This window comes from Magnolia sinica, chromosome 19 (assembly GCF_029962835.1).
Source record: "Magnolia sinica isolate HGM2019 chromosome 19, MsV1, whole genome shotgun sequence".
NCBI classification, from domain to species: domain Eukaryota; kingdom Viridiplantae; phylum Streptophyta; class Magnoliopsida; order Magnoliales; family Magnoliaceae; genus Magnolia; species Magnolia sinica.
This window is the reverse complement of record NC_080591.1, coordinates 37,549,538-37,621,626: the sequence shown is the minus strand read 5'-3', so window position 1 is coordinate 37,621,626 and position 72,089 is coordinate 37,549,538. Positions and strand designations below refer to the sequence as shown.

The following is a 72,089-nucleotide window of genomic DNA, read 5'->3' as shown; positions in this document are numbered from 1 at the left end:
CACGGCGAGAGGGAGAGAGTGCCGGTGATTGGGACAGCGAGAGAGAGAGAGAGAGGTCAGACCATCAAAGGGAGGGCGCTGCATGACCTGCGGGCCTAGGCTACCGGTGACTGGGACGGTGAGAGAGAGAGAGAGAGAGAGAGAGAGAGAGAGAGGGCAAAGTGAGGGCGGTAGTCCTCAGTCGGCGAGAGGGTAGGGGTATGACACTAAAGGAGTTAGGGACTTAGGTTTCTTTTTTGTTTTAAACTAAAGTTCAGATCAATGGTTTGGATCCACGGTTCCGTTCAGTTCGGTTCTACAGGGCCCTAAATCGGAACAGATCCGTAATCAACGGTTCTGAAAAGTTTAAAACCTGAACCGGACCATTAGCACCCTAGAACCAGACCAAACCGAACCGATCCAATGGTTCTGATTCGATTACACGATTCCAACGGTTCGATGTGCACCCCTAAACACCTCGTCTATTATGTAAGCAAGGCAATGGTACCCGCCGAGACCAGATACCCGAGTATGGAAAAGCTACCACTCGGCTTAGTCTTCTCAGCACGGAGGCTGCATTCGTACTTCTAGGCACATACCATTATCATCCTAACTGACTCCCCCCTTAGGCAAGTCCTCCAAAAGCCCGAGGTCTCCGGCCGGTTGACTAAATGGGTGATAGAACTCAGGGAATTCGACATCCAATATCGTCTGAAGACGCAATTAAGGGTCAGGTTGTGGTCGACTTCATAGTAGAGTTCACCACTCCGGACACAGAAATGGCAGACACGGAGGAAGTTCCTGCGACCTCACCAGCTCCCCCGCTTATCCATGATGCGGCGTCAGGTGGGGAGCGTCAATGGATACTTTATGTGGACGGATTGTCAAACTCTAAGCACGTCGGGACAGGGATTGTCCTGGTGGCACCTGATGCAACCTCCATTCAGTATGTGATCAGGCTTGGCTTCAAAGCCTCTAAAAATGAGGCAGAATATGAGGCCTTGTTAGCCAGACTCCAACAGGCAGCCAGTTTGGGGGTCCGGTCTCTCGAGGTGCAATGTGACTCTCAACTCGTCGTAAATCACATCTCCACCAAGTACGAGGCCATGGAGGCAAGGATGGTGTCTTATCTGGCCTAGGCCAGGAAGCTGATAGAAAGGTTTTAGAGCTACGTCATCACTCAATTCCAAGGACGGAGAACACTTGGGCTAACGCCCTTACAAGGTTAGCCTCAGCTGCTAAAGGAAAGATCCCCCGAATCATCCTTGTGGAATTTTTGGATAGTCCGAGCATCGACCGGACTGATCAAGAGATGGTTAGACCCGTGGAGACCACTCCAAGTTAGATGGATCCAATCTACAACTACCTCACATCCGATGAGGTCCCTCGAGATAAGCTAGAGGCTCGATGCCTAAAGATTAGAGTTGCACAATACGTGGTCTTTGATGGGGTCCTGTATAACAAGGGGCATTCACAGCCCTACCTCAGGTGCCTCCGACTCGATGAAGCAAACTACGTGATCTGAGAGATCCACAAGGAAATCTGCAGAAATCACTCCAGTAGTCGTGCCTTAGTTTTGAAAATACTCCGACAGGGGTACTTTTGGCCAACCATTCGAGAAGATTCCAAGAACTACGTCCAGAGATGTGATAAATGTCAGAGGTTTGTCGTTATGCCAGACAACCTACAGAAGAGATGACCCCCATGAGTTGACCATGGCTGTTTGCTCAGTGAGGAATCGACATCATTGGACCTTTACCCACTGGGAAAGGCCAGGTTAAGTTTGTTATCGTAGCGGTCGACTATTTCACTAAGTGGACCGAGGCCGAACTAGTGGCAAAGATTACAGAATAGAAGCTGATCGACTTCGTTTGAAAGAACATCATCTGTTGATTCGGAATCCCGCGCACCATCATCTCTGACAACGGGAAGCGGTTTGACAATGATAAATTCTGAGGCATGTGCAAGGGGCTTGGTATCTAAATTGCACCCGCAGTCCAATGGACAAGTCGAAGCCATAAACAAGGTCATCAAGCATCATCTCAAGACTAAGTTAGAAAAAGCGAAAGGCAACTAGGTAGAGGAGCTCCCTTCTTCCTTTGGGCCTATAGGACTACAGCTCAGTCGTCTACCACGGAGACCCCATTTTCGCTATCCTACGGCTTGGAGGCGATCGTTCCAATCGAGATTGGCCTCTCGACAGCTCGGGTCAGGAGCTACCAAGAAGATCAAAACGCAGAGCAGATCACTACAAACCTTGACCTGCTCGACAAAGCCAGAGACATCCCCAAACTCTGAGTTACCACTTGGCATCAGCAAGTGGAATGGTTCTACAATTCCAAGGTCAAAACGAGGCGGTTCCGACTAAGGGACCTGATCCTTCGCCGCGTCTTCTAGAATACAGCAGAGCCGGGGGATGGGACACTTAGACCAAGCTAGGAAGGGCCTTATTGCATGGTCAGGTTGACTAAGCCAGGCTCTTATTACTTGGAAGATCTCAAAGGGTGTCAGCTCCCCCACCCCTGGAGTGCTGAGCACCTAAAGATCTATTACCCATGAGGATTTACTGGCCATTGAAGGCTTTCGACAAATGTATAGCTCGAAACTACTAGCCTTTTAAGGCTCTTAATAAAAGTTTCTTTCTGCATGGTCCACTTATGCGATCTATCTATAAATAAAAAAAAGTTACCTCTCACAAGTAGAGGCGAACTCAACGGACCGATCCCTTAAAGAAGGGGTTAGCTCGTTAATCCATGAAAATCTACAAAGGGGTCCTCTCACATGCAGAGAAAAAATTCGTAAGTGAACTGATCCTTTAAGAGGGGTCGACTCAGTAAATGTTAAAAGGTCGTAAAAATGACTAAGGGTCGCGCTCCATTCGTGGGGGGTTGACCCTCCAAGGGGTCGGTTCTTAACATCAACAAATCATCACAGCAATCAACACATGTGAATATGCCCTCTACCAAGGGTTAAAAGATCATCATTCATCCAAAAAGTTATCATCAAAAAATTATCCATCCCATAATATATATATATATAATATCTCACTCCCTCCGAGTAAAGGGACCAGCCACCGAGCTGGGGGGCTAAGCATCAAGGGCGGCTTCAACGACAGGAAGGGCACTCTCAGGCTCATCAGTCATGGCCGATTCAGCGTCCTTAGCCTCGTCCGCAGTAAGAGCATCAAGGTCGATGATTGAATGAAGCTTTCAGACCTCAGTGAGGCAGGTGTCAAAGTCGGTGTTATAGTTAAAGAGATATAGCTTGTCCAGTTCTCTGGCTCTTTCTGCTGACTCCTTTTATGCTGCCATTGTTGCGGTAACTTGCGAGGATGCTCGAGTCTTAAGTTTTCCTCGCATCCTCTCTAGATCTGTAGCAGTCACGACCTCTAGAACGATCCGCTACTAAGTCAAACCCTCGGTAGCCTCGTTACTTCACCCTTGCAAGGTCTCGCTCTAGTCATGTGGCATCACCTTTTGCATACTCAAGAGAGACCTCCAGACACCTAATAACCTCTCGTAGGCGCTTGACTTTGGGGTCGGCCACGTCCAAGCGAGCTTGGAGTTGATTAATCTCACCTTGAAGTACTGGCTCCCTCGCTCGACCCTCCTCAACAGCCCTTCTCAGCTCCTCTCACTCCGCAACCAAATCCTCCAAAAGCCTCTCGAGCTTAGCCCTCCGTGCCTCTTGCTCGGTCTTCTACACCTCGAGCTCAGCCTTCTCCGCCTCAAGCCGATCCATCTCCTTCAACCTCTCTTTCACTTCTACTATCATCGGTAGCGATTGATAATAAACTGCTGCGTAATCATTCATGAACTTGACGTGGCTTTGGGAGAGTGTGTTGGCTATTTTCGACTCCATCACATGCTTGGCCACCCAAGGTTTCAGCAGATCCATGTGATAACTGGGAGGCAAAGTCTCTGGAGCAGGCTCGGAACCTCCTCCTGAAATTGCGGTAAAGACTGCTTTAGTTGAAGTAGGTATATGCCAATATGTCCTAGAGGGGGGTGAATAGGACTTTTTAATAATTTTATGATAATTTAAAATCCTATTACTCTAATCCTAACAACAAGCATATTTTAGGATTACTCAAGAGTAACTCTACTGGCTTCCAAGCCTGGTAGAGGATCTAATCACTAACTATTTGAGAGTTGAACAATGTGCAAACTAGTTTATACTGGATATGATTGTGTGTATGTGTGGAGTATGATATCAGTAATCAGATATGAATGTATTTAAGGAAATCAGATAAATAAATGAGAGATAATAATAATCTCAAACACAGTCATATTTATAGTGGTTCGACTACTTGTCTACTCCACTCCCGGTAACCGCACTCAACCCTTGAGTGTACTAGATTTCACTAAGGAGGTTTCCCACAGTTCACCCCAAACCCAAGGTTTTAAATCAGGTTCACCTTTGACCTTTACAACCTACACCTAAGTTGACTGTTTATGCTCTCACGAGCAAGGGTCAACACAACGCACCCACTTTTAGGCACACTGGCCAAGGATCTTCTACAAGACCCTAACAGAGGTTTCACACGGTTCACCTTGAACCCAAGGTTTTAAACAGGTTCACCCTTAACCGGATGTTTATGCTCCCCACAGAGCAAGGGTCAACACATAGCACCCACCACGTACACTCCCGTCGAAGGCCTCCTAGAGGACTTGCAAGGGATGAGAAACATCTTAGACCCAATCCTACAAAGGAATGATCACAAGGGTCCTCTGGACTCTGATAACTTACAGATAAGCAGATGAGTTCCTTTTAACTCTTTGTCGAAGATCTCCTCCTTTGTTGATGAAGAGTCTTCCGCTTCCTTGAACTGCAACTCAGAAGATATACCTGAAATAGCCTAGCTATACGTCCTAGAGGGGAGGTGAATAGGACGATGTCAAAATAAAACTTTAACAATGGAATAAAAGAATATGATAACTAAATAAAATAAATCAATTCATAATGCTAAAATAAAAGCAACCTCAAAAAACAAGAATTGAGAGGTTGATATGAATTCAGTTCTAAGGACAACCTTACACCATAAAAACCAAGGGTTTATGGCAGGACAACCTTATTTCTAGAACGTCCTTTGTATCCAAAACTCAAACCGGAGAGGAATAAATAAATAGCAAGGAATTGAAATAAATTGCAGGAATTTAAATCTAAATTATTACAACATTCCCACTGTGCTTTGAAATGTAAATTTTACAACATTCACATCCACACATACATTCCACAAATCTGAATGATAAAAGATATAAAACTTAAGCAAGCATTCAAACCACAAGACAAAGAATTATAGTGGTTCGCCTGTGTGTACACCAACTGTTCAACAACAGCGACACAGAGTGCTACTGCACTTCTAATATCCTCACACAGGGGATATTAGCATTCACTAACAAAACAGGTTTCACAGGTTCACCTAAAACCTTTACAATTGTGTCTTTTTAACTTAGGCTTACACAATCCAAAAACCCACACTGTCTGAGTTTTCTGACTCTCCTCAAATAACCACACAATGAGATTTTTCTGGCGAATCTCAAACAAAAACCAAAAGAATAGAAATTTTACACAAATGTAAAATACCTGGATTTCTCCTTTCGTAGCAACCTGGAAGAACCAATCGGAGTAGAAGTTCGAATCAACGTTTAGTGTTCAATACTCACTTAAAATGGTTCTAAGTTCTAATTGATTTTAAATTAAATCAAATGGGCGTAGCTATATTTGATTTTGATTCCAAGAAGAAGGAATACAACAATTCATCTTTTCAAATAAGATTGGAATATAGGAATAAAATCAAATAAACAAGCTAACAAAAAAAGAATATAAATTATGCACAACGTAGCTTAAAATGAACACTAACTTATCTCAGAATAGAGCTTTGATTTTCTTGAAGTGAGTTGTAAAACTCTGAGATTCGTGTTCAATTTATAGTTGCAGAAATCATGTCTACGACTGGTCTTGAGAAAGCTTCAACTGGTTGTAGCAACAACGGCATTTTGAAATTTTAAGCACGATCTTAAAAAACCATTCTACGACTGGTCGTGGACCACCTACGACCGGTCATAGCTGACCCAGGACTGGTCGTAGACAACCAGGTTTGGTTGCTGGAGTTTGAGTCATAGTTCTAGGACTGGTCGAAGGTCGAGTCGTGACCTCCCTACGACCGGTCAAGTAGTCTCCAGGATTGGTCGTAGAGTAACCAAAAAATTCTGAAAATCTTCAACAACTTAGGACTGGTCGTAAAATTTCTTGGACTGGTCAAACCAGTGCTAGGACTAGTCGAACAAGGTCCAGGACTAGTCTTAGAACAGACTAAATTCATATATAAACATACAGTTTGAATTATATATCCGAAATGACCTACCCTAAGGTCAATCTAAGGTCTATCATACCTAGAACATTAAGTATGAACATTGAACTTTGTTCTTTTTAGATAATGGTTGACCTTTGAACCTTATGAAGCTTGAGATCTCTACTTGATGTAGCTTGATCTTGAGATCTTCTAAAGCTTAAAATTAAACTTTATCTTGAGTTGTACTTGAGTCTAGAAATGTGCTTGAGTCTTGAAGTGTTTATCGATGTAGCTCTGAACATTGATGTTTACAAAAGTTGACAAAGTACATGGCTTGACTTGGCTTGAAGTAGTTCGTCATTTTTAACAGAAACAATGTCTTTATAAAGTCAATGTGATGTCTTGAACAATGTCTTGAACATATGTATATCATCATACAAACATAAGACACAGATAGAGTTTTGGCACAACAAAATTTGACAACCAAAGGAGCATGAGAGGAGAGAGGTCTAGGGCCCCTTTCAGCTGAGCTGCAAGCAGAGACAGAGCCCGAGTTATAACATATAAGGACAAATCAAGCATACAATGTGATGAAAAGGAGTGCTCGACCTAGGTTGGTAAACTTTATGGGGACTGAACCCGCAATCCGCCCAACTTAGAGGCGGGGGCCTCCCATTCCCCCGAGGCTCAGAACCACTTCCCTTTCCAGTCCTTATTGGAAGAAGCGAGTTGGGTTACAAGCTCGGGATGCATGGAGGCCTAGTCGAGAGGTAGTACCAGGCTAGCTCTGACCTGTCATACTTGACCACGTACAAAAATAGGAACTCGTCTAGCGTCAGCCTTTGGCTCTCCATCTGATGCTAAAGAATAAAGGTGAAGACAATGATCCTCGAATCGTTCAGGACTAGCTGACCCGGCGCCACTCCAAGCCGTGCGGTTAGCTCACGTATGAATGGATGGATGGGGAATTAAAGCCCGCATTGGAGGGCACTAGTGAAGATGGCGATCTCCTCCTCGACAGGAAGGCCCGCTTGGTCCGTGGGGCAGGGGCTCGGATGTGCACCGAGTCAGGAATCTGATAATCTTTGCGGAGTTGGGCCATTTGGGACTCAACTAGGATCGAGCCCCCGGGGGCTTGCTTCTGCCTGCCTCCCGATGGGCCTGCCTTCAACTGCCCCGCGGGATCTCTAAGAGCCCTCTTTGGGGTCTTGTCATGGCCTTTGGCCCTCTAACTCGCAGTTCTTTGAGCCGAAGTGTCAAGTGATATGGCCTCAAAAGGGCCTTCGGACTCTCCAAGTCCCGAGGCGTAGTCTCCGGTTCGGAGTCAAAACCAGCTCTTCGGACCTCTTCTACTTCGTCAGAGTTGCTCGACATTATGCAAGAAAAATGTCTTTAAGTGATGGAAGACTCACAGCGTTGCAAGCGACTTTCCGGCAGAGATTTTCCCAACTCTGGGAGCTTCCTCCAAGCAAAATTCCTTCTCCGATGGTCGGAAACCCTTTATCCAATGATGAAAATCCCTTTTCCAGTAGAGGGCGATTCAAAAGGAAAAAACAAGAGAAATGGAAAGTGAGAGAGTGAAAGACGCAAAAGAAGTGAATGAATGAGAATGGGAGGGGTTTATATAGCCCCCCCATTACTCAACGTCATCATTACAGGCAGTTGTCCCCAAAGCTAAGGCGTCTTAGTGCTGACACTAAGGGACACGCGGAGGAAGATGATACGTACGAGCCCGCGTTCTGAGGGCAGTGTTGTAACACCCCATACTTTCGATACTCGATAGCAAGTACAAACCTAGCTCGAGTGAACGTTTACATGCATTTCAGTCAGAATTTGACCGTTGAAAAACTGTTCCCATCCATATATCAGGCTATCCATCCGTTATTCCTCGAGGCGGACCAGGTTGGCCTGTCGGGCTTCCTATGGGATGATTCACAAGAGCCACCGTTCGTCAAGCCCATAGCTTCCTATGGGATGATTCAATGCTTGCCTACACGGCATGACCACCCAATCCTAAAAGAAACAGTTATAGTCCGTCCATGATAGGTTGGGGACACTTAGAAGCGTCGATGATAATATCGGGAAGCAAATGGGTGCGCTTGGGATCAATATTGAAATTATCCGATCATCAGATTGGTCATCCAATTCAGCATGTGTAAAATGTAATAATTATCATATATATATATATGTTATATGATCTAACTACGTAATAATCATTTATAATAAATACTATAATACAACATAAATACATACACTACGAAATGTTATTTGTACACTTTATAAATATTTTAAAAATTTTTATAATAAATTGATACATAATTACAATCCATATTATAATTATACACTTGTGACACTATTTATATGAATTTCAATCATAAAAATTTATATTACGTAAATTAGTAGATTTAGAATAAATAACATATTTCCAACAATTTAAGATTTTATATAAAAATTTAAAACTTAAAACATATATAATTATACAAATAATACACAAATAATTCATGTTAATCCTTTTTTCTTTTCACTAATATTCATATAATTAACAATCTGTATTAATATAAATTATATATATATATAACAAATTACATTATTACTTTTATTAATATAATTTTATAAAATAATGATAGTAGTAGATGGTAATAATAAAATTAATACTAATATTGGTAAATGGGTTAGTAATTTATGGTGGAATGACCCATTAGGGCCTTTTAACCGTAGTCGTTCAATCTCGGGATGACTTGATCGTTGGATCAATGGAAAGCCACCGTTAGAGCTAGGAATCAACTTGTATGGCCCACCTGGACCTTGGATCTGCCCCACCTTTTGTAAAGGGCTATGGCAGGGCCCACCAAATAGAATGGACGGCGTGGATTTATCACAAACATCATGGTGGACCCCACATTAGTGCACGTGTGCACGTGGGATGCATGCACTCGCTGCTCATGGGTCTGGGGAGCTCGGTCAATGCTCGCTGACCCGAGCTTACTTGAAAAGGGGGGATTCTCCCTTCTTTCCCTCCAGCTTTCAATTCAAACGGACAGGCGTCCGTGATTTTGATCAGCGGCCCACCTTCACTACTCATTTTCATGATCTAAATCATCCATCTGATGCGGACTTTTCTTCTAACCAAAACCCAGTGGGTCCCGCTTGTAGATACGACCGTCTGTGCACACAAACATTGGCGAAGAGGAGTTGTGTGCATCCAAACTTTCCAAAAATGGAAATCGTCATCGCAGACCAGTTGTCACGATCCATGTGTGGGGTTTTCAGTTTCGAGTCCACGAAGGGGGCTAGTTTCGATGCCCACGAAGGGGGCCAGTTTCGAGTCCAACTTATTCCCCTTAACGGGAGTAACATTCCAGAATTGGTAGATACACCAGGCGGGAGCCATTTTCGAATTTCACACCCTCCTCTAAAAGGGAGCGATGTTCAATTCCAGCTACCTCCTGCCACTGGGAGCCCATCTTCTTTCCAACAACCCCTCATTCTTAATCCATACGAAGAGGAAGCAGCACAAGCCCTGTCGCAAGGGGTAAGATATCTATAGCAAAACAAGTCAGAAATCAAGGAACTACGAGAACAACTGCAAATGGTGCAAAATTAGCTATAAAGGCAGCAAGGGGTGGATCACCCATCCACCAAATTCAGGGATCTGTGTCCCTTCCCAGATGCCCGGGTACCTCTAAACTTTAAGGTTCCCAAATTCAAAAGGTATGATGGTAGTGGATGCCCCACGGTATATCTGAAAGCATTTTGTGAGGAACTCAATGCAATAGCAGGGAACGACGGAGCCCTAATACAACTCTTCCAGAAGTCCCTTAAAGGTGATGCTTTAGATTGGTACACCTCGCGGGACAGCCATCAAATCAACCTGGGAAAGACTCTCCTAGGCATTCATTGACAGGTTTTCATACAATTTGAACACGGATCCAAGAAGGGCAGATCTTGGCCGTCCATTTAAGAGGATCTCCCCCGTCCATTGCGAATGGTTTAGGCCTTGCAAACAAAACCATGATTGGTTTTCCCTTACCCATAGTATTTGAAAGCAGTTTCAGCAAGAAAAAATTTGGACCGTTTGTCTTTAATCCGATGGTCTTGAGAGCTAGGGCAAGCAATAAAATGTGAGTGGATCGAGCAACGGTTCTCTCTCCACCTCTTACAGCTGCAAGCCCTCCAAATCTTCTACCTTCGAACCCACCGACTAAATCCCCTCAAAGCTTCGATGAAGCTTACCTGCAAGCTCTTTAGGGTCCTCACAGACTGCCCGGTGGAGTTAGATTCGAAGGAAGTGTGGTGATGGCGAGGACGCCATTATTGGCATGCCATCTTCCTTGCCATTTAGCCGCACCGAGCATGAGTTAGGCCGAGCCTGATGACTAGTTGCTGGGGCATTTCAGAGGAGAAAAGGAAGGGAAAGAAGAGAAAAGAAATAGAGAGGGGGAGAGCAGGGGATTGTGGCTACAACATTTCTATTACAAGCGAGTTTGAACTCAGTTCGGGGCCTGTCCGAGCTTGTCGATTCAATGACCCATGCTCTGATGTATTCGGAGCTGGTCTAGGAGTCCAACAAGAAAAGAAGAAAAAAATAATAAAAGAAAGGAAGAGATTGTGAGAGAAGAGAGAGGGGTTGTTCCGGTCGAGTCGAGGAAGCTCGACTCGTCAAGTTCGAGCTGGTTTGGGTAAGGTCAGGCCTAGTTCAGTCCAACTCATCCTAAGGTAGAAAGAGGGAGAAATCAGAGGGAGAGGAAAGCAGAAGAAGAGAGAGAAAGAGAGAGGGTACTAGCTGGATGGTTGCTGCCGAGTTAACTCGGTTGAAGCCCACCAAGTCCAGTTGAGTTGATCTAGGTTTAGGATTGGTCCAAACACTGATGGAGTTCTAGCAAAAAAGGAGAAAAGAAAACAAAGGAAGAAGAAAGAAGAAGAAGGAAGAGAGAAAGAAGGAAGAGGTAGGGGAGCGAGGGCGTTGCCGAGTCAACTCACTGAATTGGGGCTGACCCAAATCCCGTGCTATTCTGGGACCGTACTTAGTCAACAGATCGATGATATTAGGGCTCCCAGTCCTGATCCTAGTGCTAGGCATCGTCATCAGGTGACCTTTCCAACTAAATCCAAATCAACTGAGTTGACTCAATGAGTCAATATTTTCTTTCTAGACTAGACATGTCTCATTGCATTAATATGATTAATACACTCTTATTATTAGGATTTCTAACCTTAGATATGATTAACCATTAGTGGATAACCTATGCTAAAACTAGTTATTATAAGCAAAGTTACAATTAATAAATAGCAGTGTTTTATCTATTACTCTTAAATGTTATCATTATTAGCAGTATATCATAATATCATCATAAGGATTAAGGTTGTCATGTTAACTAATAATGATCGCTAGTATCATTGGTGGTTTTACGATTATTAATATTATTAGTATTGTGAATAATTGTACATGGATTGGCATATTAAATCTTATAGCTTAGACCGAGTTTATCTAAACCCGAGATCTATACTTAAAACATAAATAGTAAGTTAAGTTTGGATCTAATTGTAAAATGTCATAATTCATGATAGATCATAGTATCTATTATGACTTTATCATTAGAAAATATTTATCATTTTCCTTATGGAATTAGTATAATACTTATTAATATAATTATTAGCATTAGTCCTTATTATATTATCGATAGCGAATATTTTATTATTATCCCTTATATTATTACATTATTAGTCATTATAAGAATATTAGATAAGGTCGGTTCATTTAAATATGAACTTAGGGACCATCATTAATAATAGTGATGGATTCATACTCCTATTATGAATATTATTCGATCCATTGTACGATAATAATATTAATAATAACTTGGGATTCAAATCCTAGAACCTAAGCATCAAACTAAACTTTAAGATAAAACCATAACCCCACATCAAAACCCTAAAGATAAATAATTAAAACTCTAGGCTATGATCTTAAACCCTAGGTAGTATGTAGAACTTAGATCTAAGTGTACAAGTCCATGGTTTATAGTAGGATTCGATTTTAAGGGAATGCGCATTCCCTAACGATGCTGGTAGGCAATGCGAACTATTAGTTGATGATTTCTTCCCCTTTAGCTTTCCATTTTCCCATTAGCTTAAGTAGTAATTTCTATTTTAATTACAAGTGATAATTGATACCTTCATTATATAATCACATGTGTAAATTGTTGGATTTGAATTGCTAGACTACATGCTTAATCTTTATCTTGCATATCTTCTTATACATGCGGATTTCCTGTGGATTGCTTATGGAACTTAAACTGATACATCTGTGGGAAACCCCCACCTATAAATATACACCAACACTTGGGATGTAACTTGATTGATAGTGTTTATAATGGGCTTTCGATCTAGTGGTTACTTGAATGATGGGTTAAACTGGATATTGATGTGGGCTTATCATCCATGGGTTGTTAGGTCTATGTGGTTTTTAAGGATAGTCCTTTATTGTATATTTTTTACATTTACCCTATACGGCTTAGTTTTGATATTCGCCATATGTGGATTTGTTTTTATATTTATCCTATATGGGTTCAACGTTTTATTTTGTGTAACCATGCGATGGTAAGCCCCATTTACTATAATGTGATTGGCTACTAGTCGACGGATTTCTATTAAACATCCTAAGGTAGTAGTTTCATGAGCTAGGGATGGTGGTATGGGACATATGCCCGAGCTGTCGGCCTACGCTGGGTGACGAGCCCCTCGTAGAGACCTTGAGTTTATTTAAATTGGCTGATTGTAACTGGACTAATAATGGTTTGGCTAATCATGCATACATGGCACAGACCGGTGTCTATCGCTATCGTATGTGATGTACGTATTTTGTCCGACTGGATGAACATTCTTAAGTTGATGATTGCATGGGTGATGAGCCCACTGTCCGCATGGATGAGCATCCCTGAGGCGATGATTGCATTCACGCATCCATGCATCTAATAAGACTGCATCATGTATTATTTTGTATGCCTTGTTATGATTTTATAACTATGGTTACCTAATGCAGCGGTGTGTAATCTTGAGGGGAATTCATATTGAGTTGGCCACTCATCAATAAAATATATAACCATGCAGGTAACACATGTGACTTAAGTGATTTTCAGGTTCAGGTTGATGAGGAACCGGATACGAGAGCCAAGGATGCACGACCGTATTGCTAAGAGGAGCTGCGTGGTCTTGCAGCTTATGTTTATATGTTTTTGTCATTTTTCATATATTAAATCATGTAAATTCTTTTATTTGTTATATCGAGACATTGGTTTGTATAAGTTATTATAGGCAACCTCTTGTATATTTTATATATAAATGCAAACTTTCTTTTACGTTGATTTGTCTATCCTACGCTCATCTGCTAACTTTGATAGTTAATAAAAATGTATACTCGAATTTGACCATCCTTTAATGTTAACACTCGAATTTTTGGGATATGAATCATATACTTGGGTCTTAAAAATGCGGGGCGTTACAGGAGTCGTCTTAGTATTAAATGTTATTTATGGTGCACGCCATCTCTCACCTCCCCATGGCCACGTGGCATTGTTTCCTTCATTCTGCCGATTGCGAATTGTAATCGTCACCACGTGTCATCTACCTAGAGGTCGAGATCTAAACAGGCGCAGCCACTGTACGACGCGAGGAATCCGAAGCGCAATCATTGCAGTTATTGCACTCCAGTTATCCCAATCATCATCATGAGTTGAGGCATGGAGGCGTCGTTCCGTTTCCCCAAGCGTTTACTCTCCAAGTCCGAGTTCAGATCAAGAGAGTAGGGGACTTCTGTTATGAAAAAATCTGAATAAGGACAATCAGGGCTATCCTGAGCTATCCAAATCAGTTATTAAAGCCTCGGAAGGAGAGCATCACACCAAGTGCAAGCCAGCCATTGGATTACGATTATAAGTCGGCCGAGACAAGCTCTCGTCTTCGTTCTCGTCGTTTGAAGACGACATTCAATGAACAGTCGAGCCATGTGTACGTCTGAGCCCGAGGTGGATTATTCGACTGACTCCAAATGTTAGTACTTGGCCTCAGGTTCGGATAAGATGAGGCCGAGCTCGGGTGAGGATACTCCGAGTGCCGAGTCGGGAGGCTAGCCTAAATGCGAACATGACCAAAAATCTCGCTTAAGGATACGCATCCTTAAGACACGACACGCCATACGACCCAAAGATTGTGGATAATATCTCCATGATTACAATATCTGCGTGATTGAGTAAATCGTGATGAGATTAACGGATGTGATTCTCTCTACCCATAGGTATAAATACCAGAGGATCATATTGCAACAAGTATGCAATATCTCGCATCCTCTTTATACATTACACGACTTAGACCCAGATTCTATAGCCTTACTTAGGCATCGGAGGGTCCCTCGGCTAAGCCAGGGTCTCCTTTTCTCACTCCTTTGTGCAGGACCGGGTTCGTAGCATTGAGTGGAGGGTGGTTTAGATTTTGACCTCAACAGTAATAATTGCTTTACTCATCTCATTTTCATGGTATGTTAGAAAATTCAACTGGCCTTAAAACTCAAGTGAGTCACAAAACTCAAAAGCGTTGATGAGTATTTCACCATCGAAGGTATAACATATATGTCTATTGTTTTGCTTCATCATCTATCTGTTTTCACTCTCTGTCCATTCATTGCCAAAGTGGACTAGGTAAGATCCTGGTTCCATTGAGGTGCGTGGGACCCTTGACACTAGGACCTTGATGTATGTGACTACATCCATGTAGTCCATTTGCATTGAAAGCTCATTTTAAGGCATGATTCATGAAATAAAGTAAATCCAAATCTAAGATGAACCATAGTAAAGGAAATAATAGTAATTGACCGTTAAAAACTTCTTATATGCAACATAAGCTTTGCATCAAGATGATATTTGTGTGGACTTTTTATATACATCTTTGTTATTTGTGTGGTCTCTTTCTATACTTCTTTGTGATTTTATCATATTTGTAGGGTCCTTTCTTATAGATTTTTGTGACCTCATAGACATGCAAGATGACAAATAAACATTTCAGTGGACTCTACGAAGTTTTAATGATGGGGATTCAATAACGACTGTTTTCCGTGGTGTGGTCTACCTAAGATTTGGGCTTGCTTCAATTTTTGGATCATGCACTAAAATGAGCTTTGAAAATGGTTGAACGGTGTGGATTTAAGGCACATACATCACTGAGCTCCACAGTCGGGGTCCCACCCACCTCAGTGGATCCGGGGTCTCACCTAATCCGCTCTCTTCATTGCCTTACTCCCTGGTTGTACGTGGGCATCCTGGCCACCGACCTTGGAACCATTGTACAGTTGAATGTGTACCGTTGTTACATTTTTCTTATTAGCCGTCTATTCACAGGCATGAAATCAAACTGCTACCGTCGACACATTGCCGTCTAGATTACTTGCTTGCAAATAGACGGCTAAGAAGAGAAAAATCAACAGGCTAGCGGTCTAGATTACCCAATCGTGAGCCCATCTATCAGAATTATAATATAATCGAAAAGAAAAAGCACGTTTACTGATCCAATAAAGCATGCCTTCTATAGAAAGATTGAGAGCGGGAAATGTTACGCGGCGGATATAAGGTGTTCCCGCCTTTTTTCGCTCCGTACAGGCGCGACAGTCGTCCTCTCTCTACATCTCAAAACCCTCAGCTCCAAGGTTTCTACTTCTCCGCTCCCCTCCCCTCCCCCCAAATCCACAACCGCACGCACCCCCGCGCATTCTAGCATCACTGTCAGTCCAACGCACTACGGCGCATCAAACGCAAGGTCTGAAGGCCCTTCTAACTTTCCCATTTCAAATCAGACTCATATTCAAGGTAGGCGCCTTTTCGCCTCCTAACATTCCTCAACCTGCGCCACGGCGGATTCTAGCAACCGGCCCCCATACCGATGTCCTGACGTTCCCCTTGCTTCCCCTCATTGGAATTAATTCTAGGGTTAGGGTTTGTTCTCAGATGGGGAACAAGGTCAGAGATGAATTAATCTCGTCCGTCCGATCCGTCCTCGGCCAAGAATTCTCGGACATGGACATAATCCGGGCTCTCCACCAGGCGAACAATGATGTTACCGCTGCGATCAACATCATCTTTGACATGCCTCACATGTCCACACGAGAAAGTGTCACTCCCCAGAAGAATCCCTCCATTGAAATCTCATCTGGATCCTCCCTCACTCCCATTCCAAGTTCGAATTCAAATTCACCTGTGAAAACCGCCAAAGATGGGAACCGGAGCCGGTCATTAGATTTCAAAAGTCCCGGCAATGGTGAAGTCGTAGTTCTTGAACCTGAGGGCAAGCCTTCGAGTTCAATCAACAGTGATTGGTGGTTTGTCGGAAGCTCTGAACTCTCTGGACTGTCTACTTGCAAGGGGAGGAGACTCAAGGCCGGTGAAGGAGTGATCTTTTCGTTCCCTTCTGAAAACCGCTTGAATTCGCCTAAATTTCCAGGCCGAGGGCGCTCTGTGTCTGCTTCCTCGGAAATTGTGCGGTTCTCAACGAAAGAGTCAGGAGAGGTTGGAGTTTCTAACATTACTGTTTATCTGTTTGATTTAATTTATCTCACCTATCTAGTCATGCACTCAAATTGGACACTTGGGACAATGGTCCATTGGGCAGCTTTCACTGTGGATTGGCTAATTTAGAGAACTATTACTAGTTGGATGATCTTAATCATCTGATTGGTGGCCACCGAAATGGATGGTCGAAAAGAGTGTCCACAATGTCTATGCAATTAACTATCATCTTTAGAGATTCTATTCTTTTGCACAAAGAGAGAACGTCTAAACATGGTCTCTCTAGAGCATAAGAGAATGCAGAAATTCTCTTGTAGGATAGCAATTGCAATCAAAGAAGTGGAGTTGCAATCAAAGAAGTGGAGGCTGGAGATGCCCTTTCAAGTCTAGAGAATTCTCTCTCTCTCTCCCTCTCTTTCGATTCCTTAACCAAAGTTTCTCTCAGTCATTCATCTAAATCTATTAATGACCATCGGTATATATAGGATGCTAAATCTCATTTGTAAACTGCATATATTAAATATAGGCATCATATCTAAAAGAAAAAAGTCATTAATTGATGCACCTCATGCATTTGCATTGCCATATCATGCTTGACATGTTTAACCAGTATAGCATGGATACCTATGTTGCCAGCTCATGCAACCTAAATGGTACCTCTACCAGCTCATTTGATGTTGCATTTTAAGCACCAATTTCTACAAAATATTATATACTCCGAGTTGGTGATGAAGCTTGCACTTTGAGGTAGGAAACTGGGAATACCTTTAGAAAAACAAAGTCAACCTTCCTCCCTTTTCAGAGAAAAAGAGCCTTTCACTCTTCTTTGCAAGTCTCTCCTTGTGCTTGTTCTATCCAGCAACTCTGGATGCCTCTGCATGACTTCTTGAAGTTTTTCTGTACAATTGGTTAATTTTCCCAAATTTACTTTTAGCAATCACCATGGTGGAAGCAAATATGTTGTCTGATCAGACCTGAATTACAACCGTGCCAATGGGTCTTGATTTATTAGAAGATTTTCCAACTCCAACAATGTTGTTCGCTCACGAAATACTTCAACGAAACCATTAAACTCTAGCCTCAATGCACAAATGATGATTCTATGGATCTAGGATTTGCTAATCTTCAGCTTGGCATCCATAGTCGTTATTTCATTGCAAATCTTCTTCACACAGGAGGCTACATGTTCTCGTGTGTCAGTGTGCCAATAATGCAACTAGATTGAAAGAAATCAATATGTACCAAAAACTTCAGCAAAGAACACCCAGAAATTAAACTAGATTCATACATAGGATTCAGAACAATACTAGTTTTCTTCCTCCCCTTTACTGCTACCAAACAATAACCCTCTCAATCTGCTACCATGAAGTTAATAATGTCTACCACCACTGTTTTATTGAAAAGTTTATATCATCAAAACCATAAACATGTGAATGGGCTATGCCCAAATTTAAAGCCTACATGCAGAAAGATAAAGGGACTCAAACTCCACTTTCCTCAAATTGTCCACAGTTGGACTTTCCTAAAATTGTACACCAGTTGGACTTTCCTAAAATGCACGAACATAATCCACACAATAGGACATAACCCTACTATGCATAAAATATCACACACATGGGCATGAAAACTATTCTTAAAGAGATTGGCTACATGTGTGGACAGATGGGCCCACCTTGGAGACAATTCACACATAGACTTTGATAAGGCTTAGATGATTATTATGATGATGATGGCTGGACTTTGATTGCATCGCCTCCGGCTTTGAGAAACTCGTCCGTGAGCTTGAAGTTGGTGTTGGTCTCTGAAGCCATAGCATGCCCTTAGTTGCCTTGAGGGAATTTGCTGATTTAGACGTCCCAAGTTGCCCATGTGTTGCTTTGACTGATTCAAGCATTCTCTTCCTCTTGTGTGCTTGGGTATGTATAACATCCAGGGACACTTTCCTTTTATTCATTTTCTTCTGTTCCTTGATGGTCCTTACATTTTTCCTTTACTCTCCGATCTCCTTCAGTCTTCCCATGGAATATTCTCCCTTGTTGGCTTGAGGATTATCTCTTTCCTCTCTGGCATAGGCATGGAAGTGTTGGTGAACCCACCATATTGCACATGGCGATCATACAACCACGGATATGCCAACAACACATGACAAACCTACATTGGAGGAACTTCACACCAAACGGATTATATGTAGTGTGGCCCCATGAATAAGTTACCAAACATTATGGTTGATCACTCAACCAAGCAAACCGTAAATGCTGGGGTACTTTCCTGTTCAGAACTTCAATTGAGCGGCCATTCTCTATGACATTATATTTATGTTGCTGCCATTATCGATGATAGTCTTGATATTCTTTCCTTCACAAAACACCTGTGTATGGAAAACACTGGTGCACAGCCAAATTTCTTCTATTCCTTCCTTAGGATCTGCCTCAACTCAATGAACCACAAATGCATAGGTTCTTCATTCAGTCCCTCCAATGTGATCTTGTCGCTATCAGTAAGGTTACGTCCTCATCCCCTGGATTTTCTTCCTCAATGGGCTCATTATAATATTTAGAAGGACATACAGCTGAGACATGTCCTTTATATCTGCACTTAAACATGTAATAGTGCGGTACTCTCTTTTCGATATCTCACCTAGTTCTCATGCTGCCTTAAGACTTGGAGTGAACAAGGACTTTTTGTTATCACCATTGGTGGTACGCAGTCTCTCTTCAAATGTGGTACTGTTGCTAAAGGTGGTATGCTACTGAAAGTAGTATGAGATGCCTGATAGTCTGATATCCCTCAGTTTTGTGTTTGATGGCCTCCTTCCTATGGTATGCCTGAGCTTGATGAGCAATCTGATAAGCCTCGTCCATTCTATTCGGCTTTATGGTTACCATCTTCCACTGGATCTTTAGTTTTAATCGATTGCAGCATCAGGCAACTCGTTGCATTGTCTTGAGTGATTTGCGTCAAACTGTTAGATTATATTATTTCTGTGTATCTTCTTCAAGGTAAATTCTCAGTCGCAATGGAAGAAAACCTTGTAACATGACCTTCTCTTAATTTGAGGCTAGGAATCGTCTTTTCAGCCTGGCCTTCATTTCCTTCCAAGTCGAAATGGGAGGAAGTCCACTATGTCTCAATGTAGCTTCAACATAAGTCCAATTCAATGCGAACCCTTTAAGTTTCATATTTACAGATTGTAGCTTGACTTTGTCAGTCATCTAGCACTAGAAGTAAATTCCTGATGATTGTAGCAATCAATGGCAGCATGTGCATCAAGGTCACTAGCACAATCTTCAACTACAAACTCAATGTGCTTTGTTGGGTATTCTGTGCAAGGAAATTAAGCATAATCAGGATAATCATGGTGAGGGGCCATGTGTGCTTGTGGTATTTGCTGAGGGTATGAGGCTATTGGTACCCTTGGTATCTCTCATACTCGTATCCACAATTAGTATCTTCTCTGCTTGACTTTTGAATCATTCCTTGACTCCGCATATTCAACAATATTTTCCCTAGGGCCTGGTTACTTGAGGGCCAGAATTATTCCTCAAACCCTATCAAATTCTTTTATGGTAGATAACCTGCCATTCATCTCATTCATCTACCTACCAAATTGTCTAAATTGTTTCGTCATTTTTTATATGCTTCTCATAATATCACTCTAGTTTTCTCTGATCATCTTAGGACTATAGGAAATCTTGCTTCTTATGGGCATATGGTGATGTGCATGTGAAATCCACTTTGACCATCTTGTGCGTCACCCCATGTTAAGCCCAAGGCCCAAAAATCAGGCTCATCCGTGATTCAGGTGGACCATGTGATTGGGAACATTGAAGAGAGGAATTTCCTCTATCCAAACTGTTTCCCTTGGTATGGCTGACTTGAACCTTGGATGGGCTTGACTTTTAAGCCCTGGGCCTAAAATGGGGGCAACGCTCTTGAGTGGATTTCACATACACATCATGATGAGGCACTAACGAATCAAGGGTGGGTGTTCCCCTCCCAACCTTATCCCTTGGTGTGGCCACTTGAATCGTGGATCAGTGTGGTTTTTGGGCCCTAACAGTGGTCGATGCATGTAACGGTTGGAGTGGATGCCCCATGCACCTTATGGTGGGTCCCTTAAAAGTTCAAGAGTGGGCATTCACCCCCCATCTTTTTCCCTTGATGTGGCTACTTGAATCACAAATCAGCTTGGTTTTTAGGCCCTGTGCCTAATGTGGGTGACACGCCTGTTGGTCATGGTGGGGCATGCACAACTTGGTGGGGCATCATGGTGGGCCATGCCCTTTGTTCGCACGAATGGTCTCCTGCAGCATTGCTTGTAGGAGACCATTACTTTGTATATCTCTCCAAGCATGTATATACTTATATGTATATACACATATATATGAGTATATATATGTATGTATATATGTGTGTGAGTATATATTTGGACGTATGTATGTATATAAATGTATGCATATATCTGATCCACTTATTAGAACAACACTAAATTGATGCCCTAGTCTAAGAATTAGGTTGATCCACCTGTAGACGAGCCACAATTTGCAAAACAAATGTATGGCTCTGAAACTTGACTGGAGTTTGCAATATTGGAGTGCACATGCTGAGTGGACCAGATTTCCAACATGTACAAGGTCGGATCAACCTGATGGATGGATTGGATCTTGTACTTGTGCTATGCTGGCACATGTGTAGCTTGTACATGAGCTTCATTGCACATGCATGTGCGCTTGTGCACTCAGCATGTGAGCATTTTATTAAGTTCCAGCTTATTAAGTTCATGCGAGATCAACGCTTCCAATAGGCAGGCTTCACTATGAGGATCACCTAGTGCAAAAATCAGCCTAACTACACATCCGGTGAGCTTGACTATGAAAACCACGTACAACCATTGACATTGATAAATAGCAAAATACAAGTCTAGTCCAATCAAGGAGTAGATATGTTGACATGATAGATTTTTGCACAAGGTGGTCCTTATTATGGGGCCAACCCAGTGGATTGCTTTGATGCTGTGCACACATGAACAATTGGAAGTTATCCATTGGGTGGATCTTAACTTACAGTCCAAGTGGTTGTACTCGAGACCTTCTCACATGCACACACACAAGATATTCAAGCTTGTTCTAAGCTACTCCAGTTTAACAATGGTGTCATATCTTAAGGATGCATAGGTTGCTTATCGTACACCTCTTGGATTTGCATTGCCACATCATGCATGACATATTTAATTTGCATAGCATGGACATAAGAGCTGCCAACTCTTTAAATCTACATGACACCTCTAAGCTAGAACAAAGTTAGCTCACTTGGGCTTCTCATATTTAAAACAGTGATCGAATTGAATGGGTTGGGTGGGAGGATTGCCAATTCGTGCAATTTGCAGACAATTGTCCATCCACGACTCCATGGTGGGACCCACCAGATGATCTGTCCTCACCATGAATTGTCATGCCACATGCCCAATTTGAGTGCATTGGACCATATGATTTAATGCACTACGCTGAGGTTAGGTTTCCTTTTGATCAATTGCCCCTTTGTCTGAATTTTAATCTGTTTGTGAACTTAAAAAAAAAAATCTGTTTACAGATTGGCCGCATTCCAAATGAGTGGGCCCGCTGCCTTTTGCCACTAGTAAAGTCCAGGAAGGTCCGACTTGAGGGATACTGTAAATACTGCCCGGATGTCCTCAGTATCATGGACACAATTCTTTTGCTTGTCAGGTATGCTTAAGGTAAATATTTTGAAAAGAAGCCATTTGTCCTAGAACATAAAGTCATCAATTTCTGGAATGTCACAGCATCTTGCTATTTTTATTTTATGGGTGATTTTATCTTGATTCCTTGTTTTATGTATCCTACAGTGTATACATCAATAGTTCTATGTTCCATACCTGCCACCAGATTTCACTGAAGTCAGCCCGTCATTTCACTGAGGATTCAGTTGTTCATCCACTTCCAACCTTGTTCAAATTGATTGGATTGACCCCTTTTAAGAAAGTGAGTTACCATCTTATGATTGTTTGGTGCGTGTTTTATTCTTCCGGTTTACCTTCCTGAAGATTCTATAGCCTTTTGCTTTATATTGGTTCTTCATATCCACCATCTTGACAGATATTGTTATATCTTTTGATCTATATAGTAAACATTATTCTTTACCTATGAGAAAGAACTAATGCTTTGCAGTTTGGCTTCTTTTTTGCTTGCTGGCCTTGCTTTGCACTAGATGACAAACAATGGTAAAATGCCATCTATCATGATTTGTTGTGTCATGATAGTGATTTGTTGTGTTTCTGATCCCAGGCAATAATGTAATCTGCAATGTTGCATTTTTGTCTTAAGGAGGGAGCGAAGACAGATGTTGCACGTAATTCAAATTGTTATTATTCATAGCTTGGATTTCCATGTTTAGTCACAGTCTAGCAAATTAGGTTGTTTTGTTTTGCAACATTCTTAGATGGACATAGTATGTAACACACCCAGAACCTTTCTCTTGTGGATTGTACTATTTTGCAAACTTGAGGTTGTCAATTCAAATGAGCGTATGTGGCAAAACAAAGTTACGGTGAACATCAAGGAGGCATTCATTTGCTTGAAATGGTAAATTGAAAAGTCTCTTCGTGCTTGCCATTCCGGGAAAAAAAGTGTTTTTGTGCATGGTGTTACGCTTGAGTTTCCTATATATGCTTCTTGGCTAACTTATTGAGTTGTTTAAGTCTCGGTTCAGCGTATTCTACATGGTGTGCACATCATGGACTTTAAAAAAAAAAGTTTTTACACACGTATTCACACCCCACACACACCCACACACACCACAATGGGCACTCAAACCCATGACATCATGGACTTGATGCGGGAGATATTCACGTATTTGAAACTGGGGGATAGTTGTTATGGCTGTCCCTCATGGGATTGAGCTCAGTTCAGCTGTTAAGTTTTGGCGGAGTTATCTCAAGTATAAGAACCAAGGTATTCATGGACAGTTGGTGATTCAATTGTGATAAGCAGGGGAACTGGCCATTTAGAATGGGTTTAAGTCTCTCACGTGGTTCTCTCTCATGATTAGGGTTGTCAATGGTCCAGGTTGGCCTGTCGGGCTTTGGGGCTGGTCCACTTGGGTTTGGTGTGCTTTGGGCCGGCCTTGAGTTGGCACATCAGGCCTTAGGGTGGGCCTGGACCCAAAACTCAAGCCTGTTTGTTAATTGGGCAGGGCTCCGGCTGTGGATAAAAGCCGGCCCAACCTGGCCCATTTAGGGTATCAAGGGTGTTTTTCTAATATGATTGTTGTAGGGAAATGATCTAGTTTGCTCTGTATGGAAAGCTTCCCATGCACGTAATTGCATGTGTACTGGTGAGCATCCATATAGCCTATTTGCCTATTTGGACTGTCCGTTAGGTGCAATTCACTCTTTGTAGGCATCCTTGAAAGAATCATACCGATTGTAATCAAAATGTCTAATCAGTGGCATGCAAAAATAGATGGACGAGATCATTTGTAGAAGTTGAAGTCCACCCACAGATGTTTAAGACCATCAGATTGTTGTGATTTTTGCACAATAGTGAAAAAAGAGTGGACTGGACCTAACGGACACTCTAAATAGGTGATGCGGATGCCAATGTGTTCACGTGCAATTAGAATGTTCCATACACTTATCATGCTAGATCATTTCTTTCGTATCTATCTGTACACACATGCGCACAAACTCATACACACACAGACCAATCTTAAAGCCGATTGCTTCTATTTTTCATGCTCCTTTTAAAATTATAAAAATGTTTTATTGTGAAAACATGAAAATATCCTTAAAGTAATTTCATAGCCTTTCCTAAGAATTTGGAAACTACTTTAGCAAATGGGAGATATTTGATACTCTGGCTATTGATGATGATTGATGGACAGGCACTAAGAAATGGTACTCATGGTGTATATTAAGTAAACTGACTAAATTATGGAAATAATTGCCAAGTTATGGTCCAAAAATCAGATTGATTGAACAGTCTTAACCTCTGATTTGCTGAGATTTGTTTCTTGAAATAAGACAATTGGATATTTCATTTTTGTTCGTCCAATGAGTATCCACCATCTCATAGTCAAATAATAATAAAAAAAAAAGCATAAATTTTGGTTAAGTTCTTTTTGAAAGATGAAGAATACTATTGGGCAACAACCAAAAGAAAAAAGACAGAAAAACAGAAACAAACAAACATTAAAACACAAGAGCCGTAAGGGCCTGTTTGGCTGGTATTGAATTTGAAAATCCCATTGTTTAAACCCATATGCTGTTTGTTTCCTCCAACAGGTATTACCTTTATATGCTTTGGAAAATGTGCATTGTCTTGGGAAGGGTATGAGAAATCCCTCTCAAAATCACAAGCTGTAGTGAGGAATTGGATATCTACTGTGTCTGTATCGCTCCCGAATCCAGCAAAAGGTGGTGTTCATGTTAGCAAGTTTTGTGTGTCCCACCATGATGTATGAGCTATATCCATACCGTCCATCCATTTTTCAAGATCATTTTAGGCCACAGGCCCAAAAATCAGGCATATCCAAAGCTCAAGTGGACCACACCACAGAAACTAATGGGGATTGAAGGCCAACCATTGAAAACTTCTTAACGGCCACAAAAGTTTTGGATCAAGCTCATATTTGTGTTTTCCCTTCATCCAGGTCTGTGTGACCTTATGAATAGATTGGATGGCAAATAAACATCATGATGGGCCCTAGGAAGGTTTCAACGGTGGGTGTCATTGCCCCCACTGCTTTCCATGGTGTCGTCCATGTAAGCTCTGGATTTACCCCATTTTTTGGGCCCATGCCATAAAATGACCTCGTAAAATGAATGGATGGTGTGGATATAACCAATGTTCGAATTATCTCCGATATTATTGAAATATCTCTGATATTATCTTTATATCTACCTCAACAATCCTGATAACACTGGTAGTGATACTGATAACACTAGTAGTATCAAAAATTCTAGGTATTTGCAATGTATCGCTAAGTATTGCCAACGTATCAATATTGCTAATGTAATTGTCAATATTTTCAACTATGTAAATTCTAGGTGTCGCTTGTATTGCTAATGCATCAATATCGCCAATGTATCGCCAGTATTTTTGACTATGTAAATTCTAGGTAATGCTTGTATCATAAGTGTATCGACAATATTTCAATAATATCGCCAACGTATTGATATCATCAGAATTTTATTTATTAGAAAAATTTTTATTTCAATTTTTTTTTTCATGGGCACATGGTTGTATGTAGTGTTTAATTTGTCATTGATAATATTAATAATATCTCGATATTATCAATATCGCAACATGCGCGATATTGAGACCACAATCTTTTGTTTCCTTTCCAATTCTTGATGATTTCTTGGTGAAATATCATGTGTTGTTGATATTTTGCAATATTGATAGATGTTTGGATGAAAGGTTTGATGGTTTAATAGGTTGGATAGGATGGTTGGACTGATTTATTACAACAATGCATGCTTTTAAGGCCCCATTAAATGGAAACTTGTTATATATGCATTCTTTTTGCAATTGTTTTTTATTTCTAAATATGCAAATATGTACATTTTAATATCTCCTGAAGTTTCGTTGAAAATTCCACTGTTTTTCCATGTTTCCCTGCATTTATGGTTATCAGCGATATTATCGGCGATATCGATATTGTTTTTGTATCCCTAGCCAACGAAACTTGTAGCGATACCGATACTTCAAACACTGTCTACAACCAAAGACATTTGCGAACTCCCGGACTTCCTCATTGGATAAATCAATGCCTAGCATCTTGCTTTTACTAACATTTATCTTTAGACAGGAGACTTCCTCATAGCGCCCCAAATTTTTCCTTAGATTGTCAACCATTGACAACTCCACATCACAAAATAGAATTGTATCACTTGCTTATTGTAAGTGATATATCCTAACCCCTTTTCGTGAAACCTCTGAATTCAGAAATGAGGCTTGCCTCTTGGCCCTTTGATAACATTTTGTTGAGGGCTTCTACTACCACTACGAACAAAAATGGCGAAAGCAGATCCCCCTACCTTAAATCCCCTTAAAGCTTAGAAAAAAAACCTTTGGGTGATCTGTTAACCAAAACTGAGAAACTTGCTGAGGACATGCGTTCTTGAATCCACTGAATCCATTTGCTATCACATCCGATCTTACCCAACATATAGTCAAGAAACCCCCAATCAATGTAGTTGTAGACCTTCTAGAGGTTGATAATTTGATTTATGCAATAGTGGGCATACTACGCTTGTAGGATCTATAATAATATCATTCATTATTTCATTGATAAATTAAAGTATCAAATTATCTATATAACTATATTGTGCATAATTAATAGTTTGGAGACTTGACCCCTTGGCATACCACACAATGTATTAGAGGTAGTCCTTATCTAGGAACATACCCTCCATTTGGCGTATTGTGTACCCTCTTCCATTCCGCATGCTAGAGTGACTTGCAATCCAATTAACCTTGGTCCTGATGGAGGTTTGTCAGCCTTTGCTTGGGAGTCCGGAGCTACTATAGCTTTCATGCCAATAGTCTGAGGTTGGAGGTTGTGGGCGGAGACAATTGGCAATTTAGAACTATCTTATCATCGTATTATGGGTGTCAAGTAGTGAGTATCATTATCATTACATGTATCGATGACTTGGAATATAGAGGCATGTATTGATATCGTCAAAACTATACTTGTTTACTTTGGTAGACGTTAACAGGCACATATTTACACACTTAGGACTTAGAATATTACAAAAAGCAAATATATTTTATAGGGTACTAAATGATGCACTGTCTGACGAAAGCAATGCAATTATATTCAAAATGAGTTCATATTGTTCAAATGTCATACAATACAAGTAATGAAACACAACAAGTACATAAAAAACTAACTAGAACAAAAAATATACTTTTGCCTCAAACCCACATTGAGTTACGATCGATGTTTTAAATATCGACGATATTGGCCGATATATCCCACGATATATCTTGTATCTCGCTTGTGCAATACGAAACACAGAAGTAGTGGGATATATCCCACATGTTTGATCCGGTGAGCATTTTTTTTATTTCCGATCTTTTTTTTTTTTTTTCCCTGTAATTATGTTAAATCAGTGTCAAATTGTTACAAATCAATGATTTTTCATGTTTTGCATGAAAAATCATGGATTGGGAGCTTCGATTTCGAGATTTGGAGAGGAGAATGACTGAGTTGTGGAAAATTGAAAAAAATCAAAAATTTCCCAATTTCTCGTAAATCGGTTGCAATCTTTATGCCCAAACATAAAATATGTATGTAACCTGATCTAGTAATTCTTCTTTTGCTTTTGAATGTATTGTTTGTGTTTCCACATGTCTTCTTACATTTATAAATTATATGAGTAAACTTTGAATATACTTGCATCAATTCAGTTAGACAACCCATAGATTAGGACCCCATACAAAGAAAACTTATTATGTACACTTGTTTTTTTTGTAATGTTTTGATTTGTAAGTGTGTATTGATGCCTTTTTTAACAATCACTGAAATTTCATTGAAAAATTCGACCAATTTCCAATGTTTCCCCATGTTTCCAACAACAACGATACATTACGCGATACAACCGATATATCCCATGCGATAACTGATACGTATTTGTATCCCAAATGTGCTATACGTAACATGATACCGATATTTCGAACACTGGTTACAATGTGGCTCAAATTCATTATCTCTGCCTCTACCTGTTGGCCACAGTACTACTGCTCATTTTAAGGGGTGAAAATGGAAGAAATTAGGATTTCTCCATTTTCCACCACTCAAAATTTGTTTTCTTGACTCAAATTTATGTCAACGCATGAGAATAATGATAGACATGGATTTCTATTACAATCAATGCTAAAATGTCTAAATAAATTGTTTCTTATTTTTTTTCTCGCCTTGGTGTTTCGTGTTGTTTCTACCCTTGAATTGTGATTTCTCCCTCAAATTTGAGATTTGATTAAAAAAATTTCAAGAGGAGTCAATAGGCCAGGAAGAGATTGCCTAAAAAATATTCAAATTTTTTTCTTTCTATTTTCTGATTTTTTTTTATTTTTTATTTTTTATTTTCTTACAAACTTCGTAGGTATTACACACGTTCTATTGATATCAATGATAATGTTGATATTACCAATGATTTTTTTTTGAAGTGAATATTGACATTACCATTGATACTCTACATTTTTCTATGAAGGTACGTGGGTAATATCTTGTTGTGCATCTCGAGATATTGATGATATTGTTGATAATATCAACCAATATAGTGTGTGTGTGTGTGTATTCTACCCTATATATATATATTTATATTCCACCCTATATTTGTATTGTTGACCTGCAATGCATATCGACCAATATTATCGCTAATATCATCAAGTGTAAAGTATTTGATTACCTAATACTAGAGTTCTTATTTATATATAGTAAGTAATGTTGTCAAAATCCCACGATTTAGGATTCGAGTCGAATCTTAAGCAAAATGATTGGAATCCCACCTTGAATCCCTTTTTAGATGAATCCTACAATTCTGCAATTTGAATCCGACTATTTATGATTCAAATCCTGATTTACGATTTAGATTATACTTGTTCTCCTCTATTTTAAGCTTTACTTGGCTTTCATTTTCTGCTAAACCTCATAGAAATCAATCCACCATCGCTTGGAAACTTCGAACTTCTTTAACATTTTTAGGTGCAGGCATTTCCTAAATTGCCTTGATCTTAGAAGGGTTGACTTCCATGCCCCTATAGCTAACTATAAATAAATCCTAATTACTTTACTGAAGTCACAACGAAGGCACACTTCTTAGGGTTTAGTCTAAAGAGTAGCTTATATTTGTCTTAAAAACACTTTTCAAACACTTCTATGTGGGGCCTTTAAGAATTGTTTAGAAGAGGTCAATTACTTTATTATGTTCTTTATAAGAGATTACATGATGGATATTTTCTTCGACGTTATATCATTTCGCATTTTCTTATGATCTCTTACTTCTTAATTGGTTGAAGCACCAAATTGATATAGTATACAATAACGGTAACGGTGGCCGTAACGGCTAGCCTTATAGTTGTTATGATGTGGGCCGTAATTGCCTTGTAATGGTTGTTTTTTAAAGGAAAAAAAACGTATCGGCCTTGTATTGAACCCATATCCATTTGTTACGGACTCGTATAAGCCCGTTTCAGGCTTTTCTTTTCCATCAAATTGGACACTATGGCCACGTATTGCGTAAAGGTTACCACCATAACCATTGTGTAATATCCATTACGGTTGTAACGTAACTGGTCTTGAATTTCATCTATGCACTTATCTGGGATTTTTTTTTTTTCCTTTAATGGTCGCAATTATGTTGATCTATATGTATTTTGGTAATGGTGGTTAGAAATCAAAATATGTTTTCTTGCCCATCCATAGGATCAAATGCTGATTCTACTCTTAAATAGGTAAAATGAACATAAACTAGTAAAGGTTTCTTGTATGTTTTTTAAGATAAATTTCTTGAACAACAAAAAATAAAGGAAAGAGGAGAATCCTCTAACACTATCATGGTATGGTGGTATTACTTGGTGCATATTGATGGGAAATGGATGATCAATGACTCTCTCTCTCTCTCTATTTATTTTATATTTTGCAGATTTATTTATTTATTTATTTTTTAAAAATTTTAAGAAATCATAAAAAATCTCACGATTTATGATATGATTCAACTCTTATTATGATTTTCTATATAATAATAATTTTGACAACATTGATAATGAGAAAGTGTTTATGATTTAGCATGAAATGCCTATGAAAGTAGTTGTTTCTCTGAGCTAGGAATTTCTTTCAGCTCTTGCAGTAATTAGTAAGGGATAATTGTGATAACAGCCTTGTGCTAGATTTGTGTCCTTGGGTGTTCTAGTGCTCCATTTAGGACACTATACTGGTCAATCTTCAGAAAACATTTTTATAGCTTCTAAATCAATTTTTTGTTTATTTGCAATCAATCAGGCAGAATATACTCCGATATGGATTCGTATCAGCCCGTTTCGTGCCCTTTATTTTTTTTCAAACTGGGCACTATGGCCCCGTATTGCATAAAGGTCACCACCATAACCATTGTGTATTATCCATTATGGTCATAATGTAATGGTTGCAATTATGCTGACCTATATGTATTTTGGTAATGATGGTTAGAAATCAAAATATCTTTTTTTTTTTTTGCCGATCTACAGGATCAAATGCTGCTTTTCCAATGTGATTCTACTCTTAAGATAGGTAAAAAGAACATAAACTATTTAAAGGATTCTTGTATGTTTTTTAAGGTAAATTTCTTGAACAACAAAAAATAAAGGAAAGACAAGAGTCCTCTAACACTATCATGGTATGGTGGTATTACTTGGTGCATATTGATGGGAAATAGATGATTGATGACTCTCTCTCTCTCTCTCTGTTTTTATTTATTTATTTATTTATTTATATTTTGCAGAATTTTTTTTTTCAAAATTTAAGAAAATCATAAAAAATCTCATGATTACGATATGATTCAACTCTTATTTCGATTTGCTATGTGATAATGAGAAAATGTTTATGATTTAGCATGAAATGCCTATGAAAGTAGTTGTTTCTCTGAACTAGGAATTTCTTTCAGCTCTTGCATTAATTAGTAAGGGATAATTGTGATAACAGCCTTGTGCTAGTTTTGTGTCATCGAGTGTTCTAGTGCTCCGTTTAGGACACTGTACTGGTCAATCTTCAAAAAACATTTTTATAGCTTCTCAATCAAGTTTTTGTTTATTTGCAATCAGGCAGAATATACTCCGGAGGATCTTTATACTAGGAAAAGGCCCTTGGATTCCAAGGTATGAGAAATGAATTTGTCGACCTGTGTTTCATTTTTGTTTATACTGGATCATAGCCAGTAATGCCACTGAACAGGACAGTTCTGGAGGTCATATGCCAATATTACCCTTAGAGAAATGCCGGAGGTCATCTCTTGATGTCAGTGAAGCAGACAATGAGGAGGTGACTATTTCAGATTCTGACCTGGATAACATTGTGGGTATTGCGGATGGTTCTGAGCTTGAGGTATTCTCACACGCTCTATTTTCTATATTTGGGATATTTGTAGATTAAGGTTTGGAGTTCTTCTTGTATTGAGATGATGAGGTAGTTTTTCGCTTCTTGAATTACGCAAACAAAAAGATTTGTTGCCAAAAAAAGAAAAAGAACAAATGGAAAAAAATAAGCAAAGAAAGAAAAAGAAAGGAAAAGAAACAAAGAACAGATTATTGGGTTAGTGCTGCAGATAGAATGTGAATTACTTTCTATGACTTCTCCCATGATGTAGGAAATGGAACCACCAAATACTCTCCAGTGTGAACTCCGTCCTTACCAAAAACAGGCTCTTCATTGGATGGTCCAATTGGAGAAAGGAAGCTGCTTGGAGGAAGCTGCCAGAACTCTTCACCCATGTTGGAATGCATATCATCTTGCAGACAAGTATGGACTATTAATTTGCCTGGCAACATTGAATTACCTTCTGAATAGTGACCAATGGTACTGCTTGTTTTTCTAGGAGGGAACTTGTAGTCTATTTGAATGCATTTTCAGGAGATGCTACAACTGAATTTCCCAGCACTCTCCAAATGGCGAGAGGAGGAGTATGTGACATGCCTGATTCTTGACTTAGCGTCATTCCTATTACTTTCATCAAGTTTTTACTAAAGATAGTGCTACATTTTGACATGATCATATGTTGAAGATTTTGGCGGATTCAATGGGACTTGGGAAGACCATTATGACAATCTCTCTCTTGCTGGCTCATACTGAAAGAGGTGGTTCTGGTGCATACTCTGCGAGTGAAGGCTCCAGTGAAACTAGTGAAGTGGGGGGAATTGTTGACCAATCTCCAAATCCTTTAAAGAAAATAACGAGCATTTCCGGTTTCAATAAGCTGATGAAATCTAGGATTTCTCTTATAGGTGGTGGCAATCTGATTGTTTGCCCTATGACGCTGCTAAACCAGTGGAAGGTGATAGTCAACTCATAGTTATCATTTAGCTTCTTACTATATATTTCTTCATGTTCTAAACTTAGCCATAATCCAGTGTTGGCACTTTTCATGCTTAAATGGTCAGTCTTTTTCATGAAGGTCATACCTTCTCAGCTGCTTGAATATCTGCATTACCTAGTTATGTTCTGACAATTTTATGTATATTGGATTGAGCAGGCAGAAATTGAAACTCATGCTCAGCCTGGATCCTTTTCTCTTTATGTTCATTATGGGCAAAGCAGACCGAAGGATGCAAAGATTTTGGCACAGAATGATATTGTTCTCACAACTTATGGTGTATTAGCATCAGAATTTTCAGCTGAGGTAACTTTGAAATTGAGGGGTTCGCATGTATTTTTATGGAGAACATGTCTGGTACACCATACCATCATCAGTAAGAAATACTGATGTAAATTGGATGCCTGCATGTGCTTTGGTGTCAGACAGATACAGGATGCCAGACGTCGTGATTTTAGATGCTAGATATTCTGACAAGGCTGTGCAAAGATTAAAATATAAGATAGGATATCTCAACATAGAAATACCACCCCCGTGTGCACATCAAAAAAAAAAAAAAAAAAAAAAAAACAGAGGAGTCAAATGGAAAAAAACCTTTTTAAAAAAAATAAAAAAATAAAATTGGAAAAACTTATAAAAGATATGGATATTTCCAGCCTTGTCAATATGCTTCTCTGCATTGATGCAGAATCTGATGACTGAAAAATTGACAACACCATAAGTTCTTTGCCCTTGTCACATGTAGAATAGCAAATATGATTTCTCCATCCATTAACATGTCTCGATTTGTAGAATGCAGAAGACAATGGTGGACTTTATTCCGTTCGATGGTTCAGGGTTGTGCTTGATGAAGCACATACAATAAAATCTTCTAAAAGCCAAATTTCCATGGCTGCAGCTGCATTAACTGCTGATCGTCGCTGGTGTCTTACTGGTACTCCAATTCAGGTGAACTTTATATCAAAGCAATTATATTGCACTAGGGTTCTCTTAAAGGTTTGAGCTATTTTCTTCTATATTTAGCTGGGACTCTATTGAGGACCATATCCTTAGTTAAACCAGAGGTCAAAATTTTCATTTTTTAATTTTAACAACCTGCACCCATGTCCTTTTGGTCTTTCCCTGTAGCCTTCAACTTGAACCAACTCCCAATGCAGTTCTTGGTCTCTGACACACATTGCAAAACTATTTAAGTCCACTTTCCTCAACTTATTACCCATTCGTGCTACTTGTAAGTTCGTCGAATGTGTTAATTTCATTTTATTTTTTTTTCGTCCTTGGTCTTTGCCACCCATCCATCTCGACATCCTCATTTCAGCTACACTCATTCTGTGAACGTGTTTTTCCTTGACTGCCTAACATTCTGTTCCCACTTCCCATAAAGCATGGTTGATCTTATAGCTGCCTTGTAAATTCTCCCTTCAGTTTGTTTGGTATTTGGAGATAACATAAAACTCCAAAGGCACATTTTCACTTCATCTGCCCAACTCTAATTCTATGAGTAACATCCTTCTCAATCTCTGTCCTCATGAATCATTGACCCAAGATATCAAAAGTGGTCATTTTGGGATACTCCTTGGCCATCAATGTTAACTAATTTCCTCATTTCCACCCCTATTGTTACTAAAATTGCATTTCATAACCTATGCTTTTCGTGCTAATTTAAAACCCTGAATTCTACGGCATCCCTCAATAGTTCTAATGTTGTGATTACCTCCTTCCTTTTCTAGTCAATTGAATTTATGTCATTTGCAAACAACTTACACCACTAGACCTCCTCCCATGCTCCCTTCAGTTTCATTGCTTGCAGAAATTACTTGAAACACCATTAATGAGCCAGATGTGATATCAGGAATACATCTAGCTCTAGTCAAATGCTTGAAGATTCGCATCATTGCTGCTTGTCTTGATAGGATACATCTCTTATAATAGGTTCATTCAAGGACCCCTATCAAGTTTCCATACAACAATTGAGGGATTTGTGTTTCCTTTATGTACATCCTTTAGCTTACCGTTTCATTTCCTTTTAGGGGCTGTTTGATTTTTAATTTCCCTGGTAAATACAAGGAAATAAGTAATTATTACTTACTCTACCTGTTTGAAATTCGCGGGGAATTACGTTTCAAAAATCAGTCCATACAAACCCTGCTATTACTGATTTAAATATGTGGGCCCCACCATGATATATGTGAGTTATCCACACCATCCATCCTTTTAAAAAATACATTTTAAGGCATGAGCCCAAAAATGAGGAAATTCAAAAGCTCAAGTGGACCACACCTTAGGAAACAATGATCATTATGATGTGAATGGTTGAAAGCTGTTTTCTCCCTAGGGCCCACATTGATGTTTATTTGTCATCCTACCTGTTCATAAGGTCACGCAGTCATGGATAAAGTGGAAACAAAAATATCAGTTTGATCTAAAACTTCTGAGGTCCTCAAGAAGCTTTCAATGGTAGAAGTTCAATTCCCATTGTTTCCTGTGGTGTGGTCAGCTAGATCTTTGGATCTGCCTCATTTTTCGGCTCATGCCCTAAAATGAGTTGGCTAAAGGGATGGATGGTGTGGATAAGACGCAAACATCATGGTGGGCCCCATGATTTAACATTTTTCTCCTCGGGTGACGTGAGAAGTGCTATAAATGAAAGGTGGCGGTCAACATCACCTTGGAAATCCAACCAGAAATACAAAGGTAAATAATTATTGCCCATTTACCTTGAATTACCTCTGTAATTAGAAAATCAAACAGGCCATTAGTGTTCCAATTAGTCTTTGGAATGTTATGTATGCTAGGAATCTTTCAGATTTTTCAGAGAATTAAAGCTGCAGCCTTGACATTCATGCAATCCCACGTTAAATAGATTTCTTTTGATACCTTGTTCCTTCTATGTTTGTCCTTGGTAAATGTATTAAAACAACTTTAAATATGAAATGAATCCAACATTTTACTTGCCTCGTCAAATTTTGGTATTTTTCCATGTATGTAAATCGAACTTCCAAATTATTTTTGTTCTCGTTATCACCATTGTTGGTGGTGGTAGTGTTGTTGTTGCTTAGTTGTTGTGCCTGCAAGCCGGTCGTTATTACCACTTGTAGAGTATGTCTCTTTTGTAGGTTTTTTCCTCATCCATCATCATGAAATCCACACTCTTTTGGATAAATAAAATTTGTGATGACTTCTTCAACATGCCGTTTAAGATTTCAGGTTTCTTTGCTTTTCTTTCCGTTGCCTAGATTTCTTTTTTGCACATTTTTACTTATCCTGATTCATAATTTTTCGTGTCAGAACAACTTGGAGGACATTTATAGCCTTCTTCGATTTTTGAGGGTGGAACCTTGGGGAAACTGGGGCCTGTAAGTTCCGTTGTCCATTTAATAATTTCTACAGTCTGCATTTTTTGAGTTTCAATGGAAATTTGTGCTCATTAGGTGGCGGTTCTTCAAACAAAGAGACTTTTGTTGCCAAATGATCTATTTGTAGATGTTTTAATTGTTTCATATATTATTATAGTCTTTTTATATGGTTAGTATTGCATATATGCTTGTATATGGGATGCGTGTAGCTGAAATGAGGATGTTGAGATGGATGATTGGCAAGACAAGCAAGGATAGGATTAGAAATTGTTAGAGTACACTGTCTTTGGTGTACGTGCGCTGCAACAAATCCTCAAACCTAGGCTTCTCTTGAAGAATTGTTTGACCTAAAGCATCATTTTATGTTTAGGTCAAACAATTACCGTCCAAATGACATCTCTCCACCTTTCTTCCTTGTGCAAGGATTAGGTTTTGCTGCCATAATTTCAGTCAGTACTTTCAGTTTGTCTATAGTTCTTTTGGTTTCTTTCTATTATTTGCATTTTTTTTTTCTAATGCTGATGGAACTGGTTATTTTGATTGATATTCTCTGACTTCCCTACATGCAAGCTAATTATTCCTGGTGGTTTGAATTATTTAAGATATTCAGTGGTGAAAGTTCTTTTCACGGGACATGGTTGTAAGCGTTTAGTTAAGGGTAGCTATCATTCAGGTTAATTTGTTTCCTCATCTCTTTAAGGTGGCAAAAGCTCATTCAGAAGCCTTTTGAAGAGGGTGATGAACGTGGCTTAAAGCTGGTCCAATCCATCTTAAGGCCAATAATGTTAAGAAGGACAAAATCCAGCACAGATAGAGAGGGCAGGTATGCGAGCTAGTTGAACTATTAAAATCTCACAGGTATCGTTGTGATTTGTTCATGTGTTATCGACTTTCCTCGAGGGTAATCTGTAACTAACCATCCACAAGGTCTTGAGGTTTCATTGACATGGTTTTGGATGAGTTAGATTCCCTATTACCAATGCAATAATTGTGTTGAACAAGTCACTCATGTAATGTTCTCATGAATTTCTTTTAATACAGAGGGTGTTAATGAAAAGAATAAATTGACAATGTAATGATCACTAAACCACATTGTTTCGGTCAATATGATCCAGCTTCAATGGGTCGGCTTGTATTGGTTCTGAAAAGTGCTATTTTGAGAACTAGTGTTAAAACCTTGAGGGTTGAGGACATCATCTCATCATGTCTTCTAACAATACTAAAATCTAGTGTTTTATGTTCATCATCTGTTTGTTTCTTGTAGGCCAATTCTTGTTCTCCCTCCAGCGGATGTTCAGGTTATTTATTGTGAACTGTCAGAAGCTGAGAAGGACTTCTATGAGGCTCTATTTAAAAGATCTAAGGTAGATATTTATGCTTAATTTTTAAGAAGCTTGGTCATTCTACTGATCTAGATTTTAGTACTGGTGGTTTGTGACTATTTGTTGATCCATCTTTCTTTCAGGTCAAATTTGACCAGTTTGTTGAGCAAGGAAGAGTTCTTCATAATTATGCTTCCATTTTGGAGTTGCTTTTGCGTCTCCGCCAGTGTTGTGATCATCCATTTCTTGTGATGAGGTGTGCTTTAGACATGATCATTTCATGCCTTCTCCTATTGATAGCTATGTTGTCCATGAAAACTTTTTAAATAGATTAGTGTATCTAATCAGTACGATAAATGAATACAATCACATATCAGAATATGAAGAAATGCTACTTGCTGCTATTTGTTTTTATGCAGGATATGGAGTTAGGTCCTGACGAATCTCAACCATCTTGCATTTGTATCTTTTACACATCCATTTCTAATATTCATTATAACCATGCTTGGTTGTTGATTGCTCTGACATGTGCAGTCGGGGTGATACACAAGAATTCTCAGATCTGAATAAGCTTGCAAAGCGCTTCCTTAAAGGTGGTCAAGATGCCGTACATGGGGAACACAATGAAACACCTTCAAGGGCATATGTCCAAGAGGTTGTGGAAGAGCTCCGTAAAGGAGAAAAAGGAGAGTGCCCAATTTGTCTTGAAGCTTTTGAAGATGCGGTATTGACACCTTGTGCTCACTGCTTGTGCCGGGAGTGCCTCTTGGCAAGTTGGCGGAGTGCTACATCTGGTCTTTGTCCTGTTTGCAGGTATTTTTGAGTTACTTTTCTTGCTTTTGTTTCAAAATTTGCTTATCCGGATTACCTCAGAGGATTTTTGCTTCTGACTACAGGAAATCCATTACAAGACAAGATCTTATTACTGCTCCTACAGAGAGTAGATTTCAAATTGATATTGAGAAGAACTGGGTAGAATCCTCAAAAGTTTCCGTTCTTATGAGAGAACTGGAAACCCTTCGTTCAACAGGCTCCAAAAGTATTATCTTTAGCCAGTGGACGGCTTTTCTTGACCTTCTGCAAATTCCTCTTTCTCGGTAACCATCCTTGCTAATTGAAGATTTTAAAGGAATCAATTTCTTGACATTTTCATTGATTTGATGCACTTGGTTCTTTATTTACATATTGTATTCATGTTGAAATTGAAAAATCCTCAAGGTATCTTCTGCTTCAGCACATGTAATTTATATGACTTGGACATATAAACTAGGTTGCTGTTAGACATGGATTTGAGAAGTTGAACATTGCAAGCTCGGAAAACCCAACACACTTCATGTCTGTGCATTTATATAAAATGTGCACAGAATCTATGAACAACTGTAGCTTCATTGAAACTACATGAGTAATGCATTAATCATCATCGTCATCATGATAACCTTTTTCATGCTTCTATCTATCTGGGGTAAGCTAAATTCTCATTATTATTGCTTACAAAAAGTTAAACTATTGGCTGCCTACCTGTCATCAACCTTCCTTTATCGAAAATGTGCATAGAACTATGGACAACCGTAGCTTCATTGACACTACTTGAGCAATGCATAAATCATCATCATCATCATCATCATGATAGCCTTGTTCCAGGCTTCTAGCTATCTGGGGTAAGCTAAATTCTCATTACTTGGGAAAAGTTCAACTACTGGCTGCTTACCTGTCATCAACTTTCCTTTACCCAGGTTCAGAACCAGCTTGCTCAAACATGAGTACTGTATTAGTAATTCCAAAAAGAAAATGGTAAACTGTGTTCTCTAAAAATTGTGTTGATACCTGTTTTGGACACACGTTTAACATGGAAACCTTTAGCGTAATATCCTGAATTTATTTATTTATTCTCTAAACATTTATTTATGTATTTATTTATTATTTTGTGTGTTGTTATTTTACTTAGTGTACTCTCACATGTATGTTTATACTCTTGTGCAAGTACACTTACATGCACACTTGCACACATGTTTTTACATCTAAATGTATACTTAATTGTCCCCACAATTACCTTACTAAGCCACTCATATAGTTGTTCATCCATCATCACTTTGGTACTCTTGAAAATGCATGTATACTTACACTTTACTCTCACATGTACCTTTCATACTTGAGCGTTTATATTTAATTCCTCACTAACACGAGTGTAGAGTTGGGTAAGTGGTTGAGTCTTAATGAGAGAGGAGGTGAGGGTTCAAGCCTCCCCAATGTTCAATTATAATTTTTTACAAACTTTTAAAATAAATTTGAAAATTAAAAAAAAAGAAGGATTGGTTAAACATGCAACCAATGAGCCCTTGATTCTCTCTCTTTATTCCTCTCTCCTGTTGCGTAAATAAAAGAGGGAGGGAGGGAGGGGGTGTGTAAGCCATCCACGAACATCTCAGTGAGAGTGAGAGGGGTAAAAGAGAGAGGGAGAGAGATAAGGAAATATATGAACCGTTCATCTCGTGCAGTAAGTTCATCTTACTGCATTTTTTTTTCTTATTTAATTATAAGTTTGTTTTACATCCTGATCATTACTTTAATGGCCCGTAATCTTGATCCAGATTTGAATCGTTTATCAGACTTATTGATGGTCAGATCTGAATATCTAACAGATAGATTGATAAGTGTGATTTTCTTTTCTGAGAATCATATTCAAATACTCTTGATCTCGGATACTTTAGTGTCCAGCAATGGATTTCAGATCAGATTGTGAGATTGATCCAATCGATCGTTGAATCTGGACCCTCTACATTGTCTAGTCTGGAATCAGATTATGTACCCTGATGAATGGTTGAGATTAGATGGGTCTAGAAATATTAGAATTACCCCAAAATTTGTACACTGAACCTATACTTGATGAGGAACATGTGTACCCAATTTGGGATCGATCCAATCAATCTAAGTCCTGCAATGAATCATCTGAATTCGGATTAGTTGCGTTGTCCAATGCAGTGAACAACACTGGTACCCTTTAGAATGGTCGAGATTAGTGGGGTCTAGAAATCATGGATCAACCTCAAATTTTGTACAATATCAATAGGTTCATTAATAAATGTGTATAAGGTTTGAGGCCATTTCAATTAGAATAACCCCTCTTTTCTCATCTTCTCAATTCGGGTCAGTTGTGTTGTCCAATGCAGTAAACAGCACTGGTACCCTTCAGAATGGTCGAGATTAGCGGGGTCTAGAGATCACGGATCAATGTCAAATTTTGTACAATATCAATAGGTTCATTAAGGAATATGTGTATAAATTTTGCGGCCATTTCAATTAGTATAACCCCTCTTATCTCATCATCTCAATTTGGGTCAGTTGTGTTGTCTAGTGCAGTGAACAACACTGGTACCCTTCAGAGCGGTCGAGATTAGTGGGGTCTAGAGATCACAATTAGTATTACCCCTATCTCCTCATCTCAATTCGGGTCAGTTGCGCTGTCCAGTGCAGTGAATAGCGCTGGTAGCCTGGTACCCTTTCTAACAGTCCGATCTCGACAAGTCTATTGATGTCGGATCGATCTCAAATTTAACCCATGATAATAATCTTAATGGGCCACCAACATATAAATTTTGAGGTCAATCAGACATCAAGAAGTCCTTGAGATTATTGCTGCACTCTGAACCATCTGTACTGTTCAGTGCAGAGAAACGGTATAGACACCTTCCTGAACAGTTTGATTTTGACAAGTCTATCTTGTCGGATCGATCCCAAATGTTTATATATGATAGTAGACTCAGGGATCTGTAATCATACCAAATTTCAGGCCGATCTGACGGTGGGAAGTATTTGGACCCATCGATGTAATCTAGACGATACATGTTGTCTAGTGTGCAGGCCTCTTTTGTAGTGAGCTTTTGGCCCACTGATCGAACCCAGAATGGGATGGAATTCGTAGATGTCCGTGCTCATGTGATGGACATCGATCTGGACCGTTTGATCTATGATCAATGGTCAAGATTGGTTATCCAACGATGTAGCACATTTAGGTGCATGGCCTTCTCAAGTGTGCACTATACACATGCATTGTACGATTTCGTCTCTTGCTGGAATGCATAAGAGAGTATTAAAATGTTATTAGATTGAAAGGTTCACCAAATTTAGTAGCATGGCAATAGCAACTTTCGTCTCATGCTCTACAAAAGATAGAAATTGAGACAATATGGGCAAATATGACAAATTGCCAATTTTCAAACATTTGTGGTTTGTGTTTACCAAACAAGTTTTTGTGAAAAAAAAAGTGCTTATTTTCAGATACCATGACTTTTTTTTTTTCTGACAAATTACTAAACAGATTTTTTCAGTACTAAATGAGTACTAAAATTCAGCACTTAACACTTAAATTAATTTTCAGACCTTATCAAGAACTATTTGTAAGTTTCTAAATAGAAATATGGAATGCCAATCTTTTCAAATTTTGTCACCATCCAATTGTTCTTGAATTGGTCCATTCAATGGTTTGAAATTTCACAAGGCGACAAAAGAATCAATTCAGGAGGATTCCATGTTTCCATTAGGAATTTGTTGGGCTGGGTCCCTTAGGTACTTTACTTAAAATTGCAAATTTTTATTCATCTTACTATTTAATAACTCATGATCAGATTTTGTTAAATAAATATTTGCTACTTGACAATTTAAAACAGACTTTCCAAATACTTAATTACTATTTAATTGATGAAAAATGGAAGAATATATAATCCTTGATCTGTGCAGTAACATCATTTTTAAATCATTCAATTTTACTTGGTGCTTTCTGATGAGGATATTCGAGCACCATATCAAAGGAGGAGGGCTGAGCTAGTCTCCTTATGACTAAATGACCATTACATGGGGCCCACTTGGCCCAATTCACATTCATAGCCATGTTGAAGACCCCACGCGCATGTTTGTGCATCTTTGAAGACCCCACATTGGGAAGATGCATGTGGGTTGCATATAGGAGCTTGATAGACACGTAGGACCGTTGGATCGGGTGGACATGATGATCAGACCGTTGGATCATCATCATCCGACATCTTGATTGTGGACCCCCATGGGACACGAAATAGTTTATATTTGTGTTGAGATTAGGGAGTTAGGAACAACTTTTAATTTATTAAGCGTCTTTATGTTGAGAATCTTATCTAAGACCGGCTTTTTTTAAAAGGTATTTTCTGAGACTACAAAAGTAGGAAACAATTTCCATCTCATAGACAATAATTTTGAAAAAAAAAGGTTTGTGTTTTCTCTTCTTCATGTGATTTAAAGAATACTCCATGTGATTTGGAGTTTGGGTGTAGTGTGATTCCATTCCTCATTTAATGGAGGTGCGATGCTTCCATCTATCATTTTCATTCTCTTTTCTTTTCTATCCAAAAACAGGTATTTTTTCAAAACACTTCATCTCTCTTCTTCCATTCCTATCCAAAACCATTCAAATCATTGTTTTTTTTTTTTTTTTTTTCCAACTTTTCTTCATCCAACTTCAACCCTAACCAAAATTAACCATTGACGACCCCAAAATCCTAGCCAACGACCCACACATGCTATCATACAGCCACACGTGCGAGCCCCTAGGCTGATCGTACGGACAACCCCTCAATCCCTTGGTTTCCCCTTGCTTCCTCCATCAAAACTACTTGATTCCTCATCCCTAACCCTACCCTAAATTCTAGATCCCCAATTTCTAAAAACCCCAATTCCCATGAGCCATGATTTCCCAAATTTCAGATTTTTCCCGTCTTAATCCTAATCTTAGAACCTACAAGTCAACATCTTGAGTGTGGAGCGTGCCTATGCTAAATTGGAAGCTCTATCTTTCCATCAGGCCTAGTTTTAGTTGATTTATGTAATTTCTTAGCATGCGGGGTTAAAATAGATTTTATTTCCTATTGTTTATTCTTAATTACGTGGTGGGTTAACATCTTTTGTTAATTGAATTACTTTATGAACTCTTCCATAATTTCCACGTTGCATGCTACCATTAAATCACGTGTCCTGCATCAAATTTGGTATCAGAGACATAGGTTTAGCATAGGATTTTTGTGTTGCACTTAGGTTAGAGTCACATCTAGTGTATAACTTTCATCTAGGGTTATTAGAGCATATATTGCATATAGAATCTGGGATCATATTGTTGATTTTTGTTCTTAGTTTGGAGTGTTCCATTGTTGAATTTTCAGCTAGCGTTTTCCACTTATACCATTGCTGAATTTTTAGCGTCATAATCTCAGGTTGTCGCCTTCATGAATTTTCAGTTTGTAATTTTCAGACTACTCTTGCTGAATTTTCAGCTTGGTACTCTCATATTGTCATTATGCTGAATTTTCAAGGTATTTCAGGTTAACAACTTGCTGAATTTTAAGATTAGTGTCTCTAGTATATCCAATTTGATCTCTAGGTTGGTTTTGTCTTTGTCGTAACATTATCCTACGATCTAGGTTTTTCCCTAAGAGTTACTTTGTATATGTTCACTCGTTCTGGACGTGGTTTTAATATACATCCCACTATGAATCTAGAACAGATTGTTGAGGCCCTTAACACTATCAACAATCGTCTGACGGCCATTGAAGTGCACAATAGGACCATCGCGACTCAATTGATCATGACTAATGCGCATGTCAATCAGCTTGAAGCCTCCCTTCAGGCGAACCCCGACAGTAGGGAAGATGTCTAATCACAAGTTAGGGATCAAATTGAAGGAGTTTAGATTGTGCCACTTGCAATTGTTAGCCGCGCCTTAAGCCAGATTGTAGAAAGTGATGATTGTCACATGAATTTAATTTTCCACACTTATGCCAAGTGTGGTGGCAAAAACTGCAATGTGATCATTGATAGTGGTAGTTGTATCAATGTGGTCTCTGCTAGCACTGTGGACCGCTTAGGTATGCTAGTCATTCCTCACACTTAGCCCTATTGAGTCTCATGGGTTGATATGTTTTCGATTACGGTTTCTCAGCGTTGTCCCATTTCCATCTAGTTTGGTTCCTATACAGATATGTTGTGGTGTGATGTTTTGCCTATGGATATAGGCCACTTCATTTTGACTAGGCCTTGGTTGTATGACAGGGACACAACACTATTTTGTCACTTGAATAAGTGTTTATTTCTGTATGAAGGCAAAATGATTATCTTGAAGCCTCTCCTGCCCAAAAGTATGCCAGAAAGGGAGGACATCAAAAAACGTGGTCCTGAAGATGTGACGAAACTCCAGCTTAAGTCTCTTTCTATAGTTAATGCTAACGAGTCTGAAAGGGAGACTAAAACCGATTTGATGTTGTATGCTCAAGTGGCAAGTGATGTCACACCTAAAGTTATTATGGATATGCCTCCTGAGGTTACACCTAAGCGTGATGTAGAGTTATCACCTAAGGGCTTGTTTGGATTTACGTATAGGATTGTTCTGCATTGTACATTTGTACGGACAAGGTATTCGTGATACTGTAGTTTGTATCCTTCCATTTTCCCAATGAAAAACAGACTGTTTGGATCAGAGTAAATTTGGATGACTATACAACGGCGAAATGTAAGTTGATGTTTGGAAAAGGATGAGACTTGTGCGATGTATAAAGGCTATATAACCATTACATGATAAACCATCACGTGTACCTAACTGTCACTACCGCCCATTTTCTATGTATCCATACCAAATTGATATGTAAGGTCCACTATAACCCACAATATTTCTGAGCAGAAATCGGAAGTTGCAAACAAATGTCCGAAGGTGGGGAGATAAGTTTCGAGCAACCACTGAATCATTTTGACCACCAACCCCCATTTCGTAACGGATGGTCGACCTCAAGGTCCTCCACACAGAGAAGGGTGAAAGAACCACATAATCAGAAGTTTAATAGATATGTAGGTGCATTAAACATTTAATATCCCAAAAAATAAAGCAGGAAGAATTAATTAACTGTGCAAGCCTGTTCCTCTATCAGAACCCAAAACCAGTTAGTTAGCTCCGGCTCCATCAATGAGCACAGCCAAACATCCCTTACCTAAACAAAGATGAAACGAACTAGGTAACTACTGCATATATAAGCAACACTCCGAGAAGAACTTTGAAGAAGGCATTCATCGTCCCGTAATCTGCATTATCTCCTACCACGTCCGAGGTGGAAGAATCGGAAACGTGCACCCCACCATGGTGTTCGTCAACAATCATCGAATTGCAAACCCGATCAGTTTCAGACCCAGCTCTCCTGAACAGGTCTTCACTCCAAATTTCGGATGCGCTGTTATGCTCCCCATGGATTCTGTGACCTACTGACTTCTGGAGATTCACCTACATTCATCATCACATACCATTATGAAATTGGAAATGGTTTACACATAATTAAAATGAAATTATCCAACCGAATATTTTTCCAAACATCACTTGCGTCTTCCTTACCTTGTAGTTCTTCCACTTTGTCACAGCCTCAACATATGACTTAAACGATTGGTGTCTACATCCATTGAATTGATCTACCTGTGCGCGAGCATCCTCCCAACTGTCATATATCCCTGGAACTCTCCCCACAAAGACCATATAATACTTTCCCATTGGTACCTGAAATTAGATCATCATCAGACTTATAATGTATGCATTCATTGTAGCACTACCACTGTTCTCATTGAGATCTAATAATAGCAAAGAAAAAGATATTCACATATTGGTGGAACGAACTATGAAATTGATGTGGACAACGTAGATTCGTCATCTCACCTGCTTATGATTTTTCATTCTTTCCCTATATTCCATATCAATACTAGAATTCATGGAACCAGATCATTCCTGTTGTGACCAGATATGTATTACATTACCGAAAATTTAGAGTAATAAATCTACCTTGTTTGAGATAATATAAGATGAAAAGCATCATACAAGTTCATAGATCACGATATGAACTTAAGGATCATTAACAAAACTGTTAACATGGATATATCATCACATGCATAACATTATATCTATATATAGCAGCGGAATGATAACATATACTTGAATTTAAACAACCACACGTTTATCCCAATCAGACGTTCGTGCATCAATTTCAGACGAAAATAGTCTGCTGTACCTGCATCCAAACAATTAACTAACATTGCCATTGTAACGATCTAATAAAGAAAACAGACTAAAAGCAACATATATGTGGATGGTCGGACCATCAGCAACGGCAGTATCCAAAACATACTCAAACCAGTTTGTTGGGTGCTTATGAAGCATCCCTAATATGCAACCCCCAATATCCCAAAAATTTATACAAAAAAGAGAGAGAGTGAAGTTTCATCAAAGTCCTGATCAGTGTGATTTGAAGGCAGTTAGCTTTCAGAGTGGGCCAGTGCAGTCGAGGAGTTTCTTAATCCACTCCCTCCTCTCGTGCCCCATTTTCATGAAGAACCCTGCACTAACTATATCTGCCTGTAATGCCCTAGTAGCCCGAAGTTGGTCCTCATGGCTAAGTCCGTCAACTTTTTTTAGTATGCCCAACATTCTTTGGAGTTGGGTCATACTTTTGCCGTGTGCCATTGTAATAGTCAGGGTCTTGACTGCCTCAACCATCTCTCCCATCTTATCGCCAATGTGATCACTCGGCTTACCCTTTCTTTGTCGGGTCATGCCGCTAGCGGTGGAGTGGCTGTTTCTAGACCCTTTTAAGGTCTTCATAGGACCTTTGTTATACCTTTTAGACCGCTGCTGTGATCCCTCGTTCACACATAGGGCCGAACCACTTTCGTGGCCATCATCATCGTCTGACGAAAGATGAACAGTTTCAGACCCATTTTCTTCAGATTCGTTGTCGGAATTGAGCTCATTTCTTGGGCGGCGTCTACCGGAAAGTGGTGACAAGTAGGTAGTACTGGCAAATGATCCATGGTCGTATTCATTGCCAAACATAAAAGCCAAGTCATTGTATCTATCGATATGCTTCCCACGAACTCGTTTAATATATGGGTGAGACTGCAGATATTGATAGTTAGGTTTCAATTACTACAGGAAGATTTAAATCAGAAATAAAGAACTAAATCGGTCTAAGTTTTAGAAGTGTTACTGCAATGTACCTATTCCACACATCGTTCGAAGTGATCACCATTTTCTCTTCGTGATGTGATCCAATGGACAATGCATTGGTTGATGCATTAGTCAAGCAGGTTAATCTTGGACGTAAGAGTGACATTGGCTTCAAACCGGAAGCTTATAAGGCAACAATCACAGAAATTCAAGATAGGTGTGTAATTGACTTGGAGAAATAAACATATTTCAAACTGTCTGCGTACATTGAAAAGATTCTATTGGGCAATCAAGGACATGCTGAATGCGAGTGGGTTTGGATGGGACCCCGAAGAGAAAATGGTGATCGCTTCAGATGATGTGTGGGATGGTTACATTGCGGTAAGTAACACTCCTAAAACTTAGACCGATTTAGTTCTTTGTTTGTGATTTAAATCATCCTGTAGTAATTGAAACCTAACTGTCAATATTTGTAGTCTCACCCATATGCTAAACGAGTTCGTGGGAAACATATCGATAGATACAATGATCTAGCTTTTATGTTTGGCAATGAATGCGCCCATGAGTCATTTGCCAGTAGTACCTACTTGTCACCACTTTCCGGTAGACGACGCCCAAGAAATGAGCTCAATTCCGACGACGAATCCGAAGAAAATGGGTCTGAAATTGTTCGTCTTTCGTCAGACGATGATGATGGTCACGAAAGTGGTTCGGCCCTATGTGTGAACGAGGGATCACAACAACGGTCTAAAAGGTATAACAAAGGTCCTATGGAGACCTCGAAAGGGTCCAGAAACAGCCACTCCACCGCTAGCGGCATGACTTGACAAAGAAAGGGTAAGCTGAGTGAACACATTGGTGATGAGATGGGAGAGATGGCTGAGGCAGTCAAGACCCTGACTATTACAATGGCACGACAAAAGTATGACCCGACTCCAAAGAATGTTGGGCATACTAGAAGAGGTTGACGGACTTAGCCATGAGGACTAACTTCAGGCTGCTAGGGTGTTACAGGCAGATATGGTTAGTGCAGGGTTCTTAATGAAAATGGGGTATGAGAGGAGGAAGGAGTGGATTCAGTAACTCCTCGACTGCACTGGCCCACTTTGAAAGCTAACTGCCTTCAAATCACAATGATCGGGACTTTGATGAAACTTTACTCTCTCTCTCTCTCTCTTTATTTTTTATTTTTGTATAAATTTTTGGGATATTGGGGGTTGCGTACCCAATAGACTGGTTTGAGTATGTCTTGGATACTGCCATTGCTGGTGGTCCGACCATCCACATATATGTTGCTTTTAGTCTATTTTCTTTATTAGATCATTACAATGGCAATGTTAGTTAATTGTTTGGATGCAGGTACAACAGGCTATTTTCGTTTGAAATTGATGCATGGACATCTGATTGGTATAAACGTGTTGTTGTTTGAATTTAAGTATATGCTATCATTCCGCTGCTATATATAGATATAATGTTCTGCATGTGATGACATATCCATGTTAACAGTTTTGTTGATGATCCTTTAGTTCATATCGTGATCTATTTTGAAAAAAGAAAGCTGTGTTTTCTCTTCTTCATGTGATTTGAAGTATACTCCATGTGATTTGGAGCTTGGATGTGGTGTGATTCCATTCCCCTTTCAATGGAGGTGCGAGGCTTCCATCTATCATCTTCCTTCTCTCTTCCTTTCTATAAAAAAAGAGGTATTTTCCCAAAAAACTTTATTTCTCTTCTTCCCTTCCTATCCAAAACCATCTAAATCATCTTTTTCTTCAACTTTTCATCATCCAACTTCAACCCCAACCGAAATCAACCATTGAGGACTGCAAAACTCTAGCTAACGACCCACATGTGTGACCATACGGCCACATGTTCAAGCTACTAGGTTGACCATACAGACAACTCCTCAATCCATTGATTTCCCTTTGGTTCCCCCCATCAAAACCCCTTGATTCCCCATTCCTAACCCTACCCTAAACCATAGATCCTCAATTTCCTATTTTCTCAAATTTCTAAAAATCCTAATTCTAAAATCCCCAATTCCCATGAACCCTAATTTTTCAAGTTTCAGATTTTCCCCTTCCTAACCATAATCCTAGAACCTACAAGTCAGCCCCTTGAGTGTGGTACGTGCCTATGCCAAATTGGAAGTTCTCTCCTTCTATCGGGCCTAGTTTTAATTGATTTATGTGATTTCTTAGCATGCGGGCATGCGATTCAGGTTAAATCAGATTTTATTTCCTATTATTTACTCTTAATTGTGTGGTGTGTTAACATCTTTTGTTAATTAAATTACTTTATGAACTCTTTCATAATTTTCACGTTGCATGCTACCATTAAATCTTGTGTCCTGCATCACTTACTCTTTCACGATTACTGCAAGGAGACATCCACAATAATTAGGCTTGGACAATTTATTTGTGGAAATGTATGTATGTCCAAATACGGATCACACACAAAATCTAGGCAAGTTCTTCATGTTGACTCCTTGGATCAACTAAGCCTTATTTGGCCACTCCAGGTGCAACCTTTCATGGCCATTGTGGAGAAATACTTCTCGAAGAAGATCGTTGGTTACATTTGTATATGATCAAGATTGGGTGATATAATGCAAGGCCTTCCAAAAGTTGAACAAGTGTTAGAAGTGCATTTGGTTGATTCATTATCGAATGAACCTAAAAAGGAGGATAGAGGGTTGGGACGAACATGTAACAAGAAATAGTGGAAGATAAAGAGTTTATGTGACTCTCCATGGCTCTTCTGCTCCATCCCCTGAATTTGCATCTACTCCAGGTGGAGGTGAAAAAGCTATATTCCTTGGCAACAACCTTACCCTGCAAATGATGCACAGGCCCATTGTGATTGGACTCTTTTTGCTTGGTCACTAGCACAATCTCTATACATCTGGAAGTAATCGAGACATCCTTCTCTCATAAATCAGGTCTGGTGTGTATTCTTACAAATTTGCATAATTGGGACATGGACCATGCAAGATTTCTATCCAAGGTGAATGGGTATTTTGATCAACTAGCTACCATTACTGTTGCTACCATGGTGTGTTGTAACGGCCATTACATAGCGATAATGGTGGCAACCGTTACGTGTTATGGGATCTTAAATGACCCATAACGGCTCTAACGGCCCCTTTCCGGGGTAGATACAGGTTTTATTCACACACGCAAACAAAAGAAAAGGGCTGTAACGATAACAGTGGTGGCTGTTATGGCCATTGTTATTGTTATGGAATACCTTGATTGCTATTGATGATAAGATAGGGTCCTTTTATGTCCTTAGCAGGCTTGGTGAAGACTTCAACATGTTCAAAATTGTTATCATGGCATATCTTCCTTTTCAACTCTGATAATTTTGTGACCCCCCTCCAAATTCCATTAGGAGGTTATCTACCCTCCCTCAATTGTTTCATCTTTTGATCCTCCACTCATGTGGCATGAGTTTCTCTATGCCGATAACTCCAAAAATTGAAGCCATAAAATCATTAAAAAAGAAAGGATAAAGGGAGATTTGGGGGTGTGTTTTTCCCGATTGTTCAATCATGCAACCCTACTCTGATCATAAGAATTAGAGCTGTACACGAGTCAAGTTAGCTCGGTCAACTTGCTCGATTCGACTAAAGCTTGACTCGTCTCAACTCGAAGTTGGATTCGGACCGAGTCGAGCTAGTTTTTGGAGCTCAAAAAAAATTTGAGCCGAGTTTGAGCTTGCCCGAGCTTGACTTGACTCGGATCGAACCTCAACTCGAATTGACTTGGATTTAATCGGATCGGTGACTCGGTTATTTTGATATGGACGTTGCTTGCCAAGTGTTTGATGAAATGATTCAACGAAGTGTTTGCGAGGAAAGAATGGATGTGTTGGGTGTTTGATTTTGATGCTACTTGCTGGGTGTTTGATTTTAATGCTATTTGTTGGGTGTTTGATTTTGATGCTGCACGCCGGGTGTTTGATTTTGATAGTGCATGACAGGTGTTTGATGAAATACTTGTAAAATGTCATTACTGTTTTGCATTCTATGAGAAATTTAAGATGCATTCCAGGCGTTTGATAAAATGCCGCGCAGGCTCGAACTCGGCTCGAGTTGTTGACCGAACCATGCCGAGCTAGCTAGACAGGCTCGTGGACCGAGCCGAGTTTGAGCTGGGGTTAGCTACTAGCCGAGCCGATTCAAGCCGAGCTGTGCCAAGCTCGACTCGGATCAACTCGTGTACGACTTTAATAAGAATAATTTCCATTCATTTGTTCCTACTGTAACACATCGATAGTGTTGAGATTGTAATAGGATGAATATAGAGATCTCCCAGATATTCTAGAAATTGCCTATGTAGAGTTGCTTCCTCCTCTTTTCTTTTACTTTCTGCTTTGTATTTACATTTAGTTTCCACTTTCACAGTATTCTTTGACAATTCCTTAGCATTTTTAAAATGCTAAACAATTCCACGAAAGACATTGGTTAACTTGTAAATTTAGATAGATTTAAATCCTCTTCATTCTTTTTTAGTGCCGTCCATTGATATGGTTCCCTTCTTTCTCTGGGTAGCACCTTCCTTTTCTATCATAGCAGGGGAAGAACTTGCAAATTTCCTTGGGAAAAAGCCATATAGCTTGGGAAAAAGCCATATAGCATTATGCATTTGGAGTAATGAAATATTTTATGCTTTATTATAGCCCATTGGAATCCCGAAACTGCTTTATGGTGATGCCCTTGAAACCTATGTGGCTTTCTAACATAAATTTTTTGTTGTTATACTGTGATGATTACCTTACTAATTGTAATCCCCGTTTTTTTTTTTTGGTTCAAGTAATAATGTTACATTTGTTCGTTTGGATGGGACTCTAAACCTTCTTCAACGGGAAAAAGTAATCAAGCAATTTACTGAAGAAAATGAGATTTTGGTAAGCCACAAAAACTATGTTGAGGGTGAATTTACTTTTTTTTAGTATAGTACACAATGCCTCTTCAACCTTTTTATTTTATTTTATTTTTATAACTTGGCATGTTCATACCACAGGTGTTACTAATGTCATTGAAGGCTGGGGGCGTAGGAATAAACCTTACAGCAGCATCAAACGCCTTTGTTTTAGTATGTGCAGAAAATCTCAACTGTCACTTGTGGGGTTGGTTTGGAATGCAGAAATTACATTTCCCCAAGTCCTTTTATTTATTTTTTTTGTACATTAAATTGCTCTAATTTTAATCCCTCCAAAAAGAACTAGTAAAATGAAATATTGAGTTTTTTTTTTCTTCTCAGTAATCTCTTCTGCTTTTTTTTTTTCCTAATCCCCTGCCCCATTGTGGCTGCTCACTAACAACTGATTCCTTAATAACGAGGTATCCATAGGGGAAAGTGGCTGGACCAAATCCCACAAGAGTAGGCCGAAAAGCCCAGCGACGCTTTATAGTATGACACACCCTAGCGCACAATGCCTTTGATGCTAAAGCTGCCTTTTGATCTTTTCGCCAAATTATTAACTTGGTTAAGTTCTGAATGTAAGGAGCGTGGCATGATTTGGCTGGCAATTACTGTGAGAAAGTGTGAAAGAGAAGCCGAATTCCTTTATTTAATTTAGGGGCTGTTTGGATACAACAAAATTTTTGGTTATGGTTAAAAAAGGAGCGGACTAAAAATACTAGTTTAATTTTCAACTTAGTTTGGTAAACAAATATGTTAATATGGAATAATTTTGAACTTTGTTTGAAAATTAATGTGCTATTTTGGAGTTGAAATTAAACATACCAAGCACCATCCATCAAGCATTCACGAATTTGACGATTAAAATATGATTTCACTATTTTATGTTGGTTTATAATCCATCTATAGTGGGGCCCCCATTTGGACGGTTGATCTTATTTTATCTTTTAAAAGATGATGGAATTTTATTAAAGAAAGAGAATATCCAAATCAAGGAGCTAAGAGAATTGCAACCCAAGCACGGCTAGAGTATCACAATCGTCCATAGCTTTTAAGCCGGATGGCCAACTCACAATATCAACCTTAACCCTCCTTATGACATCTTCCACCAATGCACTCCTACTATGAAAGCCTCCCTCTGCCCCCCTCCCCCCCCCAATAGCCCATAGAACTACAATTAGGATTAATCACCATACTCCTTTTCCTTCCATTCTAACACTTCCACCATGTGAAGGGACTAGGAGGTCAACAATGGACTCAGGCATTGCTCAAGTCGTATTAAGAAGGCTAAGGAAGTCAACCCACACCTTGTGAGCAAACGCGCAATTTATGAAATCATGATCTATCGACTTTGCATTTTTCATACACATCACCCGTTACTTTGGTCTGCATCATGAATTTTCTTTGAAGATTGTCGATGGAGAGCACCATTTTTCTTCCCATTCAGTGTTTTAAGGGATTGTTTGCTTCACCAATTACCATGGTAATGTAAAGGAAATGTACGATGATTATAAATTGCTTTACCCATCTCCTGACAATATTTGCATTTGACCACCTTTTCTTGTGTTTTGTTTATTGGTGGTAAAATCATAATAATGACATTTTACATTACGTTAACGTCAAATAATTACCAAAATACATTGATGTTGCTGTTTAGATTTGAGATTTTTACAATAATGCCATGAAAAAGTGCAATGATTACAAATTCTTCTACTTGTCTCTTGAATACATCTGCATTTGATCAGTGATTCCTGTGTTTGGTTTGGTCATGGTAAAATCATAATGATGACTCATTTTCTTTCCATTACTGGGATAATTGACGAAACAAAAGGCCCTAAATAGCGAATAGCATGTAGTGTAGTGTTGACTCTTCTGAACTCGTGTATGCATGTGGCATTAGCTACATGCTACTCCTAAATTTTTAATTAAGGTTGCACTTGTCTGCACCGGGTGTCATGAACTTTCATCATTAGTCAGTCTAATTTGGTGCTAAATACTACGAAATTTCATGATATTTGGTGCAATTAAACACAACATAAAATTATAGGAAAAGTAGGGGAAAATTAACTATAAAGACAATGAAAAAGCAATGGTTTAATACCGTTACTTCTATTATTTTATTAAAATCTTTGAAAATATTAATTAATTTTTATTTAATCTTTGAAAACATTAATTAATTTTTGTTTTAGTGAAAAATGACTTGTATAAGTAGTGTGTAGTGTAGGCTATGTAACACTAGTGTATGTAAATTAACATGTAGCGTAGACTACATGCGACTTAAGCTATTTTCTTGAGCTATGTAGCGTTTAGGCTAAACAATGCTAACGCTACGTAGCATAAGCTACATGCTAACCAGACAAAAGATGCTACCTTTGGGGGAGCGCCATAAAACCAAGGGATAAAGGTATGAATTTTTCGAACCTTTGAAGTTGGCTTCAAAGAAGTATAAAAAATGATTGAACCAAAGAACGACTTGATTTTTCAATGTGCCAAACCATTGTATCCTTATTCCCCGGAGATGGATGGTATCACTACAAGATAACCAAAAGTTTGATGAAATCCTCCATTTGCTCATATGAGAGGACTTGCTGATAAGGAACCCACACTGTTGCTTCACCCCATAGGACCAACTGACCAACAACAAGCCACCACAATATTACTTATTGGAGATAAAAGGGCTAAGCGGGTAACACTTTTGAAAGTTGTTCGTCACTACTCCAAATGTCCTCCATAAACGAATGTGGTTTCCATCGCCTAATGAGAAAGACGCTCACTCCTTGAATTTCGGCACCACCATGGAGACCGCCCTCCACAAGCCAGATGCCGATAGAGAATACCACCCCCCCCCCCCCCCCCCCAATACGATCTTTCTTAATAGCCCATCTTCATTTGTGCCGAACCTCCACACCCATATCCCATGGAGATCCATCTTCATCACTTCTAGGTCCTTGATTCTTGTCCTTCCCTCTAACAAGGGCTTGTAGACCTCTTCTCGATCAAGGAGATGAAATTTATGCTTCTCTTCCATGCTGTTCCATAGGAAATCTTGTCCAAGTCTCTCCAATTTGTTCAGAACAAGATCCGAGCATCGAAATAGAGACAAAATAAATAGGCAAGTTGGAAAGAGCAACTTTAATGAGTTAAATTCTTCCTTCCAGGGGTAAGTGGTGGCTTAATTTCCTCTCCACCCTTTCTATTATCCCAACGGTGCCTGGCCTGTCAATGCACAAAGGGAAGCCTAGGTACGTGGATGGAAAGGACCCTGCACTACACCTAAACACTTTGGGTACTCTCGATGTCTCTTCCTTCATCATCTGAATACCCAACATTTTGCATTTTGAGATGTTTACCTTGAGGCCCAAGACCAAAACACTTAGAATAATAACATTTGCAAATCTCAGGTGAGAAATCTGAATGCCCACTGTTACCACCTTGAAACCATAAATAAGACCCACCTCTTGCCCTTTACCTAGCATCTTGCTGAGAGCCTCGGCCACAACCAAGAATAAGAATAGGGAGCGAGAATCACCCTGCCTAAGGCCTCTTGAGACCTTAAAGAAGACCTTTGGAGATCCGTTGGCTAGAACGGAGAAGGAACAGCTAGCGAATACATTCTTGCATCCACCCTCTCCATTTCCTTCAAAAATCCAGTCTTGCCAACATATAATCCAAAAACTCCCATCCTACATGATCATAAGCCTTTTGCAATATCTAGCTTGCATACCACACATTTTTTGCCTTGTGCTTAGAGTCGACACACTCATGGGCCTTTAGATCTCTTTCCAAGATCTGTTTACCAACCAAAAACACACCTTTGTTTTCCGAAATGACACTCATGAAGGTCACACGGAATCTAGTGGCTAGGACTTTGGCCAATATGTTACAAGGAACATTGATTAGACTTACGGGCCTAAAATCCTTCAACCTTTATGTGCCTTCGATCTTTGGGATGAGGGATATGAATAATGCCCCCAATTCCAATGATAGTTGACCCCTTTCAAAGAACTCTGAGATGATCCCTTTTCACGACGTTCCAGAAAATACGAAAAAAGGCCATAGGGAACCCATTGGCTATAAGAAAAAAGGGCCATTGGACGGTGTAATTTTGAGTTGAATTTTCTTCGTTCATTGACTTATGATCCATCTAAAGTGGGGCCCACCATTTGGACAATTTAATTTTGAGTTAATATTTCTCATGTAGTTGTAAGTGTGGCAATGGGCCATGTGGCCTTGTTGAAATTTTGAGCCCTCAACAAACCCAGATCAACCCTAGGTTAATGTAGGGGCATTTTCACACCGGGCTTGAGTGCGGTCGCTTGTGGGATACAGGGGCACACTTGGGGTGGGCGGGGCCCACGGGGGAGGTCTCGTGTTCGAGACTCCTCACCGGGGGTGATTAATACGCATTTCACACCGGGCTCAAGTGGGGTAGCCTGTGAGATGCGGGGACACACTCGGGGTGGGCGGCTTGTGTGAAACGGTACCCATGTGATTTGCGGCCCACGAGGGGGGGTTTGGCTGAGGTCTTAACCCATGAGATGTGGGGCCTGGGCTATGAGATAAAGGGATTAATTCGCCATACTCTAGCAGTTCGAGCTTTTAGAGCAAATGGTTAATTGTCTTGCATCATAGGTATTAGAAATTCGGATATAATACCATCGTTAATTTGTGCGCTTTGCGGAAGCTCGTTCAACGAAGATAGAACAATCGAATAAAGTAGAATAACTAAACAATGAAGCAATCACGTACAGAACACACTATTTTACATGGAGAAACCTTGCGGGAAAAAACCACAACACAACGACAGAAATCCATTATAATCAAAGCCTTAGATATTACACCACTCACCTTCTTTGATTATAGACGAAGCCCGAATCTCTCTTTGCGATGCGCGCCTAGGAAAACCCTAGCCCCTTGAGAAAATCCCTTCTCAAGCCCTTACAAACATTTAGAAACCCTCTCACCTTACAAAACTCTTGCCCTTAAAGAGAAAACACTCGTATTGACAAGCCCTAATCGTGATCGGACTTAAATACCCTGATTTGTGCAAATCTGCGTAACCCATTTGATCGGATTGGATGCAACCTTCGGTCGGAGCGAACCAAACCGACTGCACGTTTCAGTCGAACAAAAAACGTGCAATTCATAGCATGCAACCTAAGAGTCCACCCAATTTTTGGTCAAACCAGGAATGGCCTCTGTCGAGCCGAAACAGGACTTCTCTGCACAACAGATTGGCAGAATCCACCTTGACTTACATTCTGCCAAGTCACCTCGAAGACCTCCCGTGCAACCTCCACCTTGAGTATAGACCGCTCTTGCATTCTCCACCTGGAACGCAGCTCCATCCGCACCCCTTTGCAAGGGTGCCCAATCTCATCAATGGCTAGTGAGATTGATCAAGCCCAAGCAATGCTTGAACTTCTTTATGGTCACTGGATTTGTTAACATGTTCATGGCATTCTTGTTTGTATGAATCTTCTGAAACAAAATCTCTCCTGAAGCAATGAGTTCTCGTATCTTATGGAACTTCACGTCGATGTGCTTGGTTCTCGCGTGATACACCTAGTTCATTGCTAGATGGATGACAATCTGACCATCGCAATGCAACCAAATCGCCTCTTGCTTCAACTTGAGTTCTCATATAAGACCTTTCAGCCACAATGCCTCCTCTGACACCTCTGTTGCGGCCATATATTCTACTTCAGTTGGAGATAATGCTATCGTAGACTGTAGCGTAGATCTCTAACATACCGGTCCCCCTGATAATGTGAAAACATATCCCGTAGTGGGCCTCCTGTTATCCAGATCGCTCGCATAATCCGAATCCACGTAGCCTACAACTCCACTTGAAGTTCCATGTCCCCTGAACATGATCTCAGTGTCGACTGTGCCCCTGAGATACCTAAGAATTCACTTAACAACATTCCAATGCTAACCGCACCGATTGCCTGTGAAATATCTGGCGTCGTGCAAACCGTTGCATACATGAGACTCCCCACTGCATTAGCGCACGACACCCGTGACATGTACAAAATTTCCTCTTCTTTACTTGGACACGACCTGGCTAGCAACTTAAAGTGACCTGCTAGAGGTATGCTAACTAGCTTAACTCATTCTATGTGGGACCTCTCTAGCACCTTTTGAACATAATCCTTCTTTGAAAGCCATAACTTTCCAGATTCCGTCTCTATGTATCTCCATGCCTAGGATCTTCTTCGCAACGCCCAAATCCTTCATGTCAAACTCCTTGCTTAATCGAGACTTAAACAAGAGTATCTCATTCTTATCCTTTGCAGTTATTAACATATCATCAACGTAAACTATCCGTAAAATGTAGGACCCGTCCTCAAGCACCCTGTAATATACACAGCAATCGTACTCACACTTACCCAATCTCCACCATGTAGGAATTGAACCACTTGTACCACTTGGAGACTGCTTCAGCCCATATAATGACTTATTCAGCTTACGCACATGACCTTCCTTACTAAGCTCCTTGAATCCTTCAGGCACCTCATGTAAATGACTTCCTTTAAGTTTCAATGAAGGAATGCCGTTTTTTCATCAAGCTACTCTAATTCCAAATTGGATTCCTCTACCATCGCCAGTAGCACCCTGATTGAAGTATGTTTCGCGACCAAAGAGAAAACTTCATTGTAATATAATCTTTCCCTTTGCGAGTACCCCTTTGCTACGAGCCATGCCTTGTTCTTTTCACCCTCCTCTGTAAATGCTTCATTCTTTCTGAACACCCACTTACACCCTATAGCCCTCTATTCTTTTGGAAGTTTCATCAACTCCCATATTTGATTCCTATGTAGAGATTCAATCTCCGCCGCCATGGCTGACATCCACTTATCCCCATCTTTTCCAGATTTTGCCTCTTGAAAAGTGGAGGGATCTCTACTCCCTGTGAACAATGCATAAGAGTCCATGTCCTCGAACCCATATCGAACTGGGGCTCTAATGGTTCTTTTTTCCTTGTTCTTGACTATACTTTCTTAGGTATCATGCTGAATATTTTGCTCAGTTTCTTGCTCCTGCTGAATTTCATCTTCAGTAATCGGCTCAACCGGCTTCACCTACACCGACAATCTCTCGATCTCACCATGTTTTTCCGACTTCTCTGTAGTGTCCTCGTTGGCCTTCAACATTGATGCCTCATCAAAGATGTCATTTCTGTCAATGAGTACCCTCTGAGAGTCTACATCCTAAAGCTTGTAGTCTTTGACACCTTTTTCATACTCGATAAAGATACACTTCCTAGATTTGGGATCCAACTTTGACCTTTGTCCACTCTGCACGTTGATGTATGCTGGACACCTAAAGATTCTCATCCTCGAGTAATCGATGTCTTTGCTTGTCTAGACTTCCTCTGTAACCTTGGAGTCTAGGGCTGTAATTGGTGACCGATTTACAATATAACATTCCGTGTTCACCGCTTCTAACCAGAAGCTTTTAGACAGCCCCGCATGAAACTGCATACTTCTCGCCCTCTCCAATAGAGTTCTGTTCATCCTCTTTGCCACCCTGTTCTGTTGTTGGGTCCTTGGAGTTGAAAAGTGTATTATGATGCCTTGTTTATTGTGGAATTTCATTAATCCCACATCTCTGTACTCCGTACCATTATCCGACCTAAGACACTTAACCTGTCTCTTGGTTTGCTTCTCTACTTCCTCCTTCTATTCCTTAGATGGTACTGTCACTTGCCCCAGACATCGAAATGAATATAATCGAGCACTCCGCTGCTAGTATATGTAGTAGTCTTGAACCTTACCTTGCACTGCTTCCCATAGATGTAATGCTCACAAAAATCTACCTTGCACGCCTTAACTCCCTTTAATAGTTTCCGTTTATGGAGTTCCATCACGCCCCTTTCGCAGTGTTATTTGTGCCGGATCCTGCGTGTAAGGTGGTAGGGGCCTCACCTATAATCGTGCTCCCAATCAACTTGTACATGTTTCTTGTCTTATATCCCTTTATTAACACCATTGCACATTTGGTGACCTTGATTACACTGCCAGATGTGGTGAACGTGCACTCGTTCGTATCTAAAACCCCCAAGGATGTTAAGTTTTTCTTCAGATATGGGACATGCCTGACATCACCTAGAGTCCATATGACTCCATCAATCATCCTTATCTTAATGGTCCCTATTCCAATGGCCTTCCTTACTACATCATTCCCTATTAGAATACATCCACTATCATAGGACTTGTAGGATCCGAACCAAGTCCTATTTGAAAACATGTGATATGAACATCCCGAATCGAGTATCCATGTATTTGAGAGATGACTTGTACTTAAAGAGACCGATAGGAGGTCTCCTTCTGAGCTCTCTTTCGCTGCACTAGCTGATTGACCTGTGTTACATTTTCCCTTAATTTTTAGGTCATCCTTCCATTTTTTTACACTCTCTCTTGAAGTGCTCCTTTATGCCACAATAGAATCATCCGTCTTTTGCCCTTGATTTCGATCTAGGCTTTTTCTTTCTATCAGACTGAGATCGCTCCATGGATCTCCCACGTTCTTGACCCCCTTTCGCAACTAACCCTTCCACTTTAGAGTCATCATTGCTTGACTTCTTCCTCATCTCATTGGAAACGAGAGTTGTTGTGATCTCTTCCAGCTTCACTGCATTCTTCTCATACAGTAGAGTAGTGAGGAGATGGTCGTATGATGTGGGAAGCGATACTAGAAGTGGCACTGCTCTGTCTTCTTCCTCGATCGCAACTTTGAGCCTTAACAACTCGCTACATATCTTCGTAAACGAGTTCCCGTGCTTCAGGAGATCAGATCTTTCATCTGTAGCCTAAAAAGTTGTTTATTCATAAACAACTTATTTGTGAGGGACTTCACCATGTATAGATCTTTAAGTGTCTTCCAGATCTCTCGAGGAGATTCCTCATTCAGAATGTTTTACGTGACTTCATTCGATAGACATAGACGGATGGTGCTCATAGCCTTCTCCCTGAGTTTGCTCCAATCATCATCATCTGATTTAGTCTCCAACAACGCTTTGCTCACCCTTGTGATACTAGAATATCCTTAACCTTCCGCTGCCACAAACTAAAATTCTTCTTCCCATCGAATTTCTGTATATTGAACTTCGACCCTGACACCTTCATTGAATTCCCAAACGTCCTTAAGACTTGATGCTCTGATACTACTTTGTTGAAATACTGAGCCTTCAACAAACCCATATTAACCCTAGGTATTAGAAATTTGGATTTGATACCACCATTAATTTGTGCGCTTTGCGGAAGCACGTTCAACAAAGATAGAACAATTGAATTAAGCTGAAAAACCAAATAATAAAGCAATCACATATAGACCACAAGATATTTTACGTGGAAAACCCTTGTGAAAAAAAAAATCACAGCACAAAGCAGGCAGAAATCCACTATAATCAAAGCTTTAGAGATTACACCACTCACCTTCTTCGATCACAGACGAAACCCAGATCTCTCCTTGTAATGACACCTAGGAAAACCCAGTCCTTTGAGAAAATTCTTTCCCAAGCCCTTATAAGTATTTAGAAACCCTCTCACCTCGCAAACCCTTACCCTTAGAGAGAGCACTCGTATTGACAAGCCCTAATCGTGTTCGGACTTAAAAACTCTGATTTGCGCAAATCCGCGTAACCTGTTTGGTCGGACTGAACCAAATTGACTACACATTTCGGTTGAACCAAAAACTTGCAAATCTTCACAACATGCAACCTGAGAATCCACCCAATTTTTGGTCGAACCGAAAATGGCCTCGGTCGAGCTGAAACAGGACTTCTCTGCATAACAGATTGGCAGAATCCAAGGCATCTTGCACAACAATGGCCTGCCTAGCCCGATGGTCCCAATCGATCTTTAGACCAGGCTTGGACCTATAAGTTTGGCTCATTTCCCAAGCTCGGGTTGACATTCATTGCCGGGTGAACTTTTGAGCAAGGTCGAACTCAAATCATTGTAGCCCGACCCGGCTAGCATAGGATGCTCGACCAGTCCCTACTTGGTTTCATATGTACGTCTTATATCTTATAAATATGCTATTCTAATTCTTGATTAGACAACCCATGGATCTTGAATGTTGACCATTTATTTCATTCTTTTAAGTGTCTAATTTTTTGTGCATGTGTGGCTCGCTTGATCAATGGATAGATTATAAACATTGAATGAGAAATATGGATTTTATCAATTTTTGGGCTAGGCATGGCAGGGTCGGGTCTAACCAAAAATTTTCAGGCTTGGGCTTGGGCCTGTTGTGATACGACCATCCCAAGCTTGGGACGAGCTTGGTGTAGGACCATGAGTGTCGTGCTTGAGGTGGATCTGGCCCAATGCTGACCCATTGCCACCCCTAGCTGTGTATTTACGGAGAAGAAAGTGGTTAAAAAGACAAACTGCTATAGGGGATTAAAAAACAATAACTAATTTTTAGGATTAAAAAACAATAACTAAGTTTTTAGGCTTTTTTGGTTAAACCATTAACCAAGAAGAAAAACATTTCCATCTTTCATTTCTTAACCAAACATGGTTAAAAAAGTTATCAAGTTGTTGTTGTTATTATTATTATTATGTTGTTGTTGTTGTTATAACTTGACTGATATTAACGTATCCAAAGCCCTCGTTCGGCATCATGGATTTGGAGTACTCCAGTTAGAAATCCCCTGGATTTGGAATCCTCTGGTTGTGTTTGGCACCCTGGATTATGAATCCCTTGTAATCCAAAAGTAGCCATGCACATTATATTTACAGGGGTTTGAATTTAATTACTAAATCAACTTTAATATACCTAATTAGTGTACGTATGTAATGTTTGACACAATGATTGTAATAAGCCTGCGGAAATATATACTATGGCTGAAAATGATGAAATTCCAAGTCTTGGATGGGCCACATGCATAGGTTCACAACCGAGCAACTAACCAACGATTTTTAACCGTCGATTTACACGGACAATGTTTGGACTGCACATATCATCCTATTGAAGTAATTTAATGATGTAGTTGATAATCTTATTGTTTTGGGATATCATCAGTGGGCTAGATGCCCAATGGATTAGTAGCTTAGTGACACATGTTACAAATGTGACTCATGGAGGATTTTAGATGAAATACTAGCTTCCGCCTTGGATTTCAAACCCTCTCTTTGAGGGGATTTGAAGTCCCCTGGATTTGAAATCCCCAGTTACTTTATGGTGCCAAACAGATGAGGGATTTGAAATCCCCTCAAATCCCCCCAAATCCATGGTGCCAAAAGATTAGATTTCAAAACTGGGTGAAATTATGTGCCTGCTATAATAAAATCTTCTAGAAAGCAGATGTGAAAATTTAGAAGGAATGACCATGCAGCCCTCAGCTAACTTTGATAACATGATAGTAGGTCAATTCAATGAGATAATTGAAGGGTCTCTTAGACCAACAAACTGCTTCCCATATATGCCATCTCCAGTGCTCAGTGCATAATAACAGAACTGTTTGAACAACTAACCATTTCCTATGGTTCATTTTTTTCATAGGATCCATGGTGGAACCCAGCTGTTGAGGAGCAAGCTGTCATGCGCATTCATCGTATTGGTCAAACTAAAAGAGTTTCAATCAAACGGTTCATCATTAAGGTATGCTGTTGCTAAATTCATTGCTTTGGCATTCCTTGGAGTGAAGTGGTTTTAGTTAAGGTTTAGAACAACTTTTATGATGATAAGTTTGTTTTCTGCTTTGTTTTGTCATATTTGCTTCAAGTGTTTGTTAGCTATCATTTGGGGTTAGGCCTACTTAAGTTTGACCTGGTCATGTTAGTGAATCTTCTCTGGTATGTTAAACCATGGCAACTTGTCCACTGTATTTTGCATAAAGAATGGCTCCTAGTGTGACTTCTCCAAAGCCCGAAACCAGCATGGCTCTCCGAACTTGTTCCAAGTCAATTTTTTTACTAGGTCTCTTCTTTTGGAGATTGATTTCCTTGGTGACTCTTTCATTATCCACTAATTTTTACTTAGTATCGGATGACATCAATGACCATAGATATCAGTCAATCCAGGCTGTTAGGTCATGTTCCTCACTGTGGATGGAGCTCCCTTGAATCACACTAATGGGATCACCTTAACCATACTATTTTGCCTGTTGAATTTGTATTGTAGACTAGTTTCTTGTTGATTTTGCGATTTTTGAAAGACAAGCATAAAAACTTGAAGAACTTTGTTTTTAATAATGAAGGATCAATCCCCATTCAGCTTGTATGTGTGTCTGCTTATGTGCATGTGTCTGTGTCTCTATGTGTCTGTATCTCTCTCTGCGTGTGTGCGTACGACAGGGAACAGTGGAGACATTTTTGCGCGCAGGCCTGTAACTTGATCTTTGAAAACTGGTGTGCTTTGAACATTTGGCTTCAATCTTGATCTTTGCTTCTATAACAGGGAACAGTGGAGGAAAGGATGGAAGCCGTGCAGGCCCGGAAGCAACGGATGATCTCAGGGGCCCTAACTGATCAGGAAGTCCGCAATGCACGTATCGAGGAGCTGAAAATGCTCTTTACTTGAATGTAAGGAAATCTGGGGTTGTTTTCTCATGTTTCCAACTTGGCATAGAAGCATGAGGAGTCAAGTGGCTAGCAAGGAAGCACCATTTGCAGAAAATCTCCACTGCAGGCTGTCAATTGTGGCGTGATTGGTTTACTGTGGTGAGTGGCTCCCACCCCGATCTGTATGAAAGAGACCTGTAACATAAAGGAGAACTGTATTTTTAGGCAAATTTATTGCCAAGCTGTTTTGATTTTTATTTTAATTCAAGAAAAGTGAAATATTGGAACTGGATTCATGCAGCCGGCCCCAATTAGTTGGGATAAGGCTTATAGATGATGAGATGATGAGGAATCGAAAAAAGGTGAAAAGATCACAGTTGCAAAACCGATGAGTGGATAATGTTTTTGGATATTTTGAGATGTTTCCGACAGTAGTGTTGAAGGGTGAGGGCCAATCTGGGTCATCCATAAGATGTGGATGGGATGCGTCCACTTTTGAGAATGAGAATTATGAGGATGATGGTTCTTGTGGGCCTGTTATCATTTTTGGGCCTATTTTGTGAAACAGAGCATGTAGTGCATTGTGCCATTCGCATTTTGCGGGATTGTACCAAATGGCTCTTCTAGGTCAAAATGCACATGGATTGCTGTGCATTCCATTCCATTCCATTCTCATTCTGGAATATGCAACCTAACAGACGCAGAGAGCTGGTTTTTACAGGATCCTCCCTTGTTTTGAGAGGTGTTGGTGCTTGCACAAGTCTAGACCGTTGGTGAAGCAATCACTATGAAAGCTCTTCTTCAAGCTCTTTGTGAAGGTTTTGGTTGTCTCTAACTCATTAAGTGAGATGGACGGGTATGATACTTACTCCCTTGAGGTGGTTGAGCCTAGTGATAGTGATGGGTCAGGCTGGCTTGGCCCTAGTAAGTGATAATTTTCTTTTAGTAGGCCATATGGGTAAGAGAAACCATGAACCCCAGGATATCCATGAGCAAATATTTTGTAGTAGCTTCATTAGACTGCATATCTCACTTGGTATTTAGATAATATGTAGGAGCATAAATTGAAAGATAGTGATGCGGCAACCAGACCATTCAAAGTATATCAACGCAGGAGGTTTGCGTTATCCGTGCCAATGTGGTTAGATGACATGTACGGGTCAGATCTCAATAGGTTGAAGGCCTTGCACATTTGTTCGTGACATGTGTAAGTTACTTGAAAGAGATATTTGGACCGTTAGATTGTGACGATAGTGTGATCAGACCATTGGATCGTTACAGCCCACTTTCATTGTGTTATCATTGGGGTGGGCATTTTGGATTTGAGTTTATCTTATAAATATTTTATTTATGTGAGTTTTGAGATAGTGTGTACATAATTTTTTGCGTAATTTCTTCTTTTTGAAACTTTTTTAAAGTAGGGGTATTTTGATCATTTAGTGTAATTACGAATTTATAAGGGTATTTTGTATTAAATCAAAACATGTTATCTTATGTTTATGAAAAGAAATAGAGCTTTTGCTTCTTCAAGACTAGATGATCTCATCTTCCACATCCAATGATTGGAAGAGGGCGTGAGCCTCATGGATGTGATTTCTCATTTTTATTTTCTTTTTCTCATTCCTTCTTTTCTGAAGGTACTCTCTTATTTAAAAACTCTTTTCTTCAAACTTCTCTAGATCCAGAAGCTGATCCCTTTTCTTTTTAACCAAAATGTTTAGTTCTTGGAAGATTTTCATCCTCACATTTATATATTTTGACATTCTTCAAATCCCATTACCTGATGCCTTAGATTTGAAGAACCATTTTTTTTCTCCCTTGAAATTTTCATATTAAAATTCTTATTTATTGGATTAGAAAATACACTTGGATCGTTAAACGGACCTATCACAAGACGAAAGTCATATCTTTCACTGGATTTGACTAAATTTAGATTTTAAGGTTCAATACAACTTGTTTGTGATGGATGCCTATGATCATTGTTGCATTCTTCTTATTTCCTTCTTGTGTTTATGATGTATAAAGTTGATTTTTTTTTTTTAATGATTGTATAAATCTACTCCTTTCAAATACTATATTCATTTAGGGTTGGATTAGGTCGTCCTAAATTAATTTTTGGTATTAAGGACTAGGATCTTGCATTGGGTCGTCTTAGATCGAGTTATCAAGAGTTTAGATTTTTATTTTTCTTTGATTTCATGCATAGCATATAGAGTCTAGATCTGAAATTTTCTATATTTGTATCATTCTAAAGGTTAGGATTATCGGTGTCCATAGTCTTGTTGTCAAAGCACTCTCCTAGAGTTGTGTTTTAGGAAACGTAAGTTGAGTTTTTGTAGACACCCCACCCAGACTAGCAGCTTGATAAAGCATAGATGATCCTTAGGAACTGAACCTGAACCCCACATCTTATCCAAACCTCAGCCGAACCAAACTTAGGTTACCCACTTACTCTAAAAGCCTAAAAAACCCAAAAGCCCAAAAGCTCAAAAGCCCAAAAAGCCCAAAAAAACCTAGAAAGTCCAAAAGCCCCAAAGCTCACACCCAGAACACAAAATAAAGCCCGCCAGTTGAAGTTCGGGGTCAACAACATCCGGGCGGTAATCGGACTACTGCTGGTGGTAATTCGATTATCGCCCTCTCTCGACAAATGTGCTCTCTGAGCGCACAGTTTGTTCCTCCCTTCCAAAGTCAACTCTTCCATAAAATTACCTCCAGAATTCACCTTATTTACCATCCTACCAAAGCTCAAGGACTAATAAGAGAGCGCCATGTGGCATTACCCTCCCCTCAACCAATCTCAAGTTGCCACATCATCATTCACCCTCCAAAACTCTTAAAATTAAAAAATGACATCCCAAAAAACTATAAATAGCCTTCACTTCTCTTCAACAACAACAACAACAATCAATCAATCAATCAAGAATTAAGAGAAGGAGAGAGAAAGAAAGAGAGAGAGCAAGTGGGAGTGGGGAGTATTCGAGTTTTTAAGCCTCTACCCTTCTAGCCTCCTCAGCCATCTCTTAGCTTATTCACTTCCATCTGAGTTAAACTATAGTACACCAAAACATCTAAGCTTATGCAAGCCAAAGATCATACAATCATCATTCGTATTCATACTTCTCATCACATCATTACTTCCTCTCTCAACCCCCTTACTCCTCTAGATTGTTATTGAATGTATGCTCTGTGACTTCCAGAACTCTAGATCCTGTCACATCAGAAGCTCATAGTAGCCTAGTCCATATTCCATCATCATCATCTATTTAAAACTCCTCTAGACATTCTCTAGACGTATGCTTTGTGACTTGCCAAATTTTTAGACCTTGCCATATCAGAAATCCGAGTCTGACTAGTCTCATCTAATCTTATCAGTCCATCCCTTAAGACTATTTTACCACACGAAGTAGAGGCTGTACATCTGTACGGGCAGAGAGGGTGCCTAACACCTTCCCTCTTTGTAACCGAGGTCCCTTACTCAGAATCTCAAATCGTAGATCAGGAGTCAATTTAAAAGCAAGAGAGTCTTTGGATTCTCTAGCTTTACATATTCTGTAAGTTTTAGCTGACTGCAGGATTTTGAGTTAAAGTAGCTAGTGGCGACTCCAAATCTATTGCATCATCAAATCCAAATTAGCCTAATCATCTCCATCCGCCAAGAGAACCAAACAACTAAATCTGCGTGGGCGCCGATCCCCTAACGTTCACAGAATGGCGACTGCACTGGGGAATTTTGCTAGTCTACACTAGCTGAGACCTAACTCGAAAAAGTGTGGTAATCCAATCTTAAGAGACAATTTTCAAACATTCACATTCTCCTTCAAAAAATAAAAATAAAAAATCGATCTTTGGCTTGCATTTTTTTGAAGCGTTAACTTTCGCTATGACTACCCAATCTTGCGCAGCGATGGCTAGCCAAGAAGAAGAACCGGCAACCTTGCCAGCTCCCGAAGCATTGACACCAACACCAGTACCAGCACCTCCAGCGAATACCATAGACTTGCCAGCTACTGCAACCATGAACAAGATGGCTCAAAATCTCAAGGTAATGCAAGAACTACTACTTCGCCTACTACTAGGAATCATACTAAGCATGCAGGCACCACAGCCTAGTGCTCAGAATAATTCAATCTCATAACTTCCTCTTGCTTTCTCTCTCCCTCCAACAGCAAATCCAATTCTATCTTTCCCTACTGAATCGATATTTTTCCCTACTGAATTAGCACAAGATCATCAACATCCTCCCACAAATGGGAACAACATTCCCACGCATCTTCCAGCACATCCTCCAGCACATTTTTCAGCACATCTCTTTGGAAACGGGAATCCCAATCAGATCACAACACAGGCTCCCCCTAACGGGAGTCACAGACAAGAATTGGCGGATGCCCATGAAGGGGGCCAATTTCAAGTCCAACATACCCCCCGTAATGGGAGTCACAATCAGGACTTGATAGATACCCCAGGCGGGAGCCATTTTCAAACCTCGCACCCTCCCCTAAAAGGGAGTAGTGTTTAATTCCAACTACCTCCCGCAACCGGGAGCCCATCCTCCTTTAAACAACCTCCCATCCATGGAAATCATAGGGTCGATGAATTGAACCCTTATGATGAAGAAGCAGCCCAAGCTATGCAGCAAGGGGCAAGATACTCTCAAGCAAATCGATCAGAGATTGAGGAGTATTCAGTGACTTATGTCCCTTCCTAGATGCCAGGGTGTTTCAAAACTTTGAGGTACCAAAGTTCAAAAGATACGATGGTAGTGGGTGCCCCACGGCACATTTAAAAGCATTTTGTGGGGAACTCAATGCGATTGCAGGGAATGACGGAGCACTGATACGGTTCTTTCAGAAGTCCCTGAAGGGTGATGCTTTGTATTGGCATACGTTACTCGATAGCCATCAGATTCAGACTTGGGAACAGCTTTCCCAAGCCTTCATTGATCGATTTTCCTACAATCTGAACATGGCTCCAAGAAGAGCAAATTTATCTGCCTTGAGGCAGAAAAGCGACGAATCATTGTCTACAAATGTAAGACGTTGGCGGGCCATGGCCGCCAGGATCAAATCCCATTGACGATGAGGAACAAATTTCCATGATCGTCTATTCAGCAAATCCGAATATCTCCGGATACCTAATCTCGTACCCATATGTAAATTTTTCCCAGCTCATCTGAGCTGGAGAATAGGTAGAGGCCGGGATAAGAGCTGTGACTATCTCCCCATGACCATGTTAGGCCACTTCGATCAAGAGAAACAAAAATGAGGGGAAACCCATCGGATATGAAAATGGAAACGACAATGCTCCCGTATAATACACCATAGAAGTAAACAATATCGTAGCAGCCACTCAAGGTAACCAATATGCTCCTCAGAAAGGGCAACACCAAAACCAGCAATACCATCCACATCAAACCCAACAGGGATATCAGTCACAGCCGTCCCAACAGCAGCAAAACAGCCAAGGGGGGATACACAATACTCATACCAGAATAAATAAGCAATGTTGGCCAGGAAATTCACTCCATTAGCACAAACATACAGCTAAATCATGATAATGTTAGTGCAAAAATAACTCCTCACACCACTCCAACCCCGGCCACCACCAAACCCCTTACCACCCAGCTACAATGAAAATGAGTATTGTGCCTATCATTAATCTCGGGGCCACCCTACAGACCACTGCTTCGCTTTGAAGCACGCGTTCCAGGATTTGATTAAAAGCCAAAATATTAGAATCACCCCTCAGGCCAACGCTACAGCTCAAGCCAATATTCTCCAAAATCCCTTGCCATCACATCAAGTAGGGCCCAGCTCTTCGGGCACCTCTACCATCAACAACATCGAGGAAGGACATCCTTCATACTCCTTTCCTCATCAATCCATACATACAATCATGTCCGACCCAATGAGTTGGTCACGGGGATACCAACAGACACCCCCACTCGAACCACAAGTATTTTTGGAAGCAGCACCAGTAGCAGAGCCTCTCATCCTCCAAGGGGCACCCCCAACATCAAATTCCACATCTCAAAGCTCAAACAAGTCAAACTCTGAACATCTCATCTTGTAAGGAAGACCCCTAGATCTTGCTCCACTGGTCTTATTAGGGGCACCTCTTGCCCAGGAATAATCTCTAGGTTTTCTCCTCTTACCCTATCAATTGGCACATGTTAGAAGGACCCCTCCCCCACAAAACACACCCCAAGGAGGGGAGGAGGGTCCTATCACAAAACAACCAAAACCCTAAGAAAAGGTGGTTATGTTTCAGGGAAAGACACCATGTCCACCACAAAGCATACCAAAATCAACAACACCACTTCAATCTCAAAATCAGGTATTTCTGGAAGGAAGGTCAGTTCCTCCCTACGACACAAAAGCAGTCCAATGGCATTACCCCGAGTGTGCCGAGGTCGACAACATGAATCCCAATGGGAGGTGCTTCCAGAGAGACAATCAGAATCAAAATGAAGCCCGAGGAGCTCTGTCAGGAACTGCCAATAAGACTGAAGCCACCTACGATATAGCGGCTCAGCTTAAAACCATTCCTACACAAATCTCCATTTGGGAATTGTTGTGTACATCAAGGTCTCATCGAGAAATATTTGTAAAGACCTTGAACGATGCACACATCTCTCCAGATGTATCACCCGAAATGATTGCGCACATGATAGGGCAGCTCCTCGCACCACATATAATCACATTTACTAATGATGAGCTGCCACCAGAAGGCTGCAAACATGGGCACTGGCTCGATATAGCCATCCGTTATAGGGATCTTAAGGTCTCCCTAGTCCTTATTGATAACAGATCAAGCTTGAATGTCTGCCCCATGAGGATTGTTGACTATCTTGGGATCGAACCATCCTCCTTCAGACCCAGTAACATAAGCGTCAAAGCCTTTGACAATTCCCGAAGGCAGGTAGAGGTAGAAATAGACATAGAGATACAAATTGGACCAGATGTATCAACTATCACTTTCCAAGTTCTGGATATCTCTGCCTCGTTTAACCTCTTGTTGGGACGACCCTGTCTCCATGCCGTCAGGGTCATCCCATTAA

At 40.0% G+C, this 72,089-nt stretch overlaps 1 protein-coding gene across 4 annotated transcripts; it reads left to right on the top strand.

Annotated features, from left to right (window-relative positions):
* Positions 1-15,905: 15,905 nt before the first annotated feature.
* LOC131235703 (DNA repair protein RAD5A) lies at positions 15,906-65,456 on the top strand. Of its 4 annotated transcripts, none has more exons than XM_058233003.1 (20): positions 15,907-16,824; positions 22,414-22,547; positions 22,688-22,823; positions 31,650-31,703; positions 31,780-31,929; positions 32,192-32,343; positions 32,420-32,504; positions 32,606-32,875; positions 33,074-33,220; positions 33,707-33,862; positions 36,203-36,270; positions 36,971-37,093; positions 37,535-37,634; positions 37,736-37,848; positions 38,127-38,405; positions 38,489-38,689; positions 52,401-52,494; positions 52,611-52,682; positions 64,029-64,127; positions 64,823-64,873. In XM_058233003.1, exons 1-20 carry the CDS (start codon positions 16,267-16,269, stop codon positions 64,856-64,858), a joined length of 3,027 nt encoding a protein of 1,008 aa, XP_058088986.1. In that variant the 5' UTR covers positions 15,907-16,266; the 3' UTR covers positions 64,859-64,873. The 4 variants fall into 4 exon arrangements, with proteins under 4 accessions (XP_058088987.1, XP_058088986.1, XP_058088988.1 ...); XM_058233002.1 differs by lacking the exon at positions 64,823-64,873 and adding an exon at positions 64,926-65,418 and having other exon boundaries at positions 15,909-16,824; XM_058233004.1 differs by lacking the exons at positions 52,401-52,494; positions 52,611-52,682 and having other exon boundaries at positions 15,906-16,824; positions 64,823-64,918.
* Positions 65,457-72,089: the final 6,633 nt, after the last annotated feature.

Bases quoted from the DNA above. Each gene is read 5' to 3' on its own strand.
- LOC131235703 (XM_058233002.1), top strand. From the start codon at position 16,267: ATGGGGAACAAGGTCAGAGATGAATTAATCTCGTCCGTCCGATCCGTC. The intron at 31,930-32,191 runs GTATTCTCACAC...CCCATGATGTAG, and splicing joins CGGATGGTTCTGAGCTTGAG to GAAATGGAACCACCAAATAC. The intron at 36,271-36,970 runs GTAAGTTCCGTT...CATCTCTTTAAG, and splicing joins CCTTGGGGAAACTGGGGCCT to GTGGCAAAAGCTCATTCAGA.